The sequence below is a fragment of the Lissotriton helveticus genome, chromosome 6 (assembly GCF_964261635.1).
Source record: "Lissotriton helveticus chromosome 6, aLisHel1.1, whole genome shotgun sequence".
NCBI lineage: Eukaryota > Metazoa > Chordata > Amphibia > Caudata > Salamandridae > Lissotriton > Lissotriton helveticus.
The window spans coordinates 2,072,843,897-2,072,915,985 of NC_136067.1; the positions used below are offsets into that span (position 1 = coordinate 2,072,843,897).

General features: G+C 44.8%; 1 long non-coding RNA gene across 1 annotated transcript; it reads right to left on the minus strand.

Annotated features, from left to right (window-relative positions):
• Positions 1-41,317: 41,317 nt before the first annotated feature.
• On the minus strand, positions 41,318-56,145 carry LOC144762037 (uncharacterized). The gene is made up of 4 exons (XR_013596015.1): positions 56,008-56,145; positions 51,105-51,188; positions 44,310-44,378; positions 41,318-41,521 (listed from the first exon to the last, which is right to left on the minus strand). It is a non-coding gene; the product is annotated as an uncharacterized LOC144762037 (long non-coding RNA).
• Positions 56,146-72,089: the final 15,944 nt, after the last annotated feature.

A 72,089-nucleotide genomic window follows, 5' to 3' on the forward strand; every position in this document is an offset into this window, starting at 1 on the left:
TCCACCCATAGGAGGGACCTAGTCAGGTAATTCAGCCCCCCTTCTTAGTATAAGTATAGGAGCTGTGTCCCCATGACTTTAGATTATCCTGGACGAATCTTTGAAAAACCTATCTTGAACCTTCGACATTCCATTCTGACTGGAAGATGGAAGACATCTCCCTTGTGGTCAAGGAGTGACCACCCTGTGCAAACAGGCACCAACAGCAACTTTTCCAGTCTGCAGTTTCAAGGCTCCCTTCAGAACCCAAAGACTCTGTGACACAAGAACTGGACTTCCAGACTTCTCTGACCCGACCCACATCCACAGCAAAGCTGAGACACATGGCAGACACGAGAGATGTGGGACCAGACATCTTGTACATCCTGCATTTTGCTACCTGCACTCCTTTCATGAAACCTCAGTAAGTTGTGCATTGGGGTACAAGAAGCCACAGCCCTGAGCACCATTAGCTCTGAAGCTAAGGCCCCCACCCTCTGCGAGTGTCCCGTGGGCCCCGCCTTTGCATTTGAGCTCATTACTTCTTCCCGGTTCATTGCCCATTGGCTTGTGAGCCCCCTCAAGACCTTCCTTTGAATTTAACTTGCTTTCCCTAGTTGCTCCAGGCTTTCTCCAACTTTTCTGAAAAGGAGAAGTGCCACAGACCTTGCTGGTCTGCAACAGAGCCAATCTCAACATCCTGCATGGGTTGCGGTTGCCAAGGCTTGTTGGGTCCAATCCGGATACCGACACTGCAGTCCTCTAGAACTATTGTGGGACAGCTTGAATCCAGTGCCTGGTCATTGTCGATGCTTCCTGGACCTCGTGGCTGAAGAGACAAACTCATCTTCTTCACCTTCAAGCACCTGACATCGCCTGGTTCCTTCCTGGTACCTTCCTAGTCACTGGCTAGTGACCCAGACTCTGTCCCCTCTGCTTTCAGGTTCTTCACATCTCCGATCCACCCTTGAATCCACCTGGACACTTTTCTTCTAGTCGCCTGCAGCACTTCTTTGCAGCTCCTCATTGAAAACGACGACGAAACCCGACACGAAAAGACACCTATGCACCCGGCTTCCCTGGCTGAGGTAACATGAGTACTCCAGTGCTCCCGTGGTTCTTGATTCTCGAAGTGTCCTAGTTTAAAAGGGTTCCATCCTAGTCCATCCGGAAGTGTCCTTAAATTATAACTTTGTAACTTTTACGATCTCCATAGAAAGTCAAAGGTAACCCGCGCCTGTGTTTAGACACTGCACGCGGCTCCCGTGGGCCTCCTACTTCCTAACCTTTGGTTGATTAGTGTAGCCCCAGTGATTCTACAGGCCCCAGGCCTGCTTCCTAACTCTCATGTGGTACTTATACCACTTTCTTAGTATATGGTTTGTGAGGCCCCTAGGGCATAACGTATACTGTGCAACTTATCGTATATTAACTGTGTGACTTGTATTGTATTTTTACTTCTGACCACATAAAGAGTGCAGAGGGGTTGTGTTTAGATTAAATACATATATATTTGATATATACCTTGTGAGGTGTCCTTTCATTTGGTACTCAAGGGATTATATATGGTAAAACACCTTGCTTAACTCACCTACTGAAGTCTTAGCCTGAAGACTGCTGGTTCATGCTACCACTAGGATAGCTTTCTATAAGGTTCACTTTGCAACCACCATCATAAAGGGTCGATTAGACTGGTGCAAGGTGCCCACTAGAACTAGTGGACATCATATATGCCAGGCTAACTTCTCACATTGGTGTGCAGCGGTTGGGATAACAGCTTGCAATTTGTTTTACCAAATAATCTTGAGATATCATCTGAAAGATCCTATCAAGGTACCTGTAGGTACATATAAATATAGTCTTATATACATAAGTTCTACTGAACTTAGTAGCTGTAGGTGGTAAGGGCTTAGCCCACCCTGACTAAAACTCCTAGGGCCCCATGTAGGTAATTCCGATTTACCGACTCTTAAATACCGAATCATACCGATTCGGTATTTAAGAGTCGGTAAATCGGAAGCAGGCAGATGTAGGTAATAAATTACCGAATCTGTACGATTCGGTATTTACCGAATCGGTAAATACCGAATCGCTATTTCCCATTGATTCCTATGGGCCTTGAAGCCCATAGGAATCAATGGGCAATACCGATTCGGTACCAAATCCTGCAAGGGTGAACGGGATGTCACTTTGACACCCTGTAGCACCCCAATTACAGGCTTGTGTGTCATGTGGCACACATACATGCCCTAAGGGCATGTCTGTGTGTCACATGGCACAGGTGTACATGCACAGATGTGCATGTACACCTGAATTCTGTATTTTACCACCCAATTGTATTGGGTAATAAAATACCGAATTCTGAAGGCCTATAGCACTGTAAACAGTGCTACCTACATCTGGGATTTACCGAATCGGTAAAATTACCGATTCGGTATTTTACAGAATCGGAAAATGTACCGAATCTGTAAAATAATGGCCCCTACATCTCAATCACCAAATACTGGTCGGTAACGGCCGAATTCGGCCGTTACCAACCGGTATTAAGTGACCTACATCGGGCTCCTAGTGAGGTTCTAGTAGGAAACCAAATAGTGTAGGTAGGTGCACACACCGCACCTCACTAGAAAATGTCCTTGGAAGCAGGGCCTAGTGAACCTCTTCAAGAAGACAACCAGAGTTTGCCTTCTAAGTAGGACTCATTCTCTTTTCCGGAATTGAGAAGCCTGTGTGCAGTCAGAAAGTTGAGACAAGGAGAGAGTCCAACCTGCAACCACCTGGTAGATATCTTAGTGGCTCATGATGTAGAGAATGCATCAGACCCAGGTAGCCAAGGGGGTAGAGAGGGGGGGCATCTTTCAACAGAGGAGAAAACAACTGGGGAAGATCCAGTGGTCCCTGATGATGCAGATGATGACCAGGATGAGGTTGATGAAACTGAACTGGGTAACACAGGACTATCTGGGGGTGGAGAGGGCCATGGTAGGCCCCCTCTAACCTTCCAAGTAGGCCTAACAGTGGAAACAGAAGGGGTAGATCACACTCCAGTGGTTCTGAGCATTCTGATTCCTCAGTAGGGTCCAATGCCTCTGCTCTGAGGAGGATGACTTCCCCTCAGAGGAGAGAGCATAAAGCTAGAATGAAAGAGGTCAAGCTGAGGATCAAGAGGCAAGAAATTGCCCTTGCAAAAGAGACCCTAGCTCTTGAAAGAGAGAATAAATTGAGTGTGCTAGAGCCCACTGGTTGCAGCATAATTCCTAGAGATAGGGAAAGGTCTCATGACCATAGAAACCTGAACAAGATTGCCCCTCCCTATCAGATTGGGGATGGCATCCACAAATGGATAACTGCTTTGGAGAGGGCTTGCAAAGTACAGCAGGTACCCCAAAGTCAGTGGGCAGCAATATTGTGGCTCTCCTTTGCAGACAAAGGAAGAGATAAGCTCCTCACTGTAAGAGAAGAGGATGCTGACAACTACTCTGTCCTGAAGAGTGCCCTGATGGGTGAGTTTGGCCTAACCACTGAGCAGTAGAGGTTGCTGTTCAGGGATACCCAAAAGACACAGACTCAGGACTGGACTGATTTTGTAGATTGTGCTACTAAGGCTCTGGAAGGCTGGTTGCTGGGCAGTAAAGTAAGTGGCTATACAGGATTGTATAACCTTATTATGAGAGCACAAATTCTTAACAACTGTCAAAACCAGTTATTGCAGCAGCACTTGGTTGACTCTGATCTGACCTCTCCCCAAGAATTGGGAAATTAGGCAGACAAATGGGTCAGAACCAGGGTGAAACAGAAGGTACAGAATGAAGATGTTGATCAGAAGAAGCAAGACCAAAAGGGTGGGGAGAAAGCAAAAGACCAGAAGTATTCTCAAGGTCCCCAAAAAGCTTCTAATGGTGGGGGTTCCCAACAATCTAAAAAGAATGAAGGCCCAAAGAAACCATGGTGCAAGTTTTGTAACGTTACTACTCACTGTACCAGTGAGTGCACCAAGAAGGAGGCAGCTCCAGCCACGATTGCCCCTAAGGCAACTGTTCCCCCTAGTTCAGCTCCAAGTGGTGGTTCCCAACAGAAGGGTGTAGTAGGGTTAACCCTGGGAACTGATATGGATTCTGGCCTAGTCAGAATGCCAACTCAAGCTGTTTTGATCTGTGATGGGGACATCATTCTGTCCTCTAGTGTAAGTCCCAATAACTTAGGCAAGTAAAGACAAACTCCTTTAATTAATGACAAAGTGGCTCAGGCCTACAGGGACACATGTGCCAGTGTCACAATGGTGACGCCTGGCTTTGTGGACTAGGTGAAAATTACCTAGTGACCAATGCTAGCAATGTTACTACCACTCACAGTATGGCAATTGTTAATTTCTCTTGGGGAAGGGTAACTGGCCTCAAAAAGATTGTGGTTAGATCAGACCTCCCTGTAGAATGTTTGCTTGGAAATGACCTGGAGACTTCAGCTTGGGCTGAAGTGGAGTATGCAGAAATGTTAGGGATATCAGCACATGTCCTTGCTGTGACTAGGTCACAGGTCAGAAATTGCAACACTGAACAGGCACTGGATTCTGGAACAATGGATCAGTTGCCTACCAGGAGGAGAAGCAGTAGGTTAAGGCAGTGCCTTCCCCCTTGCCTCAGGAAGAGGATCAGACTTCTCAGGAAGCTGATTGTGATACCGAGGAGGAAACTGTCCTAGAAGAGCTTGAGCTTGATCAGGTTGAGTGTTGGGGGACCCTCCAGGGCCGATCTGAGGCAGGCGCAGCTGGATTGCCCTTCTCTTGAACCCCTCAGACAGCAAGCTGCTGCTGAGGCTGCAGGGAATGCTAGTGGGACCCATAAAGTTTATTGGGATGATGGGTTCCTGTATTCAGAAGCTATAGACCCAAAGCCTGGAGCTTCCAGAAGGTTGGTCATACCTTTGGCATTCAGGGGCTTCCTTCTAAGTATGGGTGAATTTTGCGGATCTGCGGTCCGCAAATTTGCACGAAATCGCAAAAACAATCAGCGAATTTGTGGATTTTCCCACGAACTTGCGGATTTTTTTGCAATTTGCATCTACTCAACTGGAGTACTTTCTACTGGCTAATCAGTAAGTGCTACCTTGTTGGATAAATGTAAAGTGCTTTTCCTACACTGCAGCTGCATAAAGGCCAGAAGATTTGTCTCCACTTACCATGCCAAAAGGCGCCGAGGTCCCTTGAGTGAGCTGTCCATCATAGTTGGTAAAGGGCGGGAAGATGTTTGATACCGCTAGTGTGTGGTGTGGGGTTTCTATGTGTGTCAATGGCTCTTGTGTATAAAGGGTCAGAAAGCGAGCAGGGCAGCAGGTGAGGAAAAAGCAGCATCCTGGTCACAGGAACTACACGGGTTTTGCGCTCGAGAAACTCAGGGAAGCAAAGACCTCCCACGGGTATTACAGCTAATTTTCAACTGCAGATATGGGGTTAAAGCACACTTGCCCAGCCTCGACCGTGCTCACTAATGTTTTGGGCTGATTAAAAACGTTACTGAATTGGAGCTTCAACTCGGGCACCTGCTTTATTTATGTCTGTAAGTGCTTCCTGTTGAGGTTTATTTTTTGGCCCACAGGAAGCACTTACAGAGTTAAGGCAGGTGCCCGAGTTGAAGGTAACTTTTGTAACCATTTTAGAATGGCGCCGGCAAGCTGCCAGAGTTGAAGTTGCAACTAAGCAACTTTAACTCTGGCAGCTTGCCGTCGCCATTCAAAAATGGTTACAAAGTTAGCTTCAACTCGGGAAGCTGCTATATCTGTAAGTGATACAGAAAAGGGGGTGGTGATGAACAGAGTGTCTGAATTAAGCAGACCACTCTTACCCAGTCCAAAGATCAGGGCTTGATCCATCACCGTTATTTATCTCACTGCCCCATCCCAGCTCAGAACCTGGCTATATGCAAATTAGTCTGTCCCTGGCCCAGTGCATCATGGGAACAGGGCAGACCAAACTACCAAGCCAATTCTTCACCAGAAAGGAGACAAGCTACCGGGGACCGGTTTCTGGCATTTCAGCCTCTTCGGCCCGGCTTGCTTGAATCCTGATGGAGCAGTGAGAAAGGGACTCATGTCTGAGTATACCCTGCCACACCTATAGTGGCCAAAAACGATACAGAAAAGGGGGTGGTGATGAACAGAGTGTCTGAATTAAGCAGTCCACTCTTACCCAGTCCAAAGATCAGGGCTTTATCCATCACCGTTATTTATCTCACTGCCCCATCCCAGCTCAGAACCTGGCTATATGCAAATTAGTCTGTCCCTGGCCCAGTGCATCATGGGAACAGGGCAGACCAAACTACCAAGCCAATTCTTCACCAGAAAGGAGACAAGCTACCGGGGACCGGTTTCTGGCATTTCAGCCTCTTCGGCCCGGCTTGCTTGAATCCTGATGGAGCAGTGAGAAAGGGACTCATGTCTGAGTATACCCTGCCACACCTATAGTGGCCAAAAACGATACAGAAAAGGGGGTGGTGATGAACAGAGTGTCTGAATTAAGCAGACCACTCTTACCCAGTCCAAAGATCAGGGCTTGATCCATCACCGTTATTTATCTCACTGCCCCATCCCAGCTCAGAACCTGGCTATATGCAAATTAGTCTGTCCCTGGCCCAGTGCATCATGGGAACAGGGCAGACCAAACTACCAAGCCAATTCTTCACCAGAAAGGAGACAATCTACCGGGGACCGGTTTCTGGCATTTCAGCCTCTTCGGCCCGGCTTGCTTGAATCCTGATGGAGCAGTGAGAAAGGGACTCATGTCTGAGTATACCCTGCCACACCTATAGTGGCCAAAAACGATACAGAAAAGGGGGTGGTGATGAACAGAGTGTCTGAATTAAGCAGACCACTCTTACCCAGTCCAAAGATCAGGGCTTGATCCATCACCGTTATTTATCTCACTGCCCCATCCCAGCTCAGAACCTGGCTATATGCAAATTAGTCTGTCCCTGGCCCAGTGCATCATGGGAACAGGGCAGACCAAACTACCAAGCCAATTCTTCACCAGAAAGGAGACAAGCTACCGGGGACCGGTTTCTGGCATTTCAGCCTCTTCGGCCCGGCTTGCTTGAATCCTGATGGAGCAGTGAGAAAGGGACTCATGTCTGAGTATACCCTGCGACACCTATAGTGGCCAAAAACGATACAGAAAAGGGGGTGGTGATGAACAGATTGTCTGAATTAAGCAAACCACTCTTACCCAGTCCAAAGATCAGGGCTTGATCCATCACCGTTATTTATCTCACTGCCCCATCCCAGCTCAGAACCTGGCTATATGCAAATTAGTCTGTCCCTGGCCCAGTGCATCATGGGAACAGGGCAGACCAAACTACCAAGCCAATTCTTCACCAGAAAGGAGACAAGCTACCGGGGACCGGTTTCTGGCATTTCAGCCTCTTCGGCCCGGCTTGCTTGAATCCTGATGGAGCAGTGAGAAAGGGACTCATGTCTGAGTATTCCCTGCCACACCTAAAGTGGCCAAAAACGATACAGATGTTGGATCTAGCCCTGATCTCTTGACTGGGTGAGAGTACTCTGCTTAATTCAGAGACTCTGTCCATCACCACCCCTTGTTGTAAATTATTTTGTCCACCCTAAGCGTGGAAGGGTATACTCAGATGTGAGTCCCTTGCTCATTGCACCATCAGGATTCAAGCAAGCCGGGCCGAAGACGCCTGAAATGGCAGAAACCGGTCCCCGGAAGCTTGTTTCCTTCCCAGTGTAAGAATTGGCTTTTGTAGTCTGGTCTGCCCTGTTCCCATGATGCACTGGGCCAGGGACAGACTAATTTGCATACAGCCAGGTTCTGAAACTGGGATGGTGCAATGAGCTAAAAAACGGTGTTGGATCTAGCCCTGATCTCTTGACTGGGTGAGAGTACTCTGCTTAATTCAGAGACTCTGTCCATCACCACCCCTTGTTGTAAATTATTTTGTCCACCCTAAGCGTGGAAGGGTATACTCAGATGTGAGTCCCTTGCTCATTGCACCATCAGGATTCAAGCAAGCCGGGCCGAAGACGCCTGAAATGGCAGAAACCGGTCCCCGGAAGCTTGTTTCCTTCCCAGTGTAAGAATTGGCTTTTGTAGTCTGGTCTGCCCTGTTCCCATGATGCACTGGGCCAGGGACAGACTAATTTGCATACAGCCAGGTTCTGAAACTGGGATGGTGCAATGAGCTAAAAAACGGTGTTGGATCTAGCCCTGATCTCTTGACTGGGTGAGAGTACTCTGCTTAATTCAGAGACTCTGTCCATCACCACCCCTTGTTGTAAATTATATCTGTAAGTGCTTCCTGTTGAGGTTGAATTTTTGTCACAGGAGCCTCGTGCCAGAATGAATCCTGCCCTGCATAGCTATCCACGAAGATGCCACCGTTTTGTGCAATACCTCTACTCAACTGGAGTACTTTCTACTGGCTAATCAGTAAGTGCTACCTCTTTGGGTAAATGTATGGTGCTTTTCCTACACTTCAGCTGCGTAAAGGGACAGAAGATTTGCCTCCAGTGACCGTGTGTGCCTGTAAATTTGGTCCCTTGAATGAGCTGGCCATAAAAAAAAAAGAAATCCGCCCGCTAGCGAATTTTCGAATTTTGCAGCAATTTCGCGAGATTTACGGATCGCGAAATTGCCGAAAATCTGCACATTTCGCAAGCGGAACGGATTTTTGGCCCATACTTACTTCCTTCTCACACTGGCCCATGATATTCCCCTTGCAGGACATCTTGGCCGGAACAAGACTTGGGACAGACTTGTCCCTCACTTTCACTGGCCTCATATGTCAGAGGATACCAAGGAGTTTTGTCACTCCTGTGTCACCTGTCAAGCCAGTGGCAAATCAGGTATGTATTGTATGTATGTATGTATTTATTTATTTCTTAAGCGCGGCTGCCACCCAAAGGGTATCCTGGCGCTGAGACTGCGTCTGTACTACAGGCAAGACTACCATTACACTATTCTGGGAAACAAAAAGGTCTTAAGGTCCCTTTTAAAAGAAGTGAAATCTTGTCTGCACCTCAGCGTCAGCGGGAGGATGTTCCAAAGAGTGGCGGCCGTGAAACTAAAAGCACGGCCCCCCATCCTCACTCTATTGATCCTAGGGACCGTCACTCGAAACGCAGAGGAGGATCTTAAAGGTCTGGCAGCACAGTACCAGGAGAAAAGATTTTGGAGCGGTATCGGCCCCTGTCCATGCAGAGCCTTAAAGACAAGGCATACCGCCTTGAAGGAAATTCTCTGCTGGACAGGTAGCCAATGAAGATCAGCCAGTGCGCCGGAAGAAGAGGCAGAGCGGGGACGAGATAGAGCCAATTTAGCCGCCATGTTTTGGATCCTCTGCAGCTTTAAGATCAGAGTTTTGGGGGCTCCCAGAAGTAGTGCATTGCAGTAATCTAATCGACTAAGAATAGAACTGCGCACTACCTCTGTCCTTACCTCTTTGGGGAGGAGCGGTAAGATCTTACGTAGGGCGCGAAGTAGGCCCATACAAGCCGCTATAGTTCCGTTCACAGAGGCATCAAGCTGCAGGTTGGGTTCAAACAGAACTCCCAGATTGCGGGCCGACTCAGCAGCCTCTACCGTACCTGGGATAGATATAGGCCAGAAATCGTCCGGAAGCGGACGAGGGGTACGGTCTAGGGAGCAATGAAGAACCTCCGTTTTCGATCCATTAAATTGAAGCGAATTGGCACGCAGCCACTCAGCTGTAGCCGACATACAGCGGTGGAAGGTATCTCTCGATACTGCCTTAGTACCCTCAAATGAAAAAATCAATTGAGTGTCATCGGCATAATTGATGACAGATATGCCGAATGACTTTATCAGGGCAACCAGAGGTCGGAGATACAGATTGAACAGAATCGGACTAATCGCCGACCCCTGGGGAACGCCCTGATCCACTTGGTGAATGGCAGATTGAAAAGGTGGTAGTGCCACTGCCTGCTGTCTATTGCTGAGATAGGATGTTATGCAACTCAAAGCCAGGCCAGTTACTCCTGTAGCCTGTAGACGGCTCAACAGTACTGCATGGTCCACCGTGTCGAACGCGGCCGACATGTCAAGCAACACTAAAAATGCTGACTTGCCCATGTCAACACGCGTTCGTAGATCGTCCAACACGGCGACCAATGCAGCTTCCGTGCCGTGAGCCGGCCTAAAGCCGAACTGCGATGTATCCAGGCAGGAGTTGTTTTCCAGGAAACCTGGATAGTGTTCTTGTGACCCACTTCTCTACAACCTTTATTATAAAAGGTAAAAGCGAAATGGGCCTGTAATTCGCCGGGCTTGAAGGGTCCAAAGAAGCCTTCTTCAGCAATGGTCTGACAATTGCCATCTTCCAGCTATCTGGGACCACTGCTGTACTCAGTGACTGGCAACAAATGGTGTGGAGCAGAGGAAACAGCTCGTTTTGAAATGCCTTCCAGATCTTATGAGGCATAGGATCAGGTGGTGATCCTGAAGACACACCATTAGCCAGAAGGCAGAATTCCTCCAGAGAAGGACTCGGAAAGCAGGACAGCCGAGTCGCCGTAACGGGAAGTTCTACGAGGGAGGGCAAGGAAGATGTAGACTGGGCAGAGATCTGAAGTCCGCTCAGAATTTTCCTAATCTTCTCCTCGAACGCGAAGGCCACAGAGTCACACAGATCCTGGGAGATAGGGATAGTCGAAGCAGTACAAGGCGGATGGGCTAGATTGTCGACCAATTTAAACAGTGCCTGCGATTTGTTAGAGGCCTTGGCCAACGTATCTGCCAGAAATTGAGCCTTGGCTTTCTTCAGCTGAATCTTATATTCCTGCAAGGTCGCTTTATATGCTACCTTATCTGACTCCCTATATTCTCTCCTCCAGAGTCGTTCCGCCTGTTTGCAGCAAAGTTTATGCTGCCCAAGATCCTCAGTGAACCAGGCGTTAGTTCTTCTAGGTCTGTCCCTTACTTTCCTTAAAGGAGCCAGTTCATCCAAGGATGTCACAATCTGCTGACAAAGGGCCTGATAGCTTTTGTCCGCGCTATCCTCCGCCATAAATGGTCTGGACAGCAAGGTGGGTCTAGTTGGAGATTTCAAAAGACGGGACCACTGCCTAATGATCTTAATAACACCTGGGTCACCTGTCCTTGATGGACCGGGCAAAAAGATAGACAGTAGAACTAATGCGTGATCAGTCCAGCATTGATCCACGACCTCTCCCACTGAAACTAGATCTTTGTCGGCAAATACAAGATCTAGAGTATGCCCTTTAGCGTGAGTAGGTGCCATAACCAACTGTGCAAGTTGTATATTGCTACATGCTTGGCAAAGTTCTCTATATGCCAGATCTTGCGGGCCAGAGGGCCAAAGGTTAAAATCACCTAGCACTAATAGTCTGGTGTGGGAGTTTGAGAGGTCGTATATCAGGTCAATCAATGGCTGAATGGCCGTGGTGGTTGAAGAAGGTGGTCTATAGCATAAAAGACCCGTTACCAGAGTACCGCCCTGGGCCGTGATGGAAAAGCCCATGAGCTCGAACCCTGACCTCCTTCACCTCCAGCTGTGTAAACTAGATTGAGTCTCTGAATATGTAGCCTATTCCGTCCCCTCTGCCAGCTGTTCGAGGGGAGTGTTTTATAAGATAGCCCGGCGGACAGGCCCTCCCAAGTTCCACTCCACAGTCAGACTTGGCCCAGGTCTCTGTTACAAAGAGGACATCTAGATGTAAAGAATCTATCAAAAGTGCAATTTCCGTGTGGTGTTTTACCAGAGATCGAACATTCAGTACCACAAAGGCACGCCTAATACCACTACCTGTACTGGGGATTCACTTTGAACGTGTGGGGATTGACATTGTTGTACCAATGGATCCCCAAACAGCCTCTGGGCACAGGTTTATTCTGGTGGTAGTGGATCATGCCACCAGATACCCAGAAGCAATTCCACTTAGGACCACAACAGCACCTGTAGTGGCAAGTGCCCTCCTGGGAGTTTTCTCAAGAGTGGGCTTTCCTAAGGAGGTTGTCTCAGACAGAGGTGCAAACTTTATGTCTGGATACCTAACTGCTATGTGGAAGGAGTGTGGAGTGAACTACAAGTTCACCACACCCTATCATCCACAGTGCAATGGTCTAGTTGAAAGATTTAACAAGACCTTAAAGGGCAGGATTAAGGGTTTCCCTGAAAAGTTAGGCGGAGATGGGGTCCTGCTGCCCTGCCTTTTGTTTGCTTACAGAGAGGTTCCACAGAAGGAATTTGGGTACAGCCCTTTTGAGCTTCTGTTTGGGCATCCTGTAAGAGGACCCCTTTGTCTGGTGAAGGAGGGATGGGAGTTACCTCTCAAGCCTCCCAAACAAGACATTGTGAATTATGTACTTGGTCCCCGCTCCAGGATGGCAGAGTACATGAAGAAAGCATCCTAAAACCTTGAGGCTAGTCAGGAATTGCAAAAGGCCTGGCATGACCAAAAGGTTGTGCTGACTGTTTACCAGCCTGGACAGAAAGTGTAGGTGTTGGAGCCTGTGGCCCCGGCAGCTCTCCAAGACAAGTGGAGTGGACCCCACACTATTGTTGAGCAGAAGGGGGAAGTCACCTATTTGGTTGACCTTGGAACTCCCAGGAGCCCCCACAGGGTGCTTCATGTCAACAGATTGAAACCATATGTTGACAGGGCAGACATGGGCTTGCTCATGGCTACTGATGAGGGACAGGAGGAAGAGAGTGACCCTCTCCCAGACCTGCTTTCTCAGAACTATGATGATGCTTCAGTTGATGGTGTAGCCTTGGCAGGCAGTCTCACTGACCAACAGCAGCATGACTACAGACAAATTCTACAGTCCTACAGACATATGTTTTCACTGACTACAAGTCAGACTACCTGGTCCACTCATGAAGTGGACACTGGGGACAGTCTTCCTGTTAAAAGTAAGATTTACAGGCAACCTGATCGTGCCAGGGACTGTATCAGGACAGAGGTCCAAAAGATGTTGGATTTGGGAGTCATTGAGCCCTCAGAGAGCCCTTGGGCCAGTCCAGTAGCCCTGGTGCCTAAACTTCATAGCCATGATGGTAAGAGAGAGATGAGGTTTTGAGTGGATTACAGAGGTCTCAATGCTGTCATTGGACAGATGCCCATCCAATACCCAGGACAGATGAACTCATGGACAGATTGGCATCTGCCAAGTTTTTGAGTACATTTGACCTGACAGCTGGCTACTGGCAGATCAGACTAGCTGATGATGCAACGCCAAAGACAGCATTTTCAAATACTGGTGGGCTTTATAAATTTATGGTAATGCCCTTTGGTCTGAAAAATGCACCTGCCACATTCCAAAGGTTGGTGAACCAAGTCCTCTCAGGTCTGGATGACTACTGTGCAGCTTATCTAGATGATATTGCTGTCTTTAGCTCCACTTGGGAAGATCACCTGATCCACTTGAAGAATGTTTTGGAGGCCCTGCAAAAGGCAGGCCTCACTATCAAGGCTACCACGTGCCAGATAGGGCAAAGTCAGGTTGTATACCTGGGCCACCTTGTAGGTGGAGGCCAGGTTCAACCATTGCAGAGCAAGATCCAGACAATAATGGACTGGACTGCTCTAACCACCCAGACTCAGGTCAGAGCTTTCTTAGGCCTGACTGGGTACTACAGGAACATTTTCAAGGGGTATGGTTCCATAGTGACACCCCTGAATGACTTAACTTCCAAGAAAATGCCAAAGAAAGTTCAGTGGACAGTCAGCTGTCAAAAGGCATTTGATGACCTGAAGCAGGCCATGTGCACTGCTCCTATTCGGCAAAGTCCAGACTTCTCCAAAGAATTCATTGTCCAAACAGATGCTTCTGGGAGAGCGTGCAACGCAGCCGCTAAGATGGCCGCCCCTCCCTGAGCTCCGCAACTTTGGTGGTGCTACGGAGACGAAGGACCTGCTTCCGATCAGCGTATCCTGCAATAAACCGCTGATTTGGACGTTGGAAATGCCCCCCTGCTGATGGATATGCCGGCTACTAATATTTCCCTTGTTTTCATGGAGTAAATGGTGAAAACGCGATCTCCTTGGCTATGGCTGCCATTTTCTTTCTCTGTTCCGTCTCCTCGCTCGCTTTTTTTTTTTAAAAATAAATGCTTTTTCTAACATAACATCTACGGATATGGACTATCTGCCTCTTTTTTTCTTCTGCTTTACACATAATGCTGCAGTTTTGGTAATTCTCCTTAATTTGTTTATGGAGTCTCCGCCTCTATTGTTACAGCTCTTATGGTAATCTGCATCAGTGGGCTCTTATGAATCGCCATTGATTCTGCTATTTGCGCTGCCTCTCTGGTTCTGCTACTGGATTCTGAATGCTCCTACATCTTTTTTAAGGATATTTTTTACCTTTTTGCGGCTGCTCTTGTGGAGTCCTTTGTCTTTTGGTCTTTTTTGTGTGGTGTTCTCCTCTGTTTCTGCATTGAGCTCCTCTGCCTCAGTCACAATGGAGCATACGCAAATTTCAAAAGCTTCTACTGCTGCCTCTACGGTGCGCAAAGACTCTGCCTCTTCGGTTAACCCCCAAAAAAAGACCCCCTTCACCCTCCAAGTTTCCGCTTCCTATCACTCTTGACGATATTATGGAGGAACTCCGCCTTATTCGACCTTTTATGGCGGATACCTCTACATCTCTACAGAGACTTGATGATAAATGGTCTAACCTAGACAAAAGGGTGACGGACGTCAAACAACAGATTAGTGATGTTCAGGATGTCGCCGCCCAAGTCGTCAGTCTCACTAAGGAAGTTGAAATGCTTAAGAAAACTTCGGAGGACTTGGAAAATCATAATAGGCGCAATAATCTGCGCATTTATGGTGTTCCAGAAAATTCGGAGGGGTCTGACATCATCCAATTCCTGAAGACACAAGTTTTGCCTATCACTGGTATTCCTAAACATTTGGATGTTAATATTCAGAGGGCGCACTGCCTTGGCCCTAAAAATTCCTCTGCTTCCTCGAAACCCAGAGGCATCATTGCGTATTTTCTACTTTACTCTGATCTAATGACCATCCTTCATTCTGCTAAGCAGCATAAGCAGTTGCTATGGTCTGGCAACACACTTTTTCTTACTCAGGACGTTTCAAAGGTGACGGCTGCTCGTCGCAAGGAATTTCTGGACTTACGACCTACGCTTCGTGCCATGAATGCAAGATATGGACTCATCCATCCTTGTTTCTTCAAGGTTACATATAAAGAAAGGTCATTCAGCTTTGAAGAGCCAGCTGACCTTCGGAAATTCATTAACGCCCACAAGGACGATACCATGGAACACAGCAGCTCTTAATGTGAAACTGTTTTTATTTGTTCTCTAATTTTCTGTTATACTGATCTCGTGGTAAATTTTGTTTTCTATGTCCCTTGTCTTTCAGATACACCTTCCAAGTGTTTGACCCTACCTCTCTCTCGCTGTGATACTCCGTTGTGCGTTTTCTTCTGTCACATCCTAATACGCTACCTTCCCTCATGGATGCCTGGTAAGTTTCCTTCATTTGTCTTACATTGTCGTGCTTAGTCTCTTTTCATTTGTCTCTGTGTCATTTACCTCTCTACCTCTCGATCATGAGGCTTTGTATTCGACTTTCTCCTTTGTTGTGCGGTCGTCTTCCCCCTGCTGCTCCCGCTCTCACCGCATTGTCTGTTCTGCTCTTGCTTCGTATGGCTAGAGCTTTTTGTTTTTTTGCCATCCTGTTCTTTTCGCTAAACCTTATGGGAGATTTCGCCTCCCAATCCTTTTTCTTTCCCTCTACGCCTTCTCCTTTTCTCCTTTTCTTCTTGGCGTATTTTTCATGCACCTCTGCTCCTTCTCTTTCCCTTACTCCTATTTTTCTCTTTTGCATCCTCCTATACTTAATTAGTTCACTCTGTGTTTCCCATGATTTCTTTTTACTTGTTATCACAACGCTGTCTTTTTTTATATCAGGCTTTACTCGCTTTATTCCTGGTTGCTTTTCCTTTTTGTTTAATGCTACCTGCCCCTTCTGGGATATGTCTTTTTTTTATTTTCTAACTTTTCTGCTCTCCGACATATGTCTCACCTTCATCTCTCAATGAAGGGTCTCCGTGTTATCTCCTGGAATGTCAAGGGTCTCCGTAATCCAATAAAAAACAAAGGGTTTTATCTCATTTAGCCAGGTTAAAATGTCAAGTTGCTTTGTTGCAAGAAACCCATCTCTCACAAAAATACCTTTCCTCCTTGCGCAAGCAATGGGTGGGTGATGTTTTCTGTTCGCCATCTGCAAATCATAAGAATGGTGTCATTATTTTATTTCATAAATCCTTGTCAATTCAGCTAAAGAATGAGTTTTCTAATTCAAATGGTAGATGGTTGTATTTAGATGTTGTTATTAACTATACTGTTTTATCCTTTTGCAATGTGTATGGCCCGAATGGCATTGGCATCACTTTTTGGAATGATTTCTCCAAGTTTCTTTCTTCACACACAAATGTTAATTTAATTGGTGGGGGTGACTGCAATCAGCTGATGGATCCTTTCCTGGATCGCAAATCACAGACCAGGTATACTCCCAATAAAATGCAGAAATCCTTTTGCAGAGCAATCTCCTCTAGAGGATTAATAGACTCCTGGAGACTTTCTCACCCTGATGCCCTCGAATTTTCTTTTTTTCCCCCGTTCACTCCTCTCACTCCCGGATTTATTATATGTTCCTCACCCAACACACCTTTCAATTTCTAACTAATGTGGAAATCGGCTCTATCCTCATTTCGGATCATGCTCCGGTTATCCTAGTTATGGATTTCCCCGCGCCTGCTCCCAACTCCCGCCGTTGGCGCTTCAATAATTCTCTCCTTTTGGATCCACAATTTATTGACCAGTTCACACATTTCATGGACGATTTCTTCCACACAAATCTTAATTCTGCCTCTCAATTTCATTTTGTTTGGGATGCCTTCAATGCCTCTGCCAGAGGTTTTATAATCGATTTCGTATCACGAAAAAAGAAACAGACCATTGCTAAATCATCTACTATTCTTAAACAAATTAAGGAACTTGAACACACCTTTTATACGTCTAATTCCCCTGATGCTCTTTCTTCTCTCGTCCAAGCCAAAATTCAATTTAATAAATTCTCATACGATTCGGCTTGTAATCACCTGCTAAAATTTAACTCAATAATGTACGGGGGCCGTAATAAAGCTGGTAGGTCTCTCGCAAATTATCTTAAAATTAAGAAGCAGAAATCTAAAATAGTGATTATAACCGATGCTAACAGGGTCCGACATAGTACGGATGATGAGATTCTTGATTGCTTTGTTTGTTACTACACTTCGTTATATACCCCTGAATCTACCCCGTCCCCTTCCCAAATTGACTCCTTCTTTTCCAGCATTCCCAAGTCCTCGCCCATTGACCTTGACTTCTCTCCGTTGGATGCTCCCATTTCAGATAAGGAGATTCTGCAGGCTATCACTCTCTTACCCAAAGATAAGTCCCCTGGCCCCGACGGTTTCACTGTTTGTTTTTATTTTCAATTTAAACAATATCTCATACCTCATTTATCCTCTCTGATTTCTTCTTTTCTTTCCGCGGGTGAGTCTACAGGCTCCTTCACCCAAGCTATGTTGTGCCTACTCCCTAAAAAGGATTAGGATCCCTCCCTTTGTAAGAATTACCGGCCTATTTCTTTAATTAACACTGATTGTAAAATGTATGCAAAAATTCTGGCCTCTCATTTGAATACTGGTGTTCCAGACCTTGGTAATATTTATCAGTCCGGAATTGTTAAGGGCAGGTATATTACGGATAACTCTAGGACGTTCCTTAATATTTTTCATCTTGCATTGAGTATGAAGACCCCTTTAGCTGCTATCACAGATGCGGAAAAAGCCTTTGATAGGGTCAACTGGGATTTCATGTTCTTGGCTCTTCGTTGTCATGGCTTTAGTCCTCACATCATTAAACTTATTCGACTATTATATTCTGCCCCCTCCACCTCAATATGGGTCAACGGAGCTCAGTCATCCTACTTTCCTTTGCACCGGGGTACCAGACAAGGTTGTCCCTTGTCCCCCCTCCTTTTTATTTTAGCTTTGGAACCTTGCCTGGAAAAAATTCAGTGCTCTTCATCCTACTCTAGTGTGGTTTACAAATCATTGAACATTAAATTCACGGCTTATGCTGATGATATTTATATATCGAATCCCGACACTTCCTTACCTACTCTATTCTCTTTACTTTCCGATTATTCTTCTGTTTCCGGTTATAAGTTGAATATAGATAAATCTGAAGTTCTGCCCCTTAACAAATACTGTCTTCCACATATGTTTCAGGGTTCCGGCTTTGAATGGAATTCTAAAAGTATCAAATGATTAGGTATCTTGTACTCTGCTTCTATTAAAGACACTATCAGGATTAATCAAAAGGATATCCTTTCCAAGCTCTCCTCTTTGATAGACCAATGGTCTCCCCTATTTCTATCTTGGTGGGGACGATTAGCGACTATTAAGATGATGCTTCTCCCCATTATTAATTTCTATTTGTCTATGTTGCCCATCTCCCTCCCAGCTTATTTCTTTACCCAGATCAATCGCGTTCTTGTTCTCTTCCTCTGGAAGAACCGTAAATCCAGGATATCTTTATCTCATCTTCAACAGCCCAAAAACTCTGGAGGTGTTAATTTTCTGAATCTCATTCGTTTTCATTCCTCTTTCACATTAAAACAAATTTGGCCATTTCTTGCAGATCCACCCTCTTCCTTATGCACTGCTTGGAGTGCTTTAGAATTTGCTCAACTCACACCCTTCTCCTATCGGGCTGCTATCCTCTTATCTCAACCTCCGAAACGATTTCTTTCACCTACTTATAAACTCTCCAGGGCCCTCTCTCTCTCCTTATTTTGATCCTCTTATTCGCAACAGTATCTACACTCTCTTACGCCTTTATGGTATAATCACTCGTTGAAGATGAAAAACAAAGCTCTTTTCTGGAAAGAGTGGTTGACAAAGGTATTATTCACATGAGCCAACTTTTTGTGAATGGCTCTTTGGTGGATTTCCCAACCTTTTGTTCCTCCGCTCAATTGTCCATTAGGCATTCTTCTCAGTTCGGAGAGTTCTCCACTGCCCTCTCTGCCCTTCAATCCCACCATAATACTTTATCTGATACTGTCCCACCTGATGCTACTGTACTAGACTTTAATACCCCACACAAAGCTGCTCTTATTTATAAGATTCTCTCACACCCTCCTCTTGTCCGTCCCAAATCCAAAACTGAGCTTGCATGGGAAAAGGATCTGATACAGGATTTTTCTTTGCAGGTTTGGGAGTCTATCTGGTCTAAACTCCACATTGTATCTCGCTTGGCTAGCACCACTCAAACCATGTTTTTTTTTATAATCGCCTTTTCCTTACACCCTCTGATCTTTTCAAATTTAAATGCCTAGACTCCAGTCAATGTTGGTCCTGCCCTCATCCTGATAGCAATTTGCTTCATATGTTTTTCCGTTGTCCCATGGTTAAATCCCTTTGGCGACTTATATGGTGCAAGCTGAACAAAATGTTATGTTCTAGTCATACTTTTGAAGTTGTTCACATATTTTTGGGCGGTTCTTCTCCCATTTGGACTGTTTCTCATATTGTTCGTCAATTCAGAGATTTGTTTATAGCGATTTCTTTGCAGATTATCACTTCGAACTGGAAAGATACTTCTAAAAACTCTTATGCTGCATGGTGGAACTTACTCTGTCATCATCATAGACTTGATCGTGCCCATGCTACGACTACCCCTCTTCTAATTAAAAGAGATTTGTTATGGTTGCCTTTAACTGCTTTTCTTTCCAGACATGCACCGTAGCATGCCCCTGTCTCTCTTCCTTTCTTTCTCTTTCTCTCTCCTCCCTACTTTTTCTATCTCCGCTTCTTTCACGCTTTCTTTACTCGTTTTCTCCCCTTCTTCCTTCCTTTTTCCTCTTGTTCCTTTCCTATACCTCATAAAATCTAAAAAAAAGCATTTTCTCTTAGTATATTCATTACGTTTCCCTTTTTGGGATTTTTTTGTATCTCACATGCAGATTGAAGTTATCTCACTCCTTTATCTTTTATCTTTGCTTGTGTTTTGTACTGATGTTTTTACTTGGTATATTTAACTCAATAAAGCTTTCTAAACTCAAACAGATGCTTCTGAGTTGGGGGTAGGTGCTGTGCTTTCACAACTGAATAAAGATGGTCAAGACCAGCCAGTAGCTTTTATTAGCAGAAGGCTGACCCCTGGAGAAAAACGTTGGTCAGCTATTGAGAGGGAGGCCTTTGCTGTGGTTTGGGCCCTAAAGAAGCTGAGGCCATACTTGTTTGGCACCCACTTCAAGATTCAGACAGACCATAAGCCCCTCTTGTGGCTAAACCAGATGAAGGGTGAAAATCCCAAACTGCTCAGGTGGTCCATTTTAAGTATGGGTGAAATGTGCAAATTCGCGGTACGCAAATTTGCGCGAAATCTAATTCGCGGTCTGCAAAATAAGCGAGTTCGTGCAAATTTGTGGATTTTTTTGCGTGTTCGCGGGGCGCTTTGCGTGTTCGCAGAAATTTTTTCAGCGCAATGACCGCGAAGTTACCCATGCGGTGGTACATGGGCGCGGCCATCTTGTTTCACGCGTTCGCGTTGCGTATTTCCGGTTCTGGGCACCAGTTGCATGGTCGTGTTCTGCATTTCCTACGTGCGGGCCGCAATTACGTGTTTGCGTAGTTTTTTGCGTTTTCGCGAGAGAAATATCGCGCAAACTTACCCACGTGGTCCTCAATGGGCGCGGCCATCTTGTTTTTCATTCATTGCTATGGTTCTGGGCCTGCTATTTCAATCCTTCCCTAATCTTTGCAATCCTTTGTTTCTTTGACATTTTTTTTATCTTTTTTGCTCATTATCTATCTCTCTATTTTTCTACATCTATATTTTGTGTTTTTTTCAACTTTTTGTTACTTTAATAACTACTTTTTTTGTTTAGCTCTCTCTTTTATTATAATTTCTTTTTCCCCCTATTCTTTTCTTCTTTCGCCCATGACCATGGCAAAGGGAGCCGGCAAGTCAAAGGGGAAGGGTCCCGCACCCCGTAGCCTGCTCCCTTGCGGGCGCTTGAGGGCGGAGAATGTACAGGGCAGGGAAGTCTTTAGTGCGGTAGAGGTGGCCGCACTCATCTTCTCTGTGCAGCGCCACCTCCCGAAGACCTTGGCAGCAGTGGGGAAAGGCTCGGTTTAGGGTATGGCCTCCAGAAGCGTCGCCAGCTGTGGGATAAGGTGTGCCGGGCCATGCGTAGGGAGTCGTGGGTCAGGCGCACCTACCAGCAAGCGACGCACCGGTGGTCGGACCTCCGGGAGCAGGACCTGGTCCACCTGCTAGGTATGCAGATCCCTGGCCTTGGTGAGTAGCTATTTAATAACTACTTTGTTTTCTTCTGCTCTGTGTGATATTGCTAATATATGTTTTTCCCGAAGAGCAGGAATGCAGCCGATTCGATTACATTGCAGGTAAATTAATGTTTAAATAGCTTCTGTGATTGCAGGTGCTCGACCTGCTCAGTGGCGTTGCTACTATGCTTACGTGAAAGCAGAACTGCGTAATGCTAGAGAGACTAGAGACTCAAGTCTAGTCCTTCCTTTGTACTCCTGCTGCCACTAAGAAGAGATAGTGGTGGATTGATAGATTGAGTACATTATTTATGACTTGTTATTTAGTAGTAGGACATTTTTTAGTGGTCTGCAATCATGATGACGGACTGTGTCTGTCACGTCGCATGCTGCTGAGTGCTGACAGTCGTGGTAGAACCTTTTTGTTGTTGGTGTAGTTAGTGATTTACATAACTTTCCTGCGAATCCAGCAATACTGTACTATCGTCCTAGTTGACCAGATCAGATAGGTCAATACATGTAGTGCAATTGTTGGTAATTTGTTTCCCCGAGATAATTTTAGATTGTGGTCAAAGAAATCAATTATTTAAAAAAAACAATCATCCTATTACTATTATTATGAGTCGGTCAGTGTAGGTAGCTAAGCTTGCCCAGTCAGCAAACGGTGTTAAACAAAACTCTGATCCAGCAATAGCTCTAGGCACTGAGTGCAGTCCTCTGGGTTGCCCTTGCTGTCTATTCCAGTCTTTATAATGTAAGTGCTTTGACAATTTCCAACAACAAATGTCAATGTGTCCACCAAGAATAAGCTAGCAGTTGGCTTTTTTGATTTGATAGGAGCACATACCCTACCGCTAGTGTTTCAGGGACTATTCTGCACATACAGAAGTATGGACAAGAGAAATAGATCATTGTTGATGATAGGTGCAGTTCAACTTTCCACATACCTCAGTCCGAACAGAAGTTGAACCCCCAATCCCCTGACCGACTATGTAGTGTGTCTGACCAGTGATTACGACCCAGAAGAACAGAAGAAGACTAACGCTGAGTCCCAACCTATCAGAGTCACGAAAACATGCCTGCAAAGTGCAGTAGTTCAAACCCTTCCGCTCACTCACTCGTGAACAAAAACCACACAGTGTTTGTTAGTTTTAAAGTTTTATTTTCAAATAAGAAATAAAAAAATGATTTATTTATTTGTAATAGCGCAGTATTCCGAGCGAGCACTGGTGATAGATGACGTTAAAGTTTAAACAACATTCTCTTTAATCAATATACTTCAACTTAACACATCAAATTTTTAGAATAACTGTACAGGAGCCCCCACCTTCTATAAAGTACTTTAAGTATTGCTGGTGGAGGAGGAGCTTGGCGGGCATCCGAGATGGCCGCTTGAGCACAGCGCTCTCCGGACCCTCGCCGCCCCCGGCATTTTATCCTGACTGAATCCTGATTTCTTACAAGAATCCGTGTGGAGGACGTTTGGCTGATCAGCCTGGCACCTTTCAGAAATTGATTTGGATCTCTTATTCCTGAGATATGATGGTCTGAACTTTTGGACTCCGCCCTCGAGGTGCGCCCGGGACGGGGTGCGGTTCTGTAGCCGTCCTGGAATTGAACAACAACGGCAGGAGATCTGGCCTTGTGGGTCCCCCTTCCTAAGTTTCGGTTTCGATTCTGTTCCGACTTGGGCCACGGGTGTGACTATCGAGTTGCGGCTGAGACCTGGAGGCGGATCGGCTGTTGGGTTTACCTGCGGACTATTTGCTGGCTTGGCGACCTCTACCCGAGTTGTGCCCCTCATTTTTGTGTACTTTTGATCCTGTGCTTTGGGTGTCGGGCCCGTCGGCCCTGGTGGCTTGTCCTGTGACGCATCTTCAAAATGGCGGGCAGAGGGGACAGAGAGACGCGCAAGACGAAAGCACCACTGCGCGGAGCCCCGGTTCAATCAAATGTCATGGACCGCTATACTCATTCTAAGGGGTCCCCCGGAGCTGCCCTGCCTGGTTCTAGTACAGCGTCCGAACGAGTTTTGGAAGAGTCGGCGGAGCCCTCCCTACAGGACATCATGGGCGCCATCTCGGGCGTGAGGGAATCCACCGGCCTACAGTACGAGGCCTTGGCCCATAAACTTGACACCGTGGCTATTGAGGTTAATCTTATTCGTGCTGATCTCGGCAAGACGAATGAAAGGGTGCAATCGTTGGACATTAAATCGTCCAGCCTCACAAAGGACGTCTCGGAGCTCCAGACAGAAATCGGCAATCTCCGTCGGGTGCACGATTTCATGACCCGACGTCTGGAGGATTTTGAAAATAGGGCACGTCGCTGCAATGTTCGCCTGGTTGGTGTACCGGAGAACCCTGAACCCCACTCGGTGGATCTCCTGGTTGAGGATCTGGTCTTGAACCATCTTGCCCCTTCCGGCCTTACGAAGTTCTTCACGGTGGAACGCGCACATCGTGTTCCAGGGGGCAAGGTTCGGCCGGGAGCCCCGCCGAGACCCATTGTAGCGAAGCTTTTTCACTATAGAGACCGGGACGCTATCCTGCAGGCCTCACGGGTGAAGGGCCCGGTGGCCTTTGAGAATGCTACGGTGAACTTTTACCCGGACTTTTCCCAACAAGTTCAGAAACAACGGATGGAGTTTCGTGGGGCCAAGAAACGTCTTCGGGATCGGGGCTTACGTTATGCTATGCTCTATCCCACCAGACTTCGGATCGAGTATAATGAGCGTACCCTTTTCTTTGATCGCCCAGATGCTGTTAATGACTGGCTAGACTCCTTGCCTGACCGTGCTCCTGAGACTGAGTCCGCCGCTCACCCTGGTGGTGCCGAAGGTGGTGTGGAGATCTGACTGTTTGGCTCACATGTTTTATTTTGAATACATTTTCAGGATTGTTGACCGGCGTTCCTCTGCAGTGTGATTATTTCATCTTTCTTTTGTTACTTTTCGTTCTTGATGTTTGTCAGGGGCGGGTGGAACGGAGACCTTTCCTCCTCCGGGGTCTTTGTGTAGACTAGGGGTTATGGGGCGACAGGCACACTGCAGGTTGGGGTGGCTCTTTAGCTTTTTGCAGGGGTGCAGGGTGGGGGGTGTTTCCTTTCAGTTTGGGGGAGGGGGGCTGGGAAGTTCTTTCTTTTTTGTGTGTTGTTTTCAAGGCGAATTGCTCCTGTGTCTGTTGCTGTTTCTGGTGTCTTGCTCGTGGATGAGGGGTCTTGGCTCGGGTGGTTGGGATGGGGGGTAGGGGGTTGAAATTTGTTTCCTGGAACGTTAATGGCCTGGGAGATCGTATTAAGCGCAGTGTGGTCTTGAATTGTATACGACGTTTGTCGCCAGATATTGTTTTCATGCAGGAAACCCATTTGATTGGTAATGTTTGTAATGCGATGAATAGATGGGGCTACCGCCTTGTGGCACACTCGGGGTTTACCTCCGGATCTAGGGGTGTGGGTATCCTTGTTCGAACCTCCCTCCCCCTAGCGATTGACGAGGTGATTCAGGATGACCGTGGGAGGTATACTGTCTTGGTGGGTAGATATGAGGGCCGCACCCTATCTCTCTTTAATGTTTATGTTCCCCCGGGTTTACAGACTTCTACTTTCACTGATTTGGGCCGTGTTTTGTTAGATCTCCCTGAAAGTACTCTCTTCCTGGCCGGAGATTTTAATTCGGTGCTTTCCGGCCTTCACGATCGCCATCCCCCTAGGGATACTCCGCAGGCTCAGCAGTGGTTGGGTGGGTTTCTAGATACCTTTGGCCTTGTGGACTGTTGGCGACTTTTGCACCCCACTCAGCTCCAATACACTTTCCATTCTGGGGCTCATGGCAGTCTGTCTCGGCTGGATTATTTCCTGATGCCCGCGGCCCAGTCGTCAGCGGTTCGCGAGATTTTGCATTTGCCAAGGGGTATTTCTGACCACTCGCCGCTTTGGCTTCGTTTCGAGGTTGGGGTGGAGACAGCGGGCCGAGTGGCTCCAATTAACCCATGGTATCTTTCCTCTCCTGAGACTCGTACCCTCTTGCTCAAGTCCATAGATGCATATTTCCTGGAGAACGAGGGGTCGGTCCCTTCGGCTGTGTCCCTGTGGGAAGCCTTTAAAACTGTGATTCGTGGACAGGCCCTCTCCTTGATTGTTGAAGCCAAGAAAGCCGGGAGGAGGGAGGTGGTGGACCTTGAGGGGGAGATCTCTGCTTTGGAGGATGAGTTAGAATCTGGTGTCACGCCTGAGAAGCTCCATGCCCTGGGTCTAAAACAGTTTGCATATAAATCCCTGGTCACAGACGCTGCTAAGGTGATGTTTCGTGAGCAACAAGGCAGATTGTACGATGTGGGTGATAAGGCGGGCAAACTCCTAGCGTGGTTGGACAAGAAGGAAAGAGTTAATCGTGTGGTGCCTGTGATTCAGTCTGCGAGTGGTGAGAATGTGACTGATCCGATTGCCATTGTTGATCGTTTTGCGGAATATTTCCGTGTTGTGTATGCTCCCGTGTCTGAGAGGGACGTGGCTGACTCCCGCTTACTCTTGCGCGATATCACTTTGCCCTGTGTCACCGACCTGGACCGTATTGCTTTGGACTCCCCTTTTACGAATGATGAGATAGCGACTGCTATCCGTTCGCTCCGTTCGGGCAAAGCGTTGGGCCCGAACGGGTTGCCCATTGAGTTGTACAAGCTACGCCCCGATAAGATGGCGCCGTATCTTCGCGCCATGTTTCTAGAATCTCGTGAACGTAACATCCTTCCCTATGATCAGCGCCTGGCGACAATTGTCGTCATCCCTAAAGATGGTAAACCACGTGACCTCTGTTCCTCATATAGACCCATATCCCTGTTAAATGTTGAACCCAAGGTTTTGGCAAAACTTTTGGCGACTCGTCTCCTTTCGGTTCTCGGGGATTTGGTCCATCCGGATCAGTCTGGCTTTATCCCGCATCGCAACACTGCTTTGAATCTGCGACGCCTTCACGGCGTGATGGCGAGGGCGGGGCTTCTGACTGAGCCGGCCATTTTGGCGTCCCTGGATGCCTCTATGGCCTTTGATACTGTGGAGTGGCCCTATCTATGGGCGACTCTTGAGAAATTCGGATTCGGGTGCGAGTTTATTAGCTGGATTCAGTTGTTGTATGCGGAACCTCTGGCACAAGTTGTGGTAAACGGTAGAGTGTCGGCTCCCTTCTCCTTGGGCAGGGGTACCCGTCAGGGTTGCCCCCTGTCCCCGTTGTTGTTTGCGCTCGCTCTTGAACCATTGGCGGCCTGGCTCCGGTGGGAACCGTCCCTTAAAGGGATTCGCTGGGCCCCGGACTTCGAAGACCGCGTCTCGCTTTATGCGGACGACATCCTTTTGTACCTTACTTCCCCTCGCAAGTCTTTAACTGTTTTATTTGACGTTCTTGTGTCCTTTGGCGCTAACTCAGGCCTCGTCATCAATTGGACTAAATCCTGTGTGTATGTTTTGTCTGGTGTCTTGCCTCCGTTGCCGAGCAGACTTCCTCTTCAGGTGGCCAGGGATGGCTTCAAATACTTGGGGGTTTTTGTTACCTTGGACTCGTCCCTTCGTTTTGATCGTAATCTCCTTCCCCCGTTACTTAGGCTACGTTTGGACGTTGCCCGCTGGCGCAGACTTCCCCTGTCTCCCCTGGGTCGGGCGGCCCTGTTTAAGATGATGTCATTGCCGCGGTTTCTCTATGCTCTCCAGAATTATTTTGATCCTATCCCTAAGTCCTATTTTCGGGAGATTGAGAGCCTTCAGAGGCAGCTTATTTGGGATGGGCGTCCGCGCATTGCTCTCGCGAAACTTTCCATCCCGTGGTATGATGGGGGCATGGCGCTCCCCGATATTAAGAGATATTACTGGGCTTCCCATCTGTCCGCCATCAATCACGCTATGTTTTCGCCAGGTCGTAATCCGGCGTTTGAAATGGATAAACTTCAGCTTCCGGGAGGTGACTTTAACAGAGTGCTTTATTCTCGCTCCGCTGGGCGCCATCTTGTGGGACCTACATTGACTGCTTTGACGGTGTGGCGTGCCGCGAATGTGAGCTTGGGCTGGGAGGATCGCTTGACGTTGGCGACGCCGCTTTATGCTTCAGAACGTCTGGGCGGTCTTTGGTCTTCCAAGGGTTTCGACCGTTGGGACATGATTGGGATTTCCAAGGTGGGGGATGTGTACTCTAAGGGTTCTGTGCGTTCGTTTCAGGCCCTCCAGGCTGACTATGGCCTGAGTGGTCGGGAATTCTTTCGTTATTTACAGCTCAGGCACGCCCTGGCTTCGGTGTTTGCTCCTGGTGAGATTCCACCTGACTCTTCCCCCCTTGAGGACCGTATCCTTGATGGACATCTTCCTGATAGCACTATTTCCCTGATCTATAAAAAGTTGATTAACAATCGGTCCGACTTATTGGCCCGACTTCGGGAATTGTGGATGGGAGATGGGTTGGAACTTGATGATGAGGATTGGCAATCAGCCCTCTCCTCCCCGAAGGAGGTGGCTATCCCGGCTCGTCTCCGTCTGGTTCAATTGAAGATCCTTCATCGGGTGTACGTGACGGGACCGCGACTGGTGGTGATGGGCTTTTCCTCCGATGGACTGTGTAAGCGTGGGTGTGGATTGCGTGCTACTTTCCTACATATTCTCTGGGAGTGCCCGATGGTGGCTGCTTATTGGGCGGCCGTGCTTGAAGTGATGGCTGTGGTGACAGGTGTGTCCTTGTGTCCGGAACCTCGTCGATGTCTTTTGAATGTTTGGGAGCCCACGGACTATTCGGTGGCACAGACTAGATGGGCCACCCTGGGATATATGGTTGCGAAACGAGACATTGCACAACTCTGGGGGGCCTCCAGGCCCCCTGACCTCTCGAAATGGGAGGATAACATGGATTGGTCCATGTTCCGTGAGAAAACTGTCTATGTGGCCAGGGGCAGACCCAGGGCATGGGTGAAGATGTGGGGTCACTGGAACGACTACCGTGGCGACATTTGTACTCCTCCCCTTGTGGGCACTGTTGGGCTTGCCCTGTCTCCATAGGCAAGCGTTCTTGGAACCTTTCATATAGGGGTTGTGCTGGTGTCTCCGGCCCTCCCCCTCCCCTTTTTTGTACTGACTTCTGGGTCCCTTCCCCCCCCCTCCCTCCGAGCTCTTCAGTGCTTAGTGTTTTGCTACTGTACTTCTGTTGCTGTCCCCCCCCTTACATCCATTGAGCTGACCTTCGGTACTATACTTTCGCCTTTTGTGTGTGTTTGTTCTTTCATATAAATAAAATCTGTTTTTGTCCTGTAAATAGAGCTGAGTATTGCATTGTTGATTGACTTTTACCTCTGCGGGCATATATGATATGTGTCTACTCCTCTTTTAGCGGCCGGCCCGTGTGGTTGTAGGCCCATCCTTGTACTTTTTTTGCTTACTCAAATAAAGGTTTTTCAAAAAAAAAAAAAAAAAAAAAAGTATTGCTGGTGATCAGGAGTAGGTGGTGAACTGTCCTGTTGGCAGAAGGGCAATGGAATCTTCTGTCTGTAATTAGAAAAATGGTGCACGTTAAAAAGCAAGCATTCATCAGTTGTGCCAAAAAGTGTAGCATTTAATGGCTAACCATATAAAAGGTTAACACCCTTCCCAAAACCGTCACTTTTTTCATTCCTAATAATTAAAAATTGGTTATGTATTAACATTTTCTTCATTACGAGATGAAATAGGGGGTGGTGTATGGCATCTGAAAATATGATATGTTTTTTCTAAATGTCACAACATCGGATGCGGCACCACCAGTGCCGGGGCCAGCAGTGCGGAGGGGTCCACTCCAGGGGGTGATGCGACAGCGCCACAAGTGCCCCCAGGAGGAGCTGTGGGGGATGGCTCAGCGGCGGCGGACGGTGGTAAGTTATTATACTCCTTACTTATTGACAATTTTGAGTAGGCTCACAAAGGAGAGTATGGTGTACTGTACAGTAGACAGTACACTAGTACAAGTGCACTGTACTGTTAAGAACAGTTACTAATTTAGAACTACATTTTTGCCAATCACGGAGAAGACAGTCAACCTTGACAATAGCAATAGCATTAGCAATAGCAATAGCATTAGCGGCGGTAGTTCTCGGGTAAGCAATGGCCCCCTCTATTTGACTTCAACTCAGCTGGGAAACGTTTATCGTGAAGCCAAGTCATATCAGATGAACTTGAGGGATGTGAAGAACGAAAAGGGAAAGAAGGGTGAAAGGAGGGACGAGCGAGTCGTAACATTTATGACTGTAAAGAATGATACGTGTTTTTGAATGCAGGCAAAGGTGGCTGATAAGAAGGAATCAGATCCATGGCTGATTGAAGCAAGGATGGTTGGAGGAGAAAGAAAAGATGACTGCCTGTGTGGGTGAATCAGAAAATTCATGTGTGGTGTGCATTGCAATATATCATTTGGGTCAAACTCAAATGCAAGTCAAGATGGTGGTTTACCAAATAGTGTTAGTTGGTTGTTGAGAAAAAGTAAACTTGGTACAGTTGAGACATTAAGAAGAATGATAGACGTTTACTTTGAAAGCCTGGATGGTATCTTCTTCTTCCTCATAGATAGCAGAGGTGTATGTAGTAGAGCAGACGCTCAGTGGATGAAGAGGGTTACTTTGAACAGCATGTCCATTCCAGAGTAGCAAAGCTGAGGAAATCCAAATACTAGAAGTTGTTTGTTCAGAAATACTCCCTTGACTAGCAGTACAGTAGTTTACTATGCAAGCACAGCATATATTGTGTATGTATTGTATAGTTGACATTATATCAAGCCAAGTCCCTTCCTCCGGCAATTATGGGAACCACACTCACTCCCTATGTTAATAATTTTCTTTCAGCTGTGTCATGGGTGGACTATCGCTGTTGTTCACTCAATCTATCAAACCAAAGCACCTAAAGTCATCCACCATATAAGCAAAGATCATGTGATCGGCAGGATATATGATCAGAAATGAATAATCTTCATTTTCCTTTTGTAGTAGTCAAGGCCCGGGGGGCAGTGCGAAATATAAATTACATTGAGCAGTAGCCCTTGATGTAACCGATGTTGGCCAGTGCCACCCCTATAGAAAAGTAAGAGCTTCCCTATCCATACCTGCATGTCCTGCTTAAAATAATGCGAGTCTGCGTCATCATGGTGTTGTAACTTATAAGGTACAACACATGGCTTGTGTCTGTTTTTCTTGGGTGCAAGCTGAGTGAGCTGGCATTATGCCGGCTACCACAAGTTCATGTACAAGTAATTTCTTTTGCAAAACAAGAGAAAAAAGAAAAGGACTGGTGTAGTCCCTGACTCTCTGACTATGTAGTAGTGAGTAGTGAATTCCTGAAACTCCCACTAATGTCACAGGCCTACAAAGACGGCGGAAAGATACATGCCAAAATGTTATACTGTGCTTGCAGGTTGCTAGTGTTACTGTGAAACAACTTTCTGTTGAATTATTTTGAGTTAATGTTAAAGACTATTGGCTACAGCATTTTTCTTTCTTTCTTCATATAGAAAGCTCACCCGGAAGGAGATGGCTGTCCGGGCAAGGGCCCGTAAGCTGGAGGCCATTTGCACCGAATATCGGTGGCTGTGGGCTCAAGAACAGGAGGAGTAGGCGGCAACTACTGCATCCTCCTCCAGCGCCTCCGGGGCCACCAGCCAGCAGCCTCCAGCGAAACGGCGCCGTGGCCCGACAGCCTCCCGCCGCCACCACACAGCAGCAAAAACAACAGCTGCCCCTCCAGAGCCTGGATGCACGTCTGCACCACCTCCGAAAGAGAGTGGACTATCTGGAGCGTTTGGCAGAGAAGCAACAGCGCCAGCTCCGGGAACTCCGCAAAGAGCTGCGGGACCACCTGTCCACAGGACACCGCCGGAGGAATTGACTGTCCATTGCCCCTTTTTTAAAGACTGTTGTGGGGGTGGGAATTGGGCGTTGGGGAAAGGGGCTTGAAGAAGGACATTTGGACATTGGTTGGGGTTAGGGAGTGGGGTGAGTTGGGTTAGTTTATTTTTGTTAGGGGAAATATATTCATTTATTTTACAAACATAGTATACGTGTTCATATTATTTTGTGTGGTTTTGGGCGGGGGTTACTGTACGTTTGGTTTCTTCAAACTTACCAGCATGAATTATCTAAACGTCCAAAAATGTACAAAAGTGCCACTAACAGAGTTAGTGGAATTCAATTGCCCTATTAGTACTTTACTAGTACTACTGTCAGTCTTTCCTCTCCTCCGAGTCCTAGCCCATTATTCTACCTCCCCAAATTGCTTATCTTACCTGTGATTCGTGTTTGAGAATTTGCAAATTTTTGGGAATTTCGCGAGATTCGCAGATTGCGAATTTGCCGGTGAAAATCCGCAAATTTCGCGAGCGGAACGGATTTTTGGCCCATGCTTGCGGCAGGGACATGCAGACGGTCAAGGCAGGCACCCCTGAGTGAAGCAACCTGATGTAGCATACCTAGGCTCTTTGTCACAGACAGACAAAGCATATCTAATGGTATGCAGCAAGCCACATAGCCCCAATTTTACATGAACTGCTGTCTGGACTCTGCCTGGCATAACAACACTACACTGCTTCGACCACTCCATACCATGACTAGACAGACATGTAGTTCTGCTGTAGTAGTTGTTGTAGACTAGTTTATCTGTTTGCCACTCAGGAATTGGCCATAGTTCTTCCGTAAACCAACGCTGATGATCCATCCATCCCAGTGAGTGACTGAAAAGAAAAAAGATATATTATTTAATCAATCATCATGGTATATTGGCAAACAGTGAGTCCAAGGACATTTTGCATTTTGGAAAATGCAACGTAGTGGCCCCTGCAGTTGAAGTACAATTTCAATTAAACAAGGTAAAAAAAGCAGAGTAGACTTAAGTTACATTTAGTGTGTAAAAGATTATATAATAACAGAAGACATATGATTCATTTCATGCACAACAAACAAATAGCAATTGCTTTCATCAGAGCCAGACAGCCATTGCTGTCCACTGCATGCCATCTTCTCATTATTCATTACCTGTTCCACTTTTTGTCCACATCTTCTTCTGAAAGTGAGAGCCCACAGGGCAGCCTCTCCTGTTAATTTCAGAAGTAACTGTCAGCAATCAGCAAGCATGTAGTCAGTCATTCCAGTCCCACTTGAGGGGACTCGTCTACGAAGACAACGTTTCTTGATTCTGCGTAATCCAGCCATCTGCCTTGAGGGAAATGGATAGGGGGAGTCTGGAGGAGGAGGATAGAGGAACATGATTGAGTTGTGAACTTGTGAACCTCAGGAATGTAGACTGCGGCTCCTTCAAATCAATAAGGAAATAAGATGAAGACAGTGCTGCTGATGGACTTGTGATTAGGTGATTAGAGTTTTGTTGTGGTAAAAGTTGCAAAACAAAGAAAGACACACAGGAATAAAAGTGAATAAGGACAAAAAAAAGGAAGTCATTTTCAGGCCTCGGTGTCAGGGAAGTAGAGCTCGTCCTCAAACTCTGTGAATTGAGACGGGAGTAGGTCAGCTAACAGAGAAGAAGTTCCGTCACCTAAGTCGGTGTCCTCCTCTTCCTGCGTGCATTCACGTATTTCGTAATCTGGTGGTATGAAGTTCTGATTCATCTTGATCATTGTTAACCTCTCCACATTTTTGGGCAAGAGGCGGGTCCTTTTTGAAGTTACAATGGCACCAGCAGCACTGAAAACACGTTCAGAAGACACGCTTGCGAGTGGGCAAGACAAATAATTTAGAGCTAGGTTGGTGATCAGTCGCCATAGAGGCCTTTTCCCATACCAATACAGCAATGGGTTCTGATTAACAAAGACCTCTGTTGGGTCATTCAGATAGGCCTGCACCATCGACTCAAGGTTCTCCAGGGTTGCTCCACTTTGCGTACCATCTGTGGCCTTTGCATCACTGGAACCCTTGATGAGTTAGCCCATCCGCTTCCGACAATATTATGGCTGGGCCTGGTGCAGGTGAGGATGATGATACGGTTGCTGGTGTTGTTAACGGCTGTGAGGGAAAGTGACTCCCTTCGGCCACAGATTCAGAAGTGGAACTTGACGCCGGATGGCCTGCTGATTCAGTAGTATTTATGCTGGTTCCTTATATTTTCTGCCGCTCTTTTTCAAACGGAGTGACTGACAGAGCTAGCCAATGTTTGTGCTTTGAAACATCTGCTTCATTAAAAGGAATGAATGTTTTGCTGGCCACGGCCTTTTTGTACCGTGGATCCAGAATAGTGGCACAAATGTAATGTTGTTCTGTATGTATTTTTTTAAGCCTTTCATTGTCAACTAGGCGGCTTAATAACCTCTCCGCCAACTGATATGCTTCTTGCTTTTCAGCATTATCTCGGAACGTTGAAGACACCGCTTTCAGTTGGTGCTCTAGCATGCGCATCAATGGGATAGCTTTGCCCAAAGTACAGTCCTCCCTGCTGACTTCACGCGTGAAGACCTCAAAAGGACGAAGCATGTCTGTCAGGCTTTTAACTAGCTTTCATTCCTCCAACTCTAGCCACATGTCTTTCATAGTAGAACCCAGTGCAAACACTAACTGATTGATTATGACCCACTGCTCAGACAGACGCTCAAGCATGTAGAAAGTTGAGTTCCAACGTGCTACCACCTCCTGGATGAGTCCTCTTACTGGCAGTCTACGTTCACGTTGCATGTTCCTTAGCTGCTTCCGGGCCTTAAAAGAATGGCTGAAATGTGTGCAGATTCTTCGCCAGGTGGTCAGTAACTTGCTGACTGCATTTTCTTTTTTCAAGAAATATTGCACAACAATGTTAATACTGTGCGCCAAACACGGAACTCTGAAATAGCCACCTTAACTATATTACTGCCATTATCCGTGGAAACATAACCAATCATGCGCTTTCTTGGATGCAGCCATTCATAGACCTTACTCTAAAACTCATCCAAAATGTTTTGTGCAGTATGAGATTTCTCCATGGCAAACATGGCTACTGTTGCATGTTTCTGAGTAGCTTGAAAAACTGTGTCCGGGTCAATACCTGCTTTTAACCCCTTTAAAAGAGACCCAGTGTGCAGTGATACACATGTAATCAAGGGCTTGGCAACTGGTCCACATGTCTCTTGTCAGGTGGATTGTGTGAACAGCACTCTTCTGCAAAGCTGCCCCAATCACCTCCAGCACATCTTGATGTAGTGCTGGAACCGCAACTCTGGCAAAATAGGACCGGCTAGGAGCCTTCCATTTAGGGCAGACTGTTGCCACAAATTCTAGAAAACCCACCCCTTCCACGAAAGAAAATGGGAGAAGGTCCAGCGCTAGCATTTTAGCCAGCTTTGCGTTATACAGACGTGTCGTTGGGTGGTTGCGTTCAAATGGCGCCTCCGACCAAAACATGCTTCTAATGGTGGTCTGGACCGTTTTATGTGATGATGATGATGATGATGATGCAGACTTCTTCAAACCAGTTAGGCTCATTGATGTACTTTTTCACATTGATGTCTCTCCCAGACTCTTAGTGTGGCTCATACATGTTGCTGGGGTAGAGGGTGTGGGCGCTACCACTGCAGTGCTGCTGCTAGGGGTACTGGGTGTACCAGAAAAAATGTCTGTCGCTTCTTCACTTCCCCCCTGCACGATCAGCCCCACGTCATCATCAGATGCAATATGAATGGATACATTTGGATTTGTTGTACTTTTGTATTCCCGGATCTTCCTTAGGTGACCCTCCCTTTCCGCCTTTTTGCTAACACTAAAAAAGTCCCAAACTGGGGACTGGAGATGTCTGCTGGTGGTGGATGTGCTACTTTCAATGTTAGATGAAGTGGTGGATGGGCAAGGCTGAATTTGACTCTTTGTGCACTTACAGCACCACTACTTGAGGTAATGGAGGTCGAGCTGGATGGAGGTCCCTGCCGGCCCTTCTGACGAGAAAATATAGAAGCTGTAGGTCGTGTTGGTGTAGTAGTTAACTGCGTTGGTGGTTGTACCAGTGCCACGCCGCCCACATCCCGCTCAGCATCACTTTGGGATAGGGTCAAAATGTCTGTCTGCATGCCCGCTGGGGCTGGAGTGACGACTTTGATGACTGGGTCGTCGTCAGGCTGTTCATCAGCAGCAGAAGACACCACTACTTGTTCGTCGTCATCACCCATAAGTGGAAGCCTTGCGTGAACCTTCCTTTTAGGCTTAGCTACCTTTGTCGGCTCATGGCGTCCCTCACTCTCAGACTGCATTGCTGGGTTCCAATCAACATCAAGATCATCAGAAGGAAGGGTGCTTGAAGAAGAACTTGTAGTAGTAGCCCTCCTTGACCTTTTTCTTGCTGGGGATCTGGAAGGCAATGGATCATCATCAGGAGGAGTGGCTTCCTCGGATGATACCTCAGCTTGAATCTCGATTTCCTGATGTGCCCCTACTTCTGGAGGAACAAGCATTGTGGGCAGTTGTGCCGCTCCATGCGCCTCTATTTGCGCCTCTCCAAGCGCTTGCACCTCTCCTTGCTCCTCTCCTTGGGCATGTACTTGCGCTTGTACTTGCGCTTGTACTTGCGCTTGTACTAGTTACACCTGTGGTTGTCGTTGTGGCTGTGGTTGTTGAACACTCGTCAGATGAGTTACACCATGCATTGATTGGATGCTACTATCTTGCGATGAGCCAACATCACTGGTCGATGGTGATTGAGCAATTACAGTCGCTGCTTCTGCAGCACTCATGGTCTTGGACCTAACTTGGCGTGGTGGCACTGAGCCCAATGAAGCGGAGTTGCTGCTCCCAGTTTGGTCCCTGGCGGACACCGCTGCTGCTGCAGGCATAGTTTTTTTCCCCAAAAAAGGTGTCTGTGGGCCCACCAGTCTACTTGGTATGTGGTGCCACTTGCTTCTTCTGCTCCTTCTTACTGGCAGTGGCACTGGCAACTTTTTTCGTAGAGGCGCTACGGCCAACTTTCTTTGGGCCCATCTTCTTCAGATGTCAGAACAGCAGGCCGCAGTTGCACGAGTTGCAGAGTTGTCTGTGGCCACACGTGACGTCACGTGACGTTGTGCTGCACACACTGCTGCAGGACTACTTCCTGGCACTGATGATCAACGATGACTGATGTGATTCTCTTGTGCACCTAAAGCAAAGGAAGACAGAGGAACATCAGTTAAATAAATGTTGCAAATCTCGTGCTTCAATTAATATTTGGAACTAGGCATTTTTTTTTTCTTATTACAACAACACACCCAAAAACTGAAAGACACAAAATAAAAATTGCAATTCTAATCCAAAATAGATGTTTAAAGTAATAGAAGAGAGACCACACAGAGAAATTTGGTGCATGCACCACTGACTACCCCTGGGCCTAATGGATGAAAGCAAGGCAAACTGGGTGCAGGCCTGAGCACACTGCCTGGCTTAAAAATGGCCCCTTGACCCCCAGCCACATGGCCAGGGCCTGCTTCGACCAGGCCTCAAAATGGCCTCCACCCACATGGCCAGGCCCCAACAACACCCCAAAAAGTCGAAAAACACACAAAAATCATCACAATCCAATGCCATCCATGCCCTTAATGATGTTTAAATTCAAGACACCCCACAGAAAGTCTTAGTCCATGCACCACTGAGTACCCCTGGGCCTAATGGATGAAAGCAAGGCAAACTGGGTGCAGGCCTGAGCACACTGCCTGGCTTCAAAATGGCCCCTTGACCCCCAGCCACATGGCCAGGCCCTGCCTGGGCCAGGCTTCAAAATGGCACCCACCCACATGGCCAGGCCCCAACAACACCCCAAAAAGTCGCAAAACACACAAAAATTACCACAATCCAATGCCATCCATGCCCTCAATGATGTTTAAGTTCAAGACACCCCACAGAAAGAATTGGTCCATGCACCACTCACTACCCATGGGCCTAATGGATGAAAGCAAGGCAAATTGGGTTCAGGCCTGAGCACACTGCCTCGCTTCAAAATGGCCCCTTGATCTCAAGCCATATGGCCAGGCCCTGCCTGAACCAGGCCTCAAAATGCTCCGCCCCCCACATGGCCAGGCCTCAACAACACCCCAAAAAGTCAAAAAACACACAAAAATCACCACAATCCAATGCCATCCATGCCCTCAATGATGTTTAAATTCAAGACACCCCACAGAAAGACTTGGTGCATGCACCACTGAGTACCCCTGGGCCTAATGGATGAAAGCAAGGCAAACTGGGTGCAGGCCTGAGCACACTGCCCGGCTTCAAAATGGCCCCTTGACCCCTAGCCTCATGGCCAGGCCCTGCCTGGACCAGACCTCAAATTGCCCCCACCCTCATGGCCAGGCCCCAACAACACCACAAAAAGTCGAAAAACACACAAATATCACCACAATCCAATGCCATCCATGCCCTCAATGATGTTTAAATTCAAGATACCCCACAGAAAGACTTGGTCCATGCACCACTCACTACCCCTGGGCCTAATGGATGAAAGCAAGGCAAACTGGGTGCAGGCCTGAGCACACTGCCTGGTTTCAAAATGGCCCCTTGAACCCCAGCCACAGGGCCAGGCCCTGCCTGGACCAGGCCTCAAAATGGCCCCCACCCACATTGCCAGGCCCCAACAACACACCAAAAAGTAAAAAAACACACAAAAATCGACACAATCCAATGCGATCCATGCCCTCAATGATGTTTAAATTCAAGACACCCCACAGAAAGACTTGGTCCATGCACCACTCACTACCCCTGGGCCTAATGGATGAAAGCAAGGCAAACTGGGTGCAGGCCTAAGCACACTGCCTGGCTTCAAAATGGCCCCTAGACCCCCAGCCACATGGCCAGGCCCTGCCTGGACCAGGCCTCAAAATGGCCCCCACCCACATGGCCAGGCCCCAACAACACCCCAAAAAGTCGAACAACACACAAAAATCACCACAGTCCAATGCTATCCATGCCCTCAATGATGTTTAAATTCAAGACACCCCACAGAAAGACTTGGTCCATGCACCACTCACTACCCCTGGGCCTAATGGATGAAAGCAAGGCAAACTGGGTGCAGCCCTGAGCACACTGCCTGGCTTCAAAATGGCCCCTTGACCCCCAGCCACAGGCCCATGCCCTGCCTGGACCAGGCCTCAAAATGGCCCCCACACACATGGCCAGGCCCCAACAACACCCCAAAAAGTAAAAAAAAACACACAAAAATCACCACAATCCAATGCCATCCATGCCCTCAATGATGTTTAAATTCAAGACACCCCACAGAAAGACTTGGTCCATGCACCACTCACTACCCCTGGGCCTACTGGCTAGTGTGGCTTTATAGGCACCCCAAAATAAAAAATAAAAAATCCACATATAGTGAGCTAAAATTCAATGACATAAATGAGATTGAAGTTCAACAAAAATCGCAGAAACAGTTGTATCATGCACCCATGACTAACCCAGGGCCTACTGGATACTGTGACTACCCACAATAATTTGTTTTTTAAGTTGTGAAAAAGTTTTAAAATTGTAGTTGCAGCAACTGCAATGCCCCAAACAAACAACACCAACTTACTTGTAAAATCTCAAATCCAAAAGTGATCCAAAAACTCCAAAGTCCAAAAAGTCCTCAAATACAAATATCCAGCAGAATCCACAAAAATTAATCCTTCCAGTTCCAGAATCAAATAAAAAGTTACCAGGAGATGGACAAAGCACTGGGAGGAGCCTGCTGGACAGGAACAGGAAGTTGGAGACTCTGGGGCACTTCCTTCCTCTCCCCCCCCCAAAAAAATGGACTCCTTGCACGAAAAAGGGTAGCCAAATCTCAATCTGAGGAGTTATTCTGATCAAAATCATCATTTTCAGAAGGTTTATGCTGCCTGCGGTGGATTTCTTGTGCAGAATTGCAATTTTTGCAAGATGGGGAAAGCGAGCTGTTCAAATCTCCCGCCGGAAGTCAGCTGCGCGCCGCTTCTACGTGTTCACAATTGTTTACTCCCGCGATACGTGATCGCGGGCCCTTATGACGTACTGGCGTTGTCAAACTCGCACTGTGCAAGATAGCGGGCCACGATGACGTACACGCGGTCGAAAAACTCTCGCTCGGTCACGCAGCAAGATCCAAAATGGCGCAGCACACGCAAACCGGGAGAAAAACAACTCGGCGGACTCAGAATCACGGTAAGTCAAGGCAGCGCGCGCGAAATTGTATTTTTCAAGCGCGACCAAGCAAAAAAATCTGCCAGCTTCCGAGTTGCGGATTTTTCGGGCAAATTCGCGTGATTCGCGGAACGCGAATTTGCCAAAAATCCGCAAATTCCGCAAACGGAACGGATTTTCATCCCACCGTTAGTCCATTTCCCTACAGGGGATGGACTTTACAGTGGAACATAGACCTGGGACTGACCATGTCAATGCAGATGGACTCTGCAGATATTTCCACTTAGAACATGAAGACTCAACTGGTCAAGGTTAGTTTAATGTCCCTACGTTTGGGGGGTTGTGTAGGAGAGTAGGGCCTGCGGCCTATGGTCACCCCCGCTTTTTGCTGTGATTCTCTGGTTTTTCAACTTTAGTGTGGCTGTGGGCCTGCCAATCAGACCCACAGCCCAGCTGTTCTCTCTCTATATTGATACCATGTACTTTAGGTGCATGCCAGATTGGTTACTGGGTCACCCTTGTGAGCCCCTGTATAGTGTACCATAGGTACCCAGGGCATAGGTGCACCCTAGGCCCACCAGGGGCTGCAGCATGTATTTTGCCACCCCTGGTTTGCCTTCCAAACTGACACCACAGGTCTGTTCACACAGCCTGGGTAAGGTGGTGTAATCACTCCTTACTTAGATATAGTATACCTATATCTACCTTTACAAATAGACACATATACACCTATAAGCCACTCCTGTGGTAGGCCTTGACAATCCTGGAGGCAGAGTGCTTGGTTTTATGTGAGAGGGTGCCCTAGCATTAGCTGAGCCCCTCTGCAGCTTTTAGAACCATCTCCTCATAGCGATTCTAAGATATAGCCATACCATATATTCTTAAGTGCATTATAATCCTCACGGTTAATGCTAACTTTGGTTTGGCTTTATCAAAACATGTCGTGTAAGGTGTCAAACACTTTGGAATACTACCCCCCGCCAATTCTGGCAGCGGTGGTAGCATTCCACCCTTCTAGAGGGAAAAGACATGTAGTTATTGGTTTACCCGGTTAAAGTTAAACAGAGCCTCAGCATCACAAAATGGATGCTGCTGCCACAGACAAGAGTCTGACCTCCTTTTGCTGGACGAAACTCTGGCAGGGGAGGCCTGGACAATAGGTTTCCTGTCCAGGGAGGTGCTGGAACCTCCCCAGACAGGGGTTTTGTGTATTGGAGCAGGGAGGGCTGCATTCAGTGAATGCTTCTAAACACTGCCTGGGGCACACAAGATGCTCCATGCATAGCCCAGTTCCAACCGGTTGCTGGGGCATACAGCCCCAGCTCTGGTGTGAAACTGGACAAAGGGAAAGAGGTGTAACCATCCCCTTCTCAGGTACACCCATAGAGTACTCCGGTGCTCCTGTGGGTCTTGACTCTCGAAGTGTCCTAGTTTAAAAGGGTTCCATCCCAGTCAATCCGGAAGTGTCCTTAAATTGTAACTTTTACGATCTCCATAGAAAGTCAATGGTAACCCACGCCTGTGTTTAGACACTGCACGCGGCTCCGTGGGCCTCCTACTACCTAACCTTTGGTTGATTAGTGTAGCCCCAGTGATTCCACAGGCCCCAGGCCTGCTTTCTAACTCTCACGTGGTACTTATACCACTTTCTTAGTATATGGTTTGTGAGGCCCCTAGTAAATGATGAGTCTAGAGCACACCTTTTAAACTTGTTACTCAGTTTTTTCTTTCTCTCACGATCTGTGTGCTGCACCTAATTGAGTATGACCTACTTACTCCTTATGTGTAAAGTAAACATGTAGTCAGTTAACAAAGTGCTAGCTGAAACTTAGGTGCGCACTACCTGTGTCATTATAACAATGTTAATTCACATTTCAACACACATGTTTTTATGGTAGTAGTCTATACAGTTTATTTTTAATTCCAAGAAATGGAAAGAAATGAAATCTAACAAAACTCAAAATCACTTTGTAGAACCAATGTTTATACAATGTAGCATCATGAAAATCATTTAAAAAACAACGTATTTTTGAAGTTGTTGAAAAATCCAATGCATTTCGGGACTTGTTTGTAGTCCCTTCGTCAGGGGCAATGTTGAAATCTAAAAATAATATACAAGCACATCAATGAAGGCATCAATTATGGACTATACAACATTAGAAAACAAGCTACACCATGTCTGATTTGAACTTCCTCAACAATAAAGAAAAAAAATAGAGTAGAAGTCCACCACCACAAGAATCTCCATTGTGCTCACCAATACAATAATCTTAAAAACTCACTTCAAAATGTGAGGGCCAAACCCTCTATCGTAATGTAAACTCAATCGATTTTCCAAGAAGAGATTCTCTGCAAAAATACAACGACGACCAAGGTTTTCAAGAGTGAAAGAGATGTGTGAAAAAGATGGGAGAATAAAAAACAAATAATGAAACTTAGTAAAACTAAAAACAATCTGCCAAACATGATTATTTCGAAAGTCCCTAACATATCATATGTAGTTTGCTTAGCTAATTTCTAATAGGCCCCTAGGGCATAACGTATACTGTGCAACTTATCGTATATTAACTGTGTGATTTGTATTGTATTTTTACCTCTGACCTCATAAAGAGTGCAGAGGGGTTGTGTTTAGATTAAATACATATATATTTGATATACACCTTGTGAGGTGTCCTTTCATTTGGTACTCAAGGGATTATATATGGTAAAACAACTTGCTTAACTCGCCTACTGAAGTCTTAGCCTGAAGACTGCTCATTCATGCTACCACTAGGATAGCTTTCTATAAGGTTGACTTTACAACCACCATCAATAAGGGTCGATTAGACTGGTGCAAGGTGCCCACTGGAACTAGCAGACATTTTATGCCAGGCTAACTTCTCACAGGCATTGCCCATGCAACCCAAATGCAGGCATGGTCACCTACATCCGTCCATCCCACGTCACAATGAGTTCTTGAAAAACCAGACACTTGAGCCTTTAGGACTTCCCCTGCTTGGATTATTGATTTCTTCAAGAACTCATTTATTATGCATGAACAACTATTCCTTAGGGGTTCATTTATAACACTCCGTTGCCTGACTTTTCCGTCAAACTAGCATTCCGAAACACCTTCAAGGTATAAATATGGATGTATGACATTACAACGCATACTTTTACAATGCATACCTTTACAACGCATTTTTTATAATGCAACATCCATTACAAACCATTCCATTACAACGCATGCCATTACAACTAATTTTTAAAAACTACCTTTACAACTCATTCCATTACAACGCATACTAACTTTACAACACATACCATTACAACGCATACCATTACATTGCATGTATGGTAAGTATTGGATAGTGTAGGGGTAAAAATTACTATTCTAACTCCAGGGGGTGCAACAGTAGATTAAGTGTTGGATAGTGTAGGGGTAAAAATTACTATTCTAACTCCAGGGAGTGCAACAGTAGGGTAAGTGTTGGATAGTGTGAGGGTACTATGCATTGTGATGGTATGCATTGTAATGGTATGCGGTGTAATGACTGCGTTGTAATGACATGCGTTGTAGTGTCATGTGTTGTAATGGTTGTGTTGTAATGGCATGCGATGTAATGGATGTTGCGTTGTAAAAGTTTTGTTGTAATGGTAGTGCGTTGTAAAAGTTGCGTAGTAAAGGTTGTTTCCCATAAATATACCTGCACTTACCCTGGCAAACCACGGCTCGGCTACGCAGCTCGATATGGCTCACCACGGCAAGTTCTGAAGAAATTTGAGTCCCCGCCTGAAGCACTGACGAGACGATGTCATGCTTCTCGCAGAGAATCCAGCTCCAGTGTTTCTGACTCCCTTTGCTGGGTGTTAGAGACCGAGACCCGGAAAGAGATTCAAACCTCTCTCAATCTAAGGTATGGAGCAGACTAGAAACTAGAGGGACTCTTGGCAATACTAACTATAGCTAAACTAGACAGCACCTACTTCTTACCTCGTACTACACTTAGGTTAGGCACACTGGGGTAGAACTAGCTAGAAGCAACAGATGAGTATTCACATTTTAGCCTGTGTTATTTATGTATGTATTTATGAATATATGTCATAGCTACAAACTAAGCTACTGCAGTATTATTTTATCTTACTGCTAACGCTGTACATATTCTATTTCTCATTCTGTCTTACGATTGTAGCAGTTCATATCTCTTGCACGAGAAATAAGACTGTTCATTAATCCCTTTTTATTGAAACGCCCGTCTATCTATTTCTGTGTAACACTGTAGAAACGAAGCATGCAAGATTGACTAGGTGAATCTTTTGTTTATCTATTGTTTCCACAATTCCGAGAACTGTTCCGATTCTAAGGGAAACAAAGTAGCCATGTTTATGCAGTTGTCAGAAACGTATCCCTTCTTGTTCATTCAATAAGATTCTAGTGACCTCTGATTTAGCTGGCACACACAAGTAATTAAGCTTAATGTACTTGATAGAAGCATACTGACCACAGTTCTATGCCACAACTATAGTGTATGTTATTCCAATGCGCAGAGTCTATAAGGGAAATAGGAACTACACTACCACCTCTTGGATGGCAAGGTAGGGTCACGAGGGCTACAATCCTTTGGTGCATCGGGCACTTTCCAGGCCTAATTGTTTTGCGTCAAGGGCCATCCTGCAAATATGTTCCCCATCAGGTGGGCTACAGACCCTAGCAGGTCTCATCGTATTTCACCTTCCACATTCCCACATTCTAAGTGGATTTAAGCTAGCACTGGTCTTTATTGGTGAGAAGCTGCCCTGCCAAGCAATCCCATTACATGTTACAAGATAATATTAGAATTGCTATAAGGACTCTGATGCAAAAACCCAAGAGTCTGTTCTAGCAAATAAGTAAGCTGCTGTGGACTTACCTCTTTTTCGCTGGATCTCCATTTTGTGTTCTGTGCGATGTGTCCTTGCACAGCATGTTATTCATTCCTCTTGGTCATTTGAAGGAATATGTTAAATGACATAATAGAGATAATAATGAGTTGCCATAAATAGTATACTTTTTATCAATAATATAGCACTGAATATGCTACAATGTTGTAATTACTGTTTTTAGGTTTTACCTGCACAGCGCTTATGCTATGCTTGTGAAATCTATTGTATTTAATATATATCTTAAAAGGGGCTTACATCCTGCCCTTACTTTTCTTTGGTTGGTGGGCTTGCCACTTACCTTTGTTCCATATCTATTGGCTGTAGACTATTATTTCTTGTTGTTCCTCTCGTGTGTTTCTCTTATCAGTGTCCCAAGTACTATTTTCACCTGCTTTTGTCAAACTGCTTTGCGTGCTTGAACCCTATTGTAACGCTTACATACTGATATATTCACAGGGACATAGTGCGTTTTTTGGGCGATTTGCCCTCCTCACATTCCTTCAGCATAATTACTTGCAAAAAGGACCTCTTCCCCAACATTGCTGCTTTCACCAGTCCCCACACATGCACGTTGTCATGCATTGCATGTTTTAACTTTTATGTCTGTCCAGTGACATAACATGCACATGCAATGCACAAACAGGTCAGGGACGGCACCTGATAATGGGCACAGGAGCACCACCCTTAACGGTTTAAAAGCTATTTTGATTGTAATTGAAAAAAGCAATTACAATCCACATTTCCATTAGAACTAATTTGGCTTCCTGGCTGACCTCACACTGGTTGCTCACAGACGTCAGAGAGGCAGTTTACTCGAAGCACATGCATTAGAACGCATGTCCCAGCCAAATGGTTTTAGTGATGCTGTAATTTTTTTGTATGGACCAAGCATTTAAGCTCTATAGAGCGCATTAGTCACATGACCCTCATGCCCCACAATACCAGAAAATAAAAAATGCGGCGATTGTGAGGCTACAACCTACCAGATCTTACCTCTTGCTGATTATTATGCCTGTGGGTCTATACCCTAAGATCTCCTGCATTCTTTAAAATGTTTCAGCTTAGTTTTCAGATATTCATTTGTTTCTGTTTAAGTTGCATTAAGTTTTGTTTCCAGTTTGTTTCAGATACTAGTGTATCATGCACTTTATCGAGCAGCTAACATGGTGGTCCAGTTTTATTAACAAGCATGCCTTTGCCTCCTATAATGACCCTGTGTTTCAATACCCATTCATAATATTAGCGCATCCGTGTGGTTTTCAATTATGTATGTGTTTCTGTTTAACAGTTAATCGTGTTAATTGTTATTACCACTTTTGACAAAACCTGCATATCATGTACTTTAACATACAGATCTGCTTTTATTCAGGGGCATATCTTTGCCTAACATTATGACCCTGCGTTTTAATATCTAATTACAATATTAGCAAATCAGACTTACTACAAATGGCCAGTGTGCCAGCTTCATATTGGAGTCAAGCTATCCTGGCTGATGACGGCTGATAGCCAGAAACCGGTCCTAGGATGCTTGATTCCAGACCAGGGAAGACATGGCTTGGCAGTTCAGGCTGGACTGTTCCCATGAGGAACAGGGTCAAGACTGATTTGCATATGGTCATGTCTGAACTGGGGTGGTGTGGTGAGCAAAATAACGATGGATTAAACCCAGATCTGTGACTGGGGGTGAATGTTTTGCCAATGTGCAGCATTCCGTCCATCATCTTGTGTGTTTTTCATATTATGACACACCAGGGCTTTGACTAATTTTGCACGTTTGCGCTTCAGTAATATTTAGTGATTGTCATGTTTTAATTACACATTCATAATGAGTGATTTATATACAGGATCATTTTTAGGTTGTGCTGTTGACATGTCTTTACAAAACTTACATACCTTTCATCTACTCTCGGACACCGCTCACCCTGCACACTGACCCACCATTTACTCCCTGACATTGTGCTGGCAGGTGGATGCTCCTCATCCACCACTGACACAGTGTTAATGTTGCACTCACACACCATTAATCACTATGCATTGAGGCACTTTCACACTGCCTGCTCCCTGACTCTTATCAACCTTCAGTCATTCACCACTCACCCTGCACTCACACCTTTATCCTTCCAAAGTTGTACAGAAATGCATACTTCTGAATGTTTGTGTTTGTATGCCTTTCAAAGCATGCACAAGGGAAAATCTGTGTGGTGCATTTGCGCAATAGTTTCTCCTGAAAAAATTGCATGAAAGTTATATACATACTCTTTTCACAGTTCCACGTGCAAACAGGGAGTCTGCAAACCTGCCAAGCAAATAAATTATAAACTGTACAAAAGTGAGTCACACTGGACTTAAGGAGGCAGGACCCCTTCTGTTCTGGCCAGTCCTTCAAATGCCTCCGACCGCCCAAGAGAGAAAGAACACAATTTATCATCCACTTCTTCAACCACTCTTCGCCCATGCAAAATCTATTGGCTTTGTCAATGTTTTTTTTTACATATTGCTCAGTGCTGGAGCTGCTGTACAACATGGCTTACACCTTTTTAAAAAATAACGTTATGACACCTTTTAACTCATCTTCTCATAGTTTATCCATTCCCCATTCCACCACTTCAATCACAACAGCACTAAAACATGTTTCTCTCATTTTATTGGGAGAACGTTTTGGGCTGCATTTCATTTTAGTTCAATCCTGCCCCTTCACCTTATCTCCTCATGTTGACCTTACTGAATGCATATATTTACTGTACATTGTACATTAAAGTCATAGACTTCGCAAAACTTTATTGATGGCTGTATATAATTCTTCTAATCTCCCTCTGTTTGTAGGCCTTCACTCTATATTAGTTAACAACTTCACGGAAGGTGTAGATATGTCATTCGGACTGAATATAATTTGTGTCATTTCGGCTGCATGTTTTGATAGTCTGACACTTTTGATTGAATCTCCTCATGTCAGCAAACATTTCAAGCATGCTTGCTGCCTGCATATGTTTTTCTTTGTCCTCTGCACTTTCCATAATCTCTCCACTTTATATTATACCAGTTACTGTACAATATATTGCCATTCTCAGTAAATAAGTCATGACAATTTTACAGAGTTTCAGTAACTTATATTGCATAACTGCTCACTATGCTAAAACGTACATGAAAAAAAGTATAATTAATCACCTAGGGAAAACATATTGCATATACCAGTGCTTGTTCTTAGAGAGTAGTTATAGATTCCTGGAGCGAATCCATTAAAGGAATAAAGGGAGCTAATTTGATATCGGCTTTTCCAACATATATTCATCATTTAATAATCCTTACGGTTGGCAGCATTATGTAAATGCAACATAAGTGAGTTTTTTTTATTCTTTTCATGCTCTGTATCAGACCTCTTCCTAATATTTTATCAGAAAAAGAGGTGTGTCACCACGTTTGTCTCATTATATTTCTTTCCTTTGTACACTGCCTTACACAGGAGAATTAATTACTAGACTTGTATTGCTCACATTTCTCAAATAAAATTCAGCTTTTTGCTGATGATTCACACTTTAAGTGAGACTCATAAGGCATTTCAATTTTGCTCTCCTAATCTGGCACACTTTGACATTCCTAGACACTCCTCTTTACCACAGCGCTCCATAGGTTTCTTCTCGCCTTATCTCATTCACTGTCCTTCTGTCAATAATCGCAATGTATTGATTACTGTTTCACCTTTCTCCCAAACATCTTCCTCTCTAATGTAAATCTTCCATAAATTCACCCCTTTCTCACTTCCCTTGGAGGGCAGCTCCCAGACCAGACTTTTGTTTTCTCTCATCTTCATTTGCCATCATTCATCTGGATAGGTCTGACTCCAAGTGACTCTCAGTGCAGCATCAGTGTTTCCGGTGGAGTCTTCTCTGATCACCTCCTCTCTCTATACAAGCGATCTTTATTTTTGTGATTGAATTCAGAGACATCCATGGTCAGGCCCTGCTACAGCACCTGTCATTAGGCAACCTTTTGCATGATCCCCTGTATAGCAACTATCTTTAGAGTCCCTTGTGTTCCCTATACTGCGCTGGAAACAACGACATCACTCCCTCGCAAGACCTCTGCGACTCACTCGCCTCGTTCTTCCACAGCAAGATCGCCGACATACACAACAGCTTCGGCGCACAGACCACAGACCCAACCACCGAGCAAACGCCCCCCACCACCACCCTCTGCGCCTGGACTCCATACACCATAAACTCCGGATCACCAACCGACCCCTGCCCCCACCACATCTTCAACAAAGCTGACTCCATCATCGCAGCCCAACTCCGGGACATCTTCAACACCGCCACCTTCCCGGAGAGCTGGAAGCACACCGAGCTCAGCGCCCTCCTGAAGAAACCAACAGCAGACACAACCGACCTCAAGAACTACCGTCCCATCTCGCTCCTCCCTTTTCCTGCCAAGGTCATCGAGAAGACCGTCAACAGTCAGCTTGCCACCTTCCTCGAGATGCACGGATCCCTCGACCACTCGCAGTATGGCTTCCGAGCAAACCACAGCACCGAGACCGCCCTCATCGCAGCCACAGACGACATCAGATCCCTGCTCGACAACGGGGAAACAGCGGCCCTCATCCTCCTGGACCTCTCCACAGCGTTCGTCACGGTCTGCCACCGCACCCTAGTACAGTGCCTCAACAACATCGGAATCCAAGAGAAGGCACTGGAATGGATCATCTCGTCCCTCACCGGAAGAACCCAGAGGGTCCGCCTCCCCCCATTCAGATCCGAGGCCACCGAAGTCATCTGCGGCGTACCACAAGGATCATCGCTTAGCCCCAAACTCTTCAATGTCTACATGAGCCCCCTCGCAGCCATCGCACGCCAACACAACCTCAACATCATCTCCTAAGCCGACGACACCAAGCTGATCCTCTCCCTCACCACCGACCCCGCCACCGCCAGAACCAGCCTTCACGAAGGGATGAAAGACGTCGCCGAGTGGATGAAGAACAGCCGCCTGAAACTGAACTCAGACAAGACGGAAGTCCTCATCCTGGGATCATCGCCCTCCGCCTGGGACGACTCCTGGTGGCCCCCTGCCTGGGCACCGCTCCCAAGCCAACGGACCACGCACGTAACCTGGGCTTCATCCTGGACTCCTCCCTCTCGATGACCAGACAAGTCAACGCCGTCTCGTCGTCGTGCTTCAACACCCTGCGTATGCTCCGAAAAATCTTCCAAAGGATCCCCACCGAAACCAGGAAGACGGTCACCCAGGCACTCGTCACCAGCCGACTGGACTACGGAAACACCCTCTACGCCAGAACCACAGCCAAACTTCAGAAAAGACTCCAACGCATCCAGAAGCCTCCGCACGACTCATCCGGGACATCCCCCGACACAGCCACATCTTCGGACACCTGAGAGACCTGCACTGGCTCCCCATCAACAAGAGGATCACGTTCAGACTCCTCACCCACGCACACAAGGCTCTCCACGACCTGGGCCCCAGGTACCTCAACAACCGCCTGACCTTCAACACTCCCACCCGCCTACTACGATCCACCAGCCTCACCCTCGCCGCCGTTCCACGCATCCGCAGAGCCACCACCGGAGGAAGATCCTTCTCCTACCTGGCAGCCAAGACATGGAACTCGCTCCCATCAACCTCCGATTGACCCAGGACCACCTTTCCTTCAGGAAGCAACTCAAGACCTGGCTCTTCAAGCAGTAGCAGACCCCCCAGCGCCTTGAGACCCCTCCGGGTGAGTAGCGCGCTTTACAAATGCCATGATTGATTGATTGATATCATGTCCTTCAATTCCCCCTTACAAATGCAGTGTTTAACCCCATGCTAAGCGCTGCTTTCACTACTTTGTCCCTCAATGTTCATATGCCACAACAGACTCTTACTTCTTTTCATTTTGCACCATTTGTAAACTTTCATGAAAGTCTTACACCTAATGTGATATTCCCAAACACTATTCATGGAATCACTGGTCTGTAAATAATGGACCCTGTTCAGAAAGAAGTTGTAAAAGAATGGGTAGATATTGATCTTTCTGCTTGAATATATTAGACTTGTTGTTTAATTCACAAACATTACCTGCACCGCACCTGGAAAGCTGTGCCCAGAATGTCAGGCAACATCACTTATAGGCTTCTATGTCCTCTGAAAGGAATTCTCCATTTCATAACATTCTGCATAAGGGGGAAGTGTCCGCTGTGCCATCACTCACTTTTGTCTGTGAAGAAATCCCTTCCCCTTCACCTGCACCAAGTTTGGGGATGATCCATCCCCCTTCCCATCACAGATTGGGACTTAAATTAGACTTTACTGGAATACATTTCTGACCACTTCCAAGGTGGGAATAGGTCAGATGATAGTCAGAATGGTCACAAATGCACGTGTTTGTGGATGTTTCTAAACTTGTAACTAGGACTTGGGATGCCCTCTTACATCTCTAAGGTTAATTAGGCAAATTACTTAATACAGCCCTATATAATCTTCCACCAATACCCAACTATTGCATGCTGTTCTTATTATTCAAAGATTGAGTCTCTTTTCATAAAGCCTGCCTCTAGTGTTTTGTTCATCCCAACACATGTCTGTGTATGAAGAGCTTTACACTGGGACCCCCACTGAGATTTGTCTTGTCAGTGCACATATAGTGTCTAACTCACTGTGTTCTTCCATATTTCCTCATAGCAGCCTGAATCCAGTCTCCCATGAAGCTCCTGCTCTTCTCTTGGCATCAGAAGGATTGTTCTCCCTCCCTCCTGCTCCACCTCTGCAACAAGAGTCTCCTTCCTTACCTTAGTTTGTAGCAATGGCTCTCTTGGGATATTGAGGCCGGATCTATTTCACTCCCCGCTTGCACTGCTTCATAAATTGACATTCTGTAGGGATAATGATTAATTTAATATCAGATATTAATCATTGGTTCACTGTATCAAACATATAGCAAACCTTCAGTGACAATTATTGTCTTATGCAAACATTCACTTGTGTTGAAATGTCATAAAATACATACAATCATTATTATACATTGTTATTCTTTAACATCAGGAAAGTTTTTCTTTCTAGTGAATCCTCCATCAACTACAGTGTCTTTTTACCCTCTAAATGTATTACTTAGTGTGGAAGCCATGCCTTGGTGGTGGTGATATAAAAGGATGAATATTGTAATGCATCATAAATAAAGTTCTTAAAAGATTACAACTCGTTTAGATTTATTTCATGAAATCCACTGCACTTTGATTCACAGTCAATTTCATCATCCTTTGATTAATTAAAACACTATGTTTACATGTACTGTATGCACTGTAATGTATAATAACCTTGGGCCATTTGTAGTTAAGAATGTTCACTTCCCACAGCCTGTGCTGTGTAAACTAGCAGGCTCTATGAATAGAAAGCCCAGAATGTAATGTACTAAAGTTTTTGGCACTAGGCAGCACAGCAAGTCTTTTTGCTCAGCTTCCCTGTGTCAAAATGAAAGAGCAGAAATGCACTGTTTCTATGACATATGGCCATTCCTGTGCCTTTAAGCCAGAACTGTTGCATAATTTGGTGCCTAGCGTCAATGCAGGCATCCTTGCACCATTGTGGAAACGTATCTGTGTTGTTGTCAGGTTTGCTTTTGTGTAGGAAGGGACACCTTCCTGCTCAAAAACAAACCATGGAGGTGTTTTCCTCATTCTATGTGTGCTGCAGAATGTTGTTGCCTGGAGAGGCCCACCGGACTGATCTGACTGGGGGCCTGCATCACCAGCCTTGGTCGTTGTGCTGCGATCCAGGGGCAAGATTGCTGCTTGCGGCAGGATCAGTTGGGGCTTCAATACAAATAAATATAACTTCCCTATTTAAGAAATGCCCACGGGAGTAGATGGACCCTGGGAAGATTGTTGTTATTGACCTTGGGCATTGATGGGTGGATGCCGCACACAATTACGTAGGAGCTGCTGTGGTGCCTCTACCCCCTTGGACAATGAGGCAGTGATACAGTCGCGGAGTGAAATCTGAGGGGCGCAACGAAGGAGCTTGGGGAGTATCTTCCCCGTGTTTTGGGCTGTGTGGGCCCTCCCTCTTGAGGAATGCGTGACAAATGAGGATGTGGTATGCCCCTGTTTGGACTACTAAAAGGCACTGTGTTGACTCTGAAAGGCTACACACGGAGATTGGAACTGCATGCCGAAGATGCAGAAGGTAGATCCCAGAAATGCAATCTGCACTTCATGGGGTTTCCTGAGAAGGTGGAGGGATCTAGTCCTGGGTTGTTCCTAGAAAAGTGGATCCATTACCAGCTTCCATACATTGGCTTGTCCTCCATTGTTCTTGCTGGTGCACTCCCCTCGCAGTGTGGCCACCCCTTAAGCCATCATAGCCAAGATACTGAATTACAGACATCAGGACGCTATATTGCGGGGTGATCCCACCTTCGAAAATCACATAATACATGAAATGAAATGAAATACCAGCATTTGTAAAGCGCACAGCTACCTCAGAAGTGGTGTCCCAGAGCTGGGGTCCGCCAGGGAGATTAATCGAGCTATTGCCCAGAGTCACATGGTGCTGGGCTAACCTGCCGCCGGCACCAGGGGATCGAAAAGTGAACCCCGTGGTCCGGAGTCAGGCACCCTGGCCACTGCGCCACACCTCTTCCATATATTTTCTGACTACACCAGGTCTGTGCAACATTCACTGGGGTCAAGCAGAAGCTAAGGGCCATGGGACTGCAGTATTTGCTTTTGTAAATGGTCTTGTTCCCAGCTAAATTGAGAGTTGTCCATGGAGGCCGCACACATTTTTTTACATCCCTGGTGCTGTGTGGGACTGGTTGGATGTACGTGGAGATGATTGGATTGCGTGGGGATGATGGCACGAAACAGTGGGAGAAACGGGGAACACCCGAAGAATCCTGGCAAAAATCAGGAGGCACAGAGGATGGAGGAGACACCCGAGTCTGGGTCATGTGTGGTGGTCTGTAGGGGTAGAAATTTTAACATTGAATAGCAAAGACAAGAGCACTAACAGGCCAGCATCCTCATGATTTCAGTGCACATAAACAAAAATGTCTCCAAAAACTTGATATGTAACAAAGACAATATGTTCTAATATGCCATGAATCAGACCAGTAATTTATATAGTTTATTCATTTTAGATACAAAAATATGTTTATATGAATCCTTTTAAAAAAGAAACAAGTGTAATAGCACATATGGTTTTATGAAAAATATACATGATTCGTGAGCCCCCATATCAAGGAGCAAACAGTGCATATATTAAACGTAATACAGCACAGAGACATTAAACATATAACCAATAACAATACAGTGATAATAAAAACGACATACATCAAGAAACTATATATCACAAAAAGTCACATACAAACATCAGAGAACAAGGCAACGTCCAAAAAGATAAACACTGTTGCTCATTATGCTAATTATGCTAGTGTAATGAGTATTGACAGAAATGCGCTGACGCGTGTTTCGGAAGTTAACAATAGATGGGATCAACCTTCATCAGGACGCTGACTGTGCAGATTGATTCTGTGGCATAACGCCATCCAATGCAAGTTAAGATCAATAGAACTGTGCACCAGGCAGGGGGCTCACAATCTTCACCACAACCGCACAAAACTAATAGCCCTGGATTTCAGAGATTTCTAACTACCTGTTTTATGTCACGCCCATTACTATATTGGCCACTCCTGACGGGAAATGACCTTTACGATGCAGTCGTTAAGCCGCGATTCATTTACATCGCGGTCATTACAATGCAAGTCGTTGCAACGACTTGTGCTGGATGGCGCTCCACACTAAGGAATAGTATGATTTACTATTGTAACACCTTCCCTACTGCTACACACACTGGAGTTGCAATAGTAAATTATACTATTCCTAAGTTCAGCACCTCTAGCGCAAGCCGTTTTAATGACTTGCATTGTAATAACCGCAATGTAATGTACCGCGTAGTAGTGTCACTTATCCCTCCTGACTGTGACTCTCTGTGATTCTTGTTTTGGGGAACTAAAGATGTGTTTTGCAATGACATTTTTATTAAAAATAAATACATAAATATGTTTCATGAGAGGAAAAAGAAAAGGAGGGCAGCACTCGCCCATCTAGAATCAAACTAATGACAATAGCAATATTTTGTGAAATTGCATGTCTGGTTTCCGAGCAAATCAGAACAACCGTAGGAAAATGAAATGTGCGTAAAACTTTTCACACATCAGGTGTGACCGACAAACTGCTTCAGCTACTCTGCTTGTTGACTATATGATGTTTCAGCAGCTCTGCTTGGAGATTATAGTCACCTATATCAGCAATTGTCTAAGCAATATGTTCTGGGGCAATGGAAAAATCAAAGCGAAAGTTCATTATTGTCACCTATGTTCACGTCTCCTCCCTACATCGTGAACAATTAAGAAACAGTGTCTTTTGGTCTGCATTTTGGCACATGCTGGCCAGTATCAGAGTCTGACTCGTATTACAGGCTGCAGGTCTTAACCTCTCTGAGTCATGGAAGCTGAGAGGTGTGCTTGCTTGAAGTCAAAGGGCGTATGCAGGAGATTATGGGTCACATGAAGTTTTCGTCCTGCAGCGGCTGTAGATAAGTCCACTGTGTTCCAGCTGCAACAACTACAAGAACAAGCTCACAGATGACCAGGAGCACCCATGAATGCGTAGTGATGGCCAAACAATGTAAACAATGGGTGAAGCTACTTGGGAGGGAACCAAGCACATAAAGGCAGGATTATTACAATGAATGCACCAATAACAAGCAAATATTTCGGAATGCCACAGGTAGAAACCAATGGCAATCGGTGGGTTTGCCCAGAGGCCACAGAAGAGGATACAACAGGTGGATTGAGGCTCAACCTAAAAAAGGAGGGGCTGAATATATTCCTCAACACATTCTTCATACGCTAGGGGATACCCATTTGGCTGGCACCCGGTTGCTTATTCCTACAGCTGAGTCATTTGGCTTATGTGGAGGGGAGATATGTATCGGTATATGGTAAGCTGGATGCGGTAGAATTGTCTATGCCTCAAACGTGGAAGCTGTGGAGACTGAACTCCTTCCTTACGTGGCTATGCCTATCATTTGTGTGAGTGGTGGTTCTCAACAGTGTCTCTGATCACCATCAAGAATCCGTGTGACAAGACAATCTTCTCACTAAGACGTGAGCTCATGTAACTTGAAACAAAATAGTTTCTTCACATCAATAGTGGTAGAATAATGACAATTTAATCAGGTTCATTTTCATGGTAAGTATGTCTTTATTTTCAAGACGATCCTTCCATACTTTAGATCATTAATCATTCATATGAGTCTTCATGATTTTTCATTGTTGAATTGCAATACCCAATGCATTTCGGGTCAGGGGTCTAAAAAAGGGAAATAATACAGGACCAGTACAGTCACCATAACGGCTATTTTGATAATACATTAGAATGTATGACATTTCTTTGGTGTGCATTGTGAACAGAACTATCATAAAGTGCAATTACGAAGCGGGGTAAATATGTGGGGCAAACGAAGATGAAAAAACAAGAGTGCAGTGAAAACGAGAACTTCGCTTAGTGAACTTTTACCAAGACGGTGTCGAAAGTGTCGATCAAAAAAATAGTCAAGTGCGATGCTCAGATCTAAAATATAACTAGAATAAAAATAAAATTAAACCTGAAGCGTTATTGTGATACTTACTTGGGAAATCAACAATAAACAGCGTGTGTCTCTATGTCTCGAAAACTCCTTCCGGGTTTCAATACAGCGGGGATTTGGATAACAAGTTGACGCTGCCATTATCTAACGTGACCCGTGTCACGTGATGAGATGATAACGGCTTCATGATGGAGCGCACTGCTTCCGTCATGTTCGGGAAAGCTTTCCTGAATAAAGCACGCGATGTGAAAAACAAAAAAAAAACATGAGAAAAAATAGCTGGTGTTATTAACTGGGGGGTGCGTGGGATTTAAGCGATATGCAAAAAGCTTGTCCAAGCTCGTATGGCGAAAAACAAATGTAAAAATAAAAATAAAAAAATATTGACCCACACATGTATTCGGGGAACTGGATGAGATGTTCCAAGCTGAAATATAACAAAAATATATGCGAGAAATAGTGGTGAACATGTGTGTATACAGAAAACCGATGTATGTACAATTATATAGTTCGATAAATGAGCAAGAAACTCTGATCACCATGCCTCACTTTTCAAGGTAGTTAGGATTGCGAGCATTGGAAAAATATACCGGATATTAACATTTGTTCATGTATACATTAAGCCATCTGTATTCACTTTTAACATGACTTTTCTGTTTTTGTTTATTTTACATCAGGGATCATCACGTGCAGTTCTAAAGCACGTTTAAAGTGATTTCTATATTATACCTGCTGCTTGTAGTATGAACTAATGAGGGAGAAAATAAATACCGACTTTTTGCTATTTTCTTTTTCTAATTTTCTACCGACTGGTACAGTAAAGTGTGAGTTTTTGGTTGCACAAATGGGTGTAAATTCTGATATTTATTTGTTTCCCTGGTCTTCATTGCTTTATATTTCTCGCAAGAAAGTGTCACTCATAGTTGTTGAATGTCACTCATAAGTACACTGAAAAAATGAATATGTCACTCATAAGCTAGCTGCAACCTTGGCAGCTATGTTGAGGACCCGACTGACCTGAGAGCGGCTGAATTCTGGCGCCGTAGATAGAAAAGCACTGTGTGCGCTAGACAAAGGCTGGTGAAGGGCTGTTCTAAAGACTTTCCTTTATGCCTAGGCCGGGAGTCCTGCCCACACCAAACTGGATTAGCACTGGGCACTATGGCAGGGACTAATCAGTGCATCACCATCCATTACTAATAAGAAGCCAAACAGTGAACGCAGCTGAACAGGCTCAGCTCAGTGACGATGACGCTTTAAAATAAGCTTTAAAATAATTGTAAGCACATACATTGCCCTTTTAATATTAGGATGATTTTGGTTGTTAAGCAAGGTAAAATGTAACCTCATTTAGAAATGTAATACCAAACTGGACGTTATAGACTCTCGGCGAACAGTGCAGCCACGCAATCTTGTATTTCATAAAAACAAACCCCAAACACTATTTTGTAACGGTGAATGTAGATCACACCTCTACACCTTACACGGGCACTGACAGCAGAGCACCATTCTGTGAAGTGTGCATTCTACCACTGTGAAGTTGAACTCACAGTTTCGAGGCTTCCACCAGAACTGTTCCCCTTAGCAAGCAATGAATAACTTCTGATCTGGCATCTGCCTGCCTAGTGAGTTTTTACAGTGTAGCTGGTAATGCACTGGTAACAGGACGTCATCGCATAACCCGAAACATCACACGGCTTCCTCCTGCCATGTGATCTAGTGTCAGCCGAGGCTCAGTGGAGATGTTTGGAATCGCGCATCCACAGTGAGGATTGAGGGGAGGAGAGGAAGATTTGGGGTACACGTGAAAGAAATATGGGATAGACGGTTCCGACATGTGCAGCGTAACTATCAACAGCGACTCCACAGAGAGGAAAACTGTTGTACAGGGACTTTGTCTCTTTCTCATGAGTTTGTATTTCCTTGTTGCTCTCTTGATGTCACTGTGATATTTCCTGGTGACATCATAGAATGTTGGGGGTTTTGCCTGAGCCTAAGCGCAGTTGGAGGCAGGCTGAGTGACAAGGAGGTCACTCCTGGTGGGGTCTCTTATTTACTAATTTGATATCTGGACCTGTAACTATCCTGAATAAAACAATCTAAATATATTCATGACTCATGAACATCTTTTATATACAACATTTTTGGCGACTTCTGGACATTTTCAAAGAATCTACAGCGTGCAAAAGAAGATTAATATATATATCTACAGCGTACTTGAAGATAAATAAGGAATAAAATGACGAACCTAAAGGATACTGGAATTTATTCTTCATAAAGAAAACGAACCGGAACTAAAAGAAAAAAGAGCTCACAGCTTTCAAGTAAGTCTCTGTTTAATTCCTATTTTGAAGCCTCTCATTCAATATTAAACCTTACTTCTATTACAAGCAACGCCTTGCCTGGCCCCACCAGTGTCTGTTACTATCCGGACAGCCTGTACATAAGGCGTATAATCATCCTTTGTAAAAGTATTGAGAGGAAAAGCAAAATCATCTCGTGCCTTTCTAGACTCCTGTCTGAGCTAGCAAAAAAAAAAAAAAAAATGAAACATTGCTGAAGGCGAGTGACATTCCTCAACCCAAAATTAAGTTTAAAATAATTATTGCACTTAAATACTACATAAATGAAATAAACAGCCAAACGTGTAAGACATCAGACTGTTATTGAAGTACAAATAACACTCGAATGTGAAAGACATGAACTGCTAAGTTTAAACGAAATTGACAGTGCATATTTTTCAGCTTTAATTGAAAACATGTGTTAAAAAAAAACAGCACAGCGATAACCAAAGTGTACAAGAAATTATTAACTGTCATTCCTACCGAAGTGCGCAGGAAGTTATTAACTGCCATCCCTCATGTTTAAATGTGAAATGCGCGAGGAGCGCGCGAAGCCTACCTTCTTGCTTCAGCTCCCTGTGACGTGTTCTTTTTTGATCTGCTGCTGCTCTTGCTCGTTTGACAACAAAGGCGTGCCCAGAGCCATCCGGTATGACGCACGCAACGTGCCACCACTATGTGCCTGCAGCTTCTTCGATTTCTTCTACACATTTCTGCCAGTCAGCACTTTTAAGGAGCACAGAGGTTTTGAAGTTATTCTCCTCCAAACTTCCGACACGTCTGCATCCATGCCTACCACGTCACTTGAATATCCCCCTTGTACACAGACATATATTATGCTGCTGCAAGTTTTTCATTTTCTTCATGTTCTCCAACACGATCTCGGAGTGGTATTTGGTGACAGTAGTGTTAAGTATCCTTCCTGTAAGGTGAGCGTTCTTCTTCTATTGGTTCTTTCACCTACTCGCAATATTAAATTTGACTTAACAAACACGATGTCACTCTTCAAGACTTTTCCACCATGATTCAATGTTATATGCAATTGCCTCAGTACTCCATTGACCCAGACTACGGTGACTACGTTTTTTATTTTTAATGTATTCTTTTGTTTATATAATGTTTTAATTTAGCTTGGACTTCCAGTTTCTTTTTATGCTATCTCTTTGTTTAGCTATTAAGAAATGTTTGGTTCAATGTGGGTCATGATATTTAGCTTTTAGCAAAGTTTACATATTATTTTAAATATTAGGTTTAGTTTGTCATCTTTTACCATGATTCGGCATTGCATTACGTTATTTTTACTTGTATTTTATTCAAAGTGTTCACATTCATGCATTTTTAGTAAGTACACATGAGTTGTTTACATATTACACTAGTTTCTGTGCAAGCCTGTTCTTGTGTAATATGCATGTGAGTTTATAGTGATGACACTTATGGTTATGTAATTTTAAATTTTTCACGGGTTTCGGTTTCCTTGTAAAACCCGTTACATTCCAGTTGCATTCCTGGGTGAATGTATCCCTGCAACTTGTTCTAGGGTGAATGTATCCCTTGATTTTACTTGATATTTGCACGGGTTAAGGCTTTCTTGTAAAACCCGTTACGTTCCAGTTGCATTCCTGGGTGAGTGTATCCCTACAACTTGTTTTAGGGTGAGTGTTTCTCTTTATTTTACTTGATATTTGCACGGGTTAAGGCTCCCTTGTAAACCCCGTTACATTCTAGTTGCAATCCTGGGTGAGTGTATCCCTGCAACTTGTTTTAAGGTGAGTGTATCCCTTGATTTCGTTTTGATAATTTCACGGGTTAAAGTTTTCTTGTAAACCCCGTTACATCCTAGTTGCATTCCTGGGTGAGTGTATCCCTGCAACTAGTTTTTAGAGTGAGTGTATCCATGCAACTAGTTTTTAGAGTGAGTATATCCCTGCAACTAGTTTTTAGGGTGAGTGTATCCCTTGATTTTTCACGTGTAATTCCTGCAGGTCGTTTTCGTGTTACGTTATTGATGTTGAGTGTTGAATAATTGATGGGTGAGTTTATCTCTTTTTATTGTTAGTACGTATGGCTATATGTATTCCACAGATTGTTTCCGGGTTGAGTGATTGTTGGGTGAGTGTATCCCTTCATACATGTATTTTTTTCATCTTGAACTTTCTATTTTCCTGTAATTTGGTGTTTAGTATCCTGCCTTTACTCTTCGTGCTGGTTCACTTGTGTTTTGGCAGATTCTTTTTCACTATACTTAAGGTGCCGGAGACGTCTGGTATTCTTTCTCTTGTATTTTTCATTAACTTCTTGTAATTTTCTTACTTTTGAACATTATTAGGAAGAAGGTGGTGGTGTGCGTTACCTATTAGAGGTTTTTGTGTCTTCTTCCACTCTTCCTTCTTTCTTATGGCTTATTATATGTTCATATCTTCTTGTTTGATGACATAGCTTTTCGCTTATTTAACAATGATATTGTTAAATATTCTAATTGTTTCTATTTGCTCATTTAATAATTATATTAGTTTGCATCTATTTGTTCTTTTCCCTAAAGAAAGGAGATATGTTGTACAGGGACTTTGTCTCTTTCTCATGAGTTTGTATTTCCTTGTTGCTCTCTTGATGTCACTGTGATATTTCCTGGTGACATCATAGAATGTTGGGGGTTTTGCCTGAGCCAAAGGGCAGTTGGAGGCAGGCTGAGTGACAAGGAGGTCACTCCTGGTGGGGTCTCTTATTTACCAACTTGATATCTGGACCTGTAACTATCCTGAATAAAACAATCTAAATATATTCATGACTCATGAACATCTTTTATATACAATAAAAAACCATTCCGGTCGCATGTTGGACTGGTTGTTGTGCAAGAGAATCCCCTCTGTGATACTCTTCTTGACAATGATAGATGGACGGTTTATGGTTAGCCAATTCACTTTTAACTGGGTTCTGAGAGATTATTTGTCTGAGGTTTACAGAGCCAAATCCAAAAAGGTAACCCCCTAGTTAAGTACTTAGAGATCTAGGTGCAAGGGGAAAAAACACTATAGGGAAGAAAGAATCACCTACTTGATCTGTATTTGTTCAACTAAGCTAACTCAGCTATGCTGTTAGTTCTGTTTCATTTATAATGAAATATTTACATGTATATGTTATTTCACAAGATCAAGTTTATTTTGTTTTTCCCCATATTTTATCGAAACTGTCTCTTAATCTATATAAGTTAATTAGAAAACATCATACTTCTTTATAAAGTCTACAAATACATGTCAACAATTCTTTCAAAGTATTGTGACATAGCTGTTGTATCAGGAATAATAATACATGTTTTTTTGTTTCTATAAAAACAGAGTATCACGATTACAAAAATGAACCACCTCTCATCATAATCAAACCTCTCACTCGAACAAACATTCAGACTGTAACACTAACATACTAATCATTAATACAAACGTCCCATCATACTACACATACATGAAAACACACCTCAGCAGAAGTACAGAATAAATTGTTATCCGCTGTGGTGTTGTGCACTGGCATCTACTTACCAACAATAGTTCAACGCACGTTTCGATGTGGACATGTGATACTGCCTATCACCTTCTTCAGGACCACACAACAGTTTTATGGTACCATCCAGAGGTGGTAATTAAGAGAAGAAGGGAGAATTATTATGGTTACAGTAACATCCCTAATCTTTAGATGCACTCATTCCTTTAGGTCATATACAAATTCAAAGGTGTTGCCTCACTTTTATTAGAGTTTGAAGTTTCCCTTAGATGCGTCTCTACTCTACATATCCTTTATGAGGTACTAACTGAGTAGGAATCATATGTGTGATAGTGTCATTATCCTTGAGGTTCAGATCAACTTATCAGGCTCCTAATTTGGATATGGGATGCCCTATTAGTAAATACATTTTAGTTCCTCTTTCACCAGCATAGAGGTCTTCACAGGTGTTGAGATTTGTGGTACGTTGCTGCTGCACGCAGAAAAGTGGAAGAAATATGGAATAGACTGGACTGACAAGTGTTGCAGAACTATTGACAGTGACTCAACAGTGAGGAAAACCGCTCCGGACACATTATTGTGTGAGAGAGCCCCCTGTAATACTCTCATTGACAAAAATAAATGGATGGGTTGTAGTGGGCCAATTCGCTATTAACTGGGTACTGAGAGAATTTTTGGATGAGGTTTACTGAGCACCCGCATGGGATGAGACATTGGACTTGGCTTAGTTCTTAAGAGGGATTTCTATCCCTTATTTATTGGCATCTGATAGAGAGGACTTGGAGGAGGATATTCAGCTTGAGGAGTTGAAGGTTGATCTCCAGTATATATCAATTGAAATGTCTCCTGGCCTGAATCACCTTCCGGTGGAGTTCTATCAGATGTACTCAACGGAACTCTTGCCCAAACATTTGGGAACAGTCCAGGAGACGGTGTCTGTGAGAATCCTACCAGACCATATGAGGGAATCCCTCTTAATCATGCTGTTGAAACCATGTGAGGACGCTATCAACCCAAGTTCTCATAGACCACTTTCTACATAAATGTGGATATTAAGTTATTAGCAAAGGTTCTGTCTATGCTACTAAGGTAGGTGTCTCACGATTGGTGCAAACTGATCAGTGTGATTTCATGCGGGGTAGGGGAACACACATGAACCTTGGAAGGCTTTCACATGTTATGCATGCCATCAGAGGCATGGAGATGGGGGCGGCAGTGGTCACCTTCAATTTAAAGAAGGCCTTCAACAACTTATCCTGGACTTACCTCTGGGAGGTGCTTAGGTGCATTGGTTTTGATCCGCTGTATATGGCATGGATGCGCTTGTTATACTAGGCGCCAAGGGTACGAGTGAGGACAGGACAAATGGTCTCTGAGGTTTTTGAAATTGGGTGTGGCACACGTCAGGTCTGCTCGTTGTTGCTGGTCCTCTTTTCCCTACCCATGGAGCCCTTGGTGAGTTACCTGCTGTATAAACAAAGTGATAAGGGAATGCGGGTGGGCGACACAATGCATATAGTGTCGATATACGCCGACATCACGTTAATTTATGTGACAGACCCGACTTGCTCTGCCCCAATATTGTTACAACTTTTGGCTAATTTTGGAGGAGTGTCAGGTCTTTGTGTGAATAGTAAAAGAAAAGTGCTGTTTTCCATGGCTGCATTGGCCCTGTGAGCGGTACATGTCCTTCCAGTGCTGGATGCTCTCTGGAAGTCTAGCAATTTAGATATTTAGGAATCCAGGTGACTCATGATAATATTCATTATGACCTGAACATGGGCCATGTGCTGATGGACCTTACACGAACCAGAGAATTTTGGAAGACTCTACCGCTGTCAGCTGTGGGCTATGTGGCACTGAGCAAAATGGTTTTACACCACAATGCTTATATGTGATACAAAACTTGTTTTGCATGCAATCACTTGCCCTATTTAGGGAACATGAAGGGCTCCTAGTGTCATTGCTCTGAGCAGGTACGCCCAGACCAATAGGAGACCATGACGCAAAATCAGGAGCAGGGTGAGTTTGTACTCCCTCACCTCCAGATGAACTACTTTGCGGGACTGCTTCAATATGCCTCTTGTGGTGTGAGGAGGAATCCAACTCGGAGAAACAGCTTCTGGAGAGATTGGTGCTGATGGAGAACAGCAGACCCCAGTGAGCACAACACACTCTACGATGCTTCCACTTTGGTGGCTTCGGCCCTTTTTATGCCTAAAAGTCAATATGAATATACGGTCCTAGATTGAAGGGAACCGCTGAGTAATGGGTGATTTATAGCTTAATGGTGCCTTCATCACAATTGTGGAGGGGGTGAACTGTTCGGATAGGCCCGGGACAATTCTTGTAATACCCGACCCTGTTGCGTATGGCCTGGGTAGTGTCTACCGGATATCCAGATGTGCCAATGGAATCCCAGACACTTGTGTCCCGATTATGACTTTTGGCAGTGCAAGGGCAGGTGGCTGACCACTGCTGTGCCCCTAAACCATTAAGCCTTGCCACTGCCTGCCTCCAAGTTTTTTGTAGTCTGGCGGACAGACAACGTGGCATTTCTAAGGCAGTGCCTCTTTCAAAGACAGCAGTGCCTTTTAAAAAGGCAGCACAATGGGAACACCTCACAAAGTTCCTGCATAGCATGGACTTTAATGTTCATGCCATGCAGGAACTGTTGTGTATGCACTAAGGGGGGCACATGTTATGCCCCCCTGTGTGCCTCCATAAGCAGACAAGTCACAGGGGGCCTCTAGGGCCCTTTTTGTTTCCTCTCTGCTAGGGTTGACATGGAGGAAGAACCTCCATATCACTGTCGGCAAAGAGGAAACTCGCAATATACTTGGCGGGATTCCAAAAGTCCCACCAAGCATATTGCAACCTCTGACGGCATCGCCACCTCCGGGAAACGGCAGCTCTCTGGCGGAGTCAGCAGACCCAGGGAGGCCCGACTGCCCAACTCGTAATAGGGGGGTCGGACTCATAATTGAGGCCAAGGTGTCATGTTTGACCCAGGTTCACAAAAGAGTCTGGTTTCCCATACGTATGCGCCATGAAAGTAGATAGGCCAACTGATATAGTAAAGTTGCATCATAATTGGGACTTGGATCTGGAGGCCTTGTGGCTTATGCAGAATGGTGTAGAGCAAGGACACTGGTGCATGAGACTGTCAGTAATGCAAGATTCAAATGTACACAATTGTTTTAAGTCCTTAGAGCTTATTTAATACCTCAGCGCCTCAGTCGCATTTACCCTACTAGAGTGGTAGATTGTGTGAGACATTGGTTTTTCTCACCTGAATCTACCCATGTTACTTGGGCCTGTAGACTGTTGATGCTGTATTGGGGGAGGCTAGTTCCAAGGTAAACCAGGTAACAGGGGTCCAATTGGCTCGCAACAATAAACACTTCCTGCTGGGTCTCCTTCCCCTCCCTGGGGAGGGACACAAGACGGGTTATAAGTTTGCACTCTTAGCCCTAGTATTCGCCATGCACTGGAAAACTATTCATTGGGCATGGTGGCACCCTCAACACACAAAAAATAGAGATCTCACCCATTGGAATGGGCCAATGTAGAGGCCGTTCGTCCCCATAGTGTCCGTACAGATGAGAATACAGAGAGAGATCTTGATCTAATAATTGATCGCATGTGGGGATAACAGTGAGGAGTCAATGTACTCTAACTCAAGCTATGCCTGCTCTTTCATGGGATATCAGCACTCCAGCGCTTCCTCCAGATTGTGATTTGATGTGGGGGACATGTGGGTAATCTTTGCCTTGCAGTGGCAAATGTATGCCTTGCTCAGACTGCAGGATTTGATCGAGGGTCCCAGGTTGGTGTGGGTTGCATTGGACCCTTTCTGCTCTCCTGTGTGGGCCTTTTATCTGGGCCACAAACTGCGTCCTCTCTCTCCCCCCATGGTTGATGGGTATCATGTGAATGTTTCTACTGATTCGGTGCCCCTTTTACCATTTCTTGTCCCTCTCCTAGGCTGATATGATTCCTTTTCTTGAAAACTGAAGATATTGCAATGCATCCTTACATATGATTATTGGAGAAATATGCAGTCACCATCGGATGGCTTTGTGCTGTTGTGTATTGTCTCAAAATGTTAAGAAAGACATACCAAAGAAAACATTTTTGGAATAAAACAGCGAGGATAGTATTTTCAGACATTCAAGCATTCATACACATGATGTGACTGCAGTTTTAGATTACCTTATCAAGCGGTTTCTGTCACACGCAACTTTCATTAGCAACACAGATGTAGTTCGTTCTTAGACCGCAGCAAAATTGAGACTGAATATGATGGACAAGGATGACAATGGTCTGGCACAGTTAGCATGGCTCCCAGTATTTCTCTTTTAATACTACTAGCTGAAAGCATTGTTTGCTCTGTGTAGCACCAATCCTTTACAAATCTATCTTCTACATGGTGTAGAAACAGTCTCCTATCCGCAAGAGAGAAGCCAGAAATGTAAACCATGTCAAATAAGCACTTAGCGAATGAGTGAAGCAAACTCATCTGGTTTAAAAGGAAACAGGCAAAAATTGAAAGAATAAGATAAGGGGATTAAAAACCAGGAATTGGAAGTTTAAATCAAGAGATGTAGAGGGAGTCCACGGACAGTCATGCACATGCAAATTGATTTGATAAATGGCGACCAATTGTATATACCTGGTGGGAGCCAAGGACGGTCATGCATATGCAAATCGTTTTGATAAGATAAGTTACGACTAACCATATTGCCACATGGTGATTTCCCTTGCCCCTTATTCCCATAGATCAACAGGCATTAGTCTCAGGCATACATGTCTATGTCCTGATGATGATCCCTGTACTCTGCTTGTAAGGGAGCAAAACGTTGTTGACTTTTTGACATCTTGACACTGTCATATGAGTTATCGAATTAATTGTGCTATGGTGTTTGACTTCATATTTGCTTGAGAATTTTATACTCCTTTTCAAATATTTAGAAATGCCTGAGCCCCCCTTTTTTGTTTCCTTTTAAATTGCACAGTCTATGCGTTCTACTTCATTGTCTTTTTGCAAATATAATATATTAAAGAATTCTGGTCTGGACAGACAACATAATATAGCTCTCATCGTATTGCTATACTGACCCTTTTTCCTAATCCTTTCTGTGAGAGACCACTGTTTGTATAAAATACACACACCCATGTTCCCTGACCTATCAAATTGGGTTCCCTTGTTTACATGTACAACTTTTTAAAAGTGGCAATCCTAAACCAGTATGTTAATTCCAACTTCACCAGTTAGGAGGGTTATCTGTACCATTCCAAAGATATAAAACATGGATAATCTGATCTTTTCTAATGAGGAATTACAACTTAAAAGCAGAATAAGAGGGGGGCCTGGCCTGACTGGTGATGGAGTGAGACATGCTCCGCGGGAGCTCCGATCCCCCGCTGTCGTTTTGAGCTATTTTGCCGGAGCTGGGGTGTCCAAACTCCCACCCTGAGGGGGGCTGTGGACCGCAGAGGCCAGGGGAGCAGTGGACCCTTGGACTGCGGCGTCCCCCGGTGCAGACAGCGAAGGGCACATCTCGGCTCTGAGGCGGGAGCCGCCATCTTGGGCGCCTCTCAGTGGAGTCAATTCAGAGGCCTACTGAAATGATGCTACCACTAGGTTTGGTAGTATATAAGAGGATAATTTATTTAGTAATTTCAGTTGCGTTCATAACAACAAGCCTGGGTCTCAACTGTCTACCCGGGAATCTGGAACCCAGCAGTGTTCCCGATTCCAGGCATGACATAGCGATACCACACATTCCCCTTCGTAAAGAATTATAAAGAAACAATTTAAACTGAAAATGAAAGAACAAGAATTGATATACAAAGTATAATTTGATTACAGAATCTAAAAATAAAATAAAAACATCAATAACGAGAAATCACATAGTATGATAAATAAATCAGATTATCTATAAAGATGAAAATCTTTAAACCGTACTGGAGTGAGACATTTCCTCTGTGTTCGTTGAACAGTATTAGAGTCAGGAGTACAGGTGAATTTATTTTTAGGGACATTGTGCAGGGATGTTGAACCTGAGAACTTTCTCCAATTACTGGCACTGTTGGAGGACCTCGAGTTGGATGGCATGCTAGACTCTGAGGCTGTTCCCTTAGGCCACAACCACTTGGGAATTTTTACCACTTTGGACATATTCCACACGTTGCCATCTGAAAGTTCAACAACTTGTCGACCAACACGCTTGACCAACAAAGGATCCGAATATCGTGACTCCCCAGACTTGACTAATCTGCTCTTCTTAACACGCACCCAATCATTGACACTGAACAATGAAGAATTGGCATGAGAGGAACAATCACTATTAATAGTCTTTTTTGAATCAAGCATCCTCATCCACGGTTGACTCATATTGGAGACACTCCTCCTCCCCCTCATTTTCTCAAAAGGTGAAAGATCACCCATGCTTCTTGGCGTATTTCTGTAGCACCACAGAATTTCACTAATGGTTTGTTTACAATCATTACCATTACGTAAGGCTAATTGGAGACCCTCTTTAAACACCCTGATCCACCTCTCTACAATGCCATTACTGTTGGGATAATAAACTGACACACGTTTGTGTCTTATACCATGACGTACCAAAAACTCCTTCATCTCTTGAGAGACAAATTGTACACCATTGTCAGTTGTAATAGTTTCAGGGAAACTTTCTCTTTCGAATATTTCATTTAAAAACCTGATCACTACTCCAGACGTTATACTAGAAACCATTTTTACCTCAGGCCATTGAGACAATTGATCAACCAAGATAATCGCATACATCATGATCTTGTTGAATGACATGGGACCAGCAATGTCTAAGGATACACTTTCCCAAACCTGTGAAGGTCTAGAAACAGGAAGATGTACATACGTGACATGCTTTTGAGACTTATCACTTAAGCAGCAATCCACACAGTTTCTGACGTACCTTTCTATACATTTATCCATCCCTGGCCACCAGAACTCACTTCTGATCCTCCTTTTCATATATGTCATACCAGGGTGACCCTCATGAGTCATCTCTAAAATCTTAGTCTGCAATTCACCAGGCACTACCAATTGTAGACCTCTGAACAGTAACCCCTCAACCACAGATAACTCTTGAGCAACATGAAAGAACGGTTGAATACCATCCGATAATAAGTCTTTGCGTGGCCACTGAGTTTTCACATAACTACATATCTCATTAAAAACAGGATCATCACTACATGCTAATTTCCATGTATCCTCACGGATACAACCTTTGGAAATCTCACAAATTAACACAACGTTATCATCATCATTGTCTACTTCAACTACATTGTCATCAGGCACGGGTAATCTAGTTAAGCAATCTGCTAACACATTCCTAACACCAGGAATATACTCAACTTTAAAATGAAAATCCTGAAGTTTGTATTGCCACCTGGCAATTCTTGAAGTCGCTTTCCCACAACCCTTTGTAGTAAATAAATCTACTAGAGGACGAGGGTCAGACCAGAGTTTAAAAACAGTACCGTACACATACTTGCGGAAATATTCTATGCCCCACCAGCAAGCAAGAGCTTCCTTTTCCAATGTAGAATATTTGCATTCAGCATCCCTCAAAGGTCTTGAAGCAAACCCAATCGTTACCATTTGACCCTTTTGACGCTGCATTAAAACTGCACTGATTCCCACATTGCTAGCATCAGTAATGATGAATGAACAAAGAGCAGTATTAAACGTTGCCAGAGCAGGTGCAGATGCAATGTCTCGTTTCAACAACTTGAATTCTTTTTTACAACTTTCATCCCAAAGGAAATGAACATTTTTCTTCATCAAATTTCTCATATTTACAGTTTTATCAGAGAACAGGGGAATAAACTTGGAGTAATATTCGGCAAGCCCCAAGAATGACCTGAGCTGATCTTTATCCATAGGATCTGGAGCTGATTCAATAGCTTTGATTAAATTTAATTTTGGGGAAATGCCTTCTTTACTAATAGTATGTCCCAAATAGTCAACAGAAGACACACCAAATTTACACTTTTCTTTTGTGAGAGTGAGACCACTATCTTGCAGCACACGTAATACCTTATACAGTATTTCAGAATGATCAGATGGAATAGATGAAAAGATCAAAATGTCGTCTTGAAAGTATAAAACATTTTTAAAATCCTTAAAAAGATTATGCATCACCCTTTGAAAGACAGAAGATGCTGATATTAGACCAAAGGGCATTCTCTTGTACCTGAAAGCACCTTCTGATGTGATGAAAGACGGCAAATGCTTACTGTCCTTGTGTAATGCAATTTGATGGTAAGCATTAGACAGATCCAGCGTGGAAAAAATGACATCTAACTCACACAATCTTTTGAGTTCAGATTTCACAGCGTCTCTTAAATGTAAAGGCACATTTCTTATTTTATGAACCTTTGGTACAGCGTTGTCCCTAAGAATTATTTTATGTTCACAATTCTTTAAGAGACCTAATGCAGATGTTGAAAATACAGAAGGAAATTTTTTCTCACATTCATGGCCAAGATCAAACTCTACATTCATGACCAGGTCTGAATAACCAGTACTTGATCAGGATGATTGGGATCTAATTTTATCATTAAGTCCCTTTGCTGAGGCCACCCCAATAAACATGAACCATCTTTTGCCATGTAAACCTTGGAATTAATGGTTTTACCTTTAAAACTTAGGGATGTTGTAAAAAAAACAAGAATTTCAATGGGCTTTTTCCCATACCCAAGCAGTTTTATGTCAGGAGGAGATAATTTCAAACCCGGAAACTCTTTTATCCATTCCTCACCAATGAGAGTACGTTTTGCTCCAGAGTCTGCCATAACACTGATATTCTTCCCCCCAATATCCACAGTACAGTATGGAGAATCCTTATCATACTCATTAACTTCATATACAGCAAAAAGAAATTCTTCTTCTAAATTATCATCATCTATTTCGTTAACTTGTTCATTAGAACTCTTTCTTTGCACAAAACTTGTGTTATTAAATTTGTTTTTATTTTTACACATTTTACTAAAATGACCTTTCAATCTGCAATATCTGCAAAATTGTCCTATTGCAGGACATTTCCTGTCATCCGCCAGGTGATCTGGATTCCCACACTTGAAGCATGCATATTCTCTCCTCTCTTGGAATGGTTGGTTCTTACTTCTAAAAGAATTTCTCTCCTCAAGATTAGATTTTCTAATACCGTTCACCTCAGCTGATTTTTTTTTTTAAGTACCTTTACACCCAGATTCATGCTTTCAAAACGATGAGCGATATCTAACGCTTTGTCTAAGGTTAGATCTTCTGTGTCCAAAAGTTTTCCTTGAAGTTTGACATCAGCAACTTTATGGACCATTTGATCACGCAACATTTGATCATGAAAGGTTGAATAATTGCATTTTGACGCTAAAATCCTCAAGTCATTTATAAACGAGTCAACGGATTCACCCGGTAATTGACCCCTACTCAAGAATTTATGACGCGACACAACCACGTTAACTTTCTTTATATACTGTTTATCCAACTGTTTGATTGCTTCTTCGAAAACATCAATCACTTGTTCAGGAGATGTTACATTGCGTGAATCAACTGGTAAATGACTGAGGACATGTCTTCCTTCAGCGCCTAAACAGTGCTTTAAAATTGCTAGCTTCCTTTTGTCGGTGTAGTCTTCACCATCAATTGCCTCTATGTAAGCACAAAAACCCTCTTTCCACCTTTTCCATTCTAGAATTGGTTCGCCTGGACTTGGTAGGAAAGGTGGAGGAGCAGAGAAGCCTTCCATTTGTTTAAATTAACAGTACTGAATTTTGTAGCAAATATATAGAATGTTGAAAGAAAAGAAAAAGAAAAGAAATAATTTTTTTTTGTTGTTGTTTTTTACTCCTCTTTCCTACATATCTTCATCGTTGTCATGTTAAATAGTTTTTTGTTTTTTTTTCGTGTTTTTTCTAGGTTATATTCGCCAAGAATAGTCTGTTACAGTGTTCTCCTCGAGATATCACGCATCCACAATGTTTTTCAATGAAAGTTAGCCCAAAAGATGGCCGCCGTGCGTCAAAATGCGTGTTAACACGCTGTGACGTCACGCGCGTGCGCACTTGTTTGTTATGGCTCACGCGCCGACGAGCTCTCGCGCTGACTAGCTCTCGCGCAACAAGCCATAAAATGCCGAAATTGACCAAAATTCAATTCCTCACTCACGGAAGGGCACACAATAGCGGGATTTTCTCCAACGCACCTCAGCTCCTGTCCGTAGTTCAGCGCCGTCCTCT